General features: G+C 35.1%; 1 protein-coding gene across 1 annotated transcript; it reads right to left on the bottom strand.

Moving 5' to 3' along the window:
* Positions 1-9,367: 9,367 nt before the first annotated feature.
* On the bottom strand, positions 9,368-44,887 carry LOC124366696 (mitochondrial carrier homolog 2-like). Its single transcript, XM_046823297.1, has 7 exons — positions 44,432-44,887; positions 39,910-39,994; positions 37,799-37,964; positions 34,152-34,283; positions 32,591-32,777; positions 27,313-27,380; positions 9,368-9,626 (listed from the first exon to the last, which is right to left on the bottom strand). The coding sequence occupies exons 1-7, from the start codon at positions 44,531-44,533 to the stop codon at positions 9,470-9,472; spliced, it is 897 nt and encodes a 298-aa protein (XP_046679253.1). The 5' UTR covers positions 44,534-44,887; the 3' UTR covers positions 9,368-9,469.
* Positions 44,888-68,356: the final 23,469 nt, after the last annotated feature.

Here is a 68,356-nt window from a genome sequence, read left to right as displayed (position 1 = left end):
AAAAACCACTTTACTCCATAATTTGAGTTTTAGACCTTGTACATGTTAAGTGCTGCAAAGAGCAAAATCTAATCTTAGTATTTAAATTTAAATATTAATTTGATAATTTAAATTAAGTATTAAATTTCAAATTATCCTTTAATATAACTAAAATAATTTTACGATGTTGTGAAAAATCATTTGAATAGTTGTGTAGCAAATACAGCTGGTATATATTTGGTATTACATAATTATTAACCTTACTGTGTAGTTTCACGCATCAGGAACAAGTCATCACCAGTCAGAATTTTAGAAATAGTCCGATAACCACCAATATTAAGCAGTTGGAGGGTCCCCTGGCTAATTATCACATGCTTAAAATTTTTGCTCATCTATCAAATTGTGAGGAGCAATATTTTGACATTTAAAAAATCATGCAAGATTATTCACACTGCTGCTGATCCAATTCCTAGTAACTTTTCAATCATTAATTAAGAGTTGTGTCTGTTCCCTTGGATTATAGCATTCACTCGATCAATGTTTTCTTGAGTGACGGTGGAATACAATCTTCCCAAACATTTGTTACTTTGCAGTAAATTATGTACCTTTTGAAATTCGTAATACCGCCTAAAATCAGTAGGGAGGAATGGTGCTTCAGAACCAAAGGCAATTTTGAAATGTTAGACACACTCCTTTTGAGACAAATTGACTTTAAAATCACAGCCCGAAAATGCTTTCTTGATAACAAAATTGATCTTCCAGACTCAAAATCAAAATGCTTTATTGTTGTTGACAATGTAAATGGCATGACCATCGTCAGTAAATAAAATAACTACAACTAAGTAAAATATCTTAAAACTAAAATTTTTTTATCAATTAAAAAATAATGGATGTTATAGTATTCTTTTAGAATTAAAACTTTTTTAACTTATTCCTAAGAGTTTAAATTAGTGCCCTCTTTGAACCTTGTAGGCAAGTTGTTAAAAAGCTTGATGCACGAATAAAACATACGTTTTTCAAAGAAAGATGTCCTATGTTTTGGAAGGGCCAAAAATTTATTTCCTCTGAAGTTGTAAGTTGTTTGTTTTATTAGAAACAAGTCTTTATTTTAAAGGCAAATGTCAAGCATTCCAGGATGTATATACTAGGAAAAGTAAGTAAATTATTTTCTCTAAAAACACCTTTACACGATTCATTGAGATCGGCTGAGTCCAAAAATGACATGTATGGCCTTCTTTTGAAGAATGAATAGGGATTTAGTCTTGGAGGATTCATAACCCAAAATTATTAATCTATAATTTAAGTATGTGTAAGAAGCAGCCGTAATATGCTGTCAACAAGACTTCTCTACTTGCGAACGAGGCTAACCTGCGCAAGATAAACATACTACTGCTTACCTTTTTTGAGACTTTGTGTATGTAATTGTGGAAAGATAAGTTACAGTCGATCTCAAGACCAAGGTAGTCCATAGAAGAACTAGAGCCAAGGCAGAAATCTCATATAAATATATCAGACTGATTTGAATTATTTTCAGAGAATGTTATACAAAAATCAATGAATTTAGACTTTTTTTATTTACCTCAAGACAATTATGCTCAAGCCATTGAAGTATAGAACTGCCTTGAGTGAAAATATCAGTCTCTAAAAGTTGTCTCACACTATTAGAAATGCTGAAAAGCGTGTCATCTGCAAAGAGACAAAGGTCACCCTGATTTACTGCTAAGGGAATATAATTCATAAACAGAAGAAAAAGTATTGACCACGGGACAGAACCCTGTGGTACCCCCGCTAATGTGGGCACCACACTAAATTCAAATGTCCAAAGGCGGCCTATACTGTCAATGTAGGGAACAGCCACAGCCTGCTTACAGTTGAGAATGAAGGATGAAACCCAATCAAAGGCCTTACCTTTAATACCAACAGCAGAACTACGTCAAAGGCTTTACTTTGGTCTAAAAACAAAGCATATGAGTGTTATGTTAAATTCCGTCTTTGCTTGCCTATATTGAATTTTTAGGCGATGATCAGAATCCAAGTGTTTACTGATGGTGTAAATAAATAACATTCTTTCTCTTTAATTCACGAGATTCTTATATAGCCTGATCTTGGAGATACATGTGTCTGAGCAGGTTTGTAAATATGTTGTCAATGATTGATCTCAATCCTCTAAACTCCATTGTGTAAGATTTGATAGTTTGACAGAGCTGATGAACTTTCTAGAGATGTTGTCAATAGAAACGTCAATATTGAAATCACCTGCGACAATAGCAAGGCTGTTACGTTTTAATATCATATCAAGGCAATTCGAGTTAAAAAATGTATTAAGTTCCGTTTGGGTATTTACAGGTGGCCTATAAACAGCAACAGTGATATACAGGGTGAGCCATAAGTCGCTTGTCAAAAATGCATTGCGATAGTAAGTATTAATTTATTATAAAGTATATGTTAAATATAAATGTTTACAGTTTTAATTGTAATACCAAATAAAAAATACATACCTAAAGTAAACGTCCAAAGTGTCCTCGATTATTTTCTATACACATGTAATATCTTTTAAGCACAGAAGCGCATATGGTGTCAGTGACGGTTTTGGTAAATAATTCTTCAAATACAGATTCAATACGTTCTCTTAATTGTTGTAGATCTCTTGGTTTCTCTGAATAAACTTTGTCTTTTACAATTCCCCAAATTTAAAAGTCCATTGGGGTGATATAGGGTGAACGCGCAGGCCATTCAGTTGTACCTCGTCTTCTTATCGATTCTGCAAAAGTCTCATTCAAGAAATTTCACATTGTTCCCGTACTGAGGAGGCCATCTTGCTGCCAAACTACTTTTTCTCGAATAGGTTGTAGTTGTTCGAATGCAGGACTGTTTTCCAATTCAACTGTTACCTCATGTAACATGTCATGGTAATTAACAGCATTAACAGTTTTTTCAAAAAAGAATGGTTCAATAAGTCCACCAGAAAAGATTCCAGCCCACACACATACTCCAGGGGCACTTAATTCAGTCTGTATGACTAAATGTGGGTTTTCAGAATCCCAGTACACGCAATTTTGTCTGTTCACTCGACCATTAAGTTTGAATGTTGCCTCATCGCTCCACAAAATGGATTTATAAAATGTATTGTCAGCTTCTTGTCTTATTGTGTACCACTCACAAAATTCCATTCGCTTGTCATAATCATCTTCATTCAAACCTTGCAGTAAAGTAGGCCGATATGGTTTCAGCCCTACCGTTTTTAACATTCTTCTAATGCTAGTTCTAGATATACCAAGCTCAATGGACGCTCTTTGGGTTGATTTTGATGGCGATTGGATAAAACTTTGTGCTACAGTCATGGCATTTTCTTCTGTTGTAACAGATTTAGGCCTACCTGATCGTGGAAGATCAGCTACAGACTCAGTCACTTCAAACCTTTAATTTAGGTTATGAATGGCTTGTTGTGATAATGTTCTACTGTTTGGGAATTGATTCATAAATGACTCTACTACCTCATTGTAATTATGATCATGTAACGACCACTGCTGAAGAATAAAAACATGTTCTCTTATTGGGGGCTTATTATTCATGATCAACTTAATTATTTAGAAATCTAAAGGGGAGTTGGGTGTCCCTATCCTTACAATGTTAAATTGGGTGAAGTGAATAAAAAGTAGTACTTGCTTCGTTACCCTGATTTTGAAGCAATTACTTCGTTTCAAGTGAATAAAAAAGAAAGCGCTACCAAAGGGTAGTACTTGCTTCATATTTCCAGGACCCCGTAGTATTTGCTCCAGATTCATGTGAATAAAAACCTAGCAACTACTACCTTGCTGTAGTAACTGCTTCGTTTTTGTGGAGTCTGTTGTAGGTCAGACTTCGTTTTAGTTCAGTCGGCATCATGGCGATGTTCATGCACGTTCGTGAACGTAAGTTATATCGTGAGCGTCGGCACGTCAGTGACAAACAACTTTTACGGTTTGAGGATGAAAGTATTAATTTTTTGACTGCTGAATTTCTGCCTGAAAGTGATGAGACAAGAGGAGGGGCTTTGGACACCAAGGGGGGAAAATGGAAATTTTTTTTACGCGTTGTGGCTGATCCAGGATTTCAAATTGGAGTGGCTGAAGATGTCGGAGTCGATCGCTCAACGGTTTGTAAAACCTTTCACTATGTTATGGACTGTATTACTGACCGAGCACATCATTGGATTAAATTTCGAATTCAGTGAGAAAAAATAAATGATGCTCAACTCTTGTGGCAGGACCCGTTTTAGGCTGCCTTCGGTTATTGGTGCACTTGACTGTACACAGATTGAAATTCTGAAACCTAGATTGTTTGGTGATGAATATGTGTGCCGGAAAGGATACCCGAGTATAAACGTTGCAGGCAACTTGTGATGCGACCCGAACAATTCACCAGCATCTGTGCAGAATGGCGGGTAGTGTTCACGACTCGAGAATTTGGAGAAATAGCCAGGTAAGAGAGGTTATAGCCAGATATGATGGGGCTGCTTGTCTGTTGGGAGACTCGGGGTATGGCATTTCACCTTGGCTTATTACTCCCTTCAAACCTCCCCGCAACCAAGACGAAATACAATTTAATCGGCTGCACGCTCAAGAAAGAGTTATTGTTGAAAGAGTTTTCGGTCAAGTTAAAAAAAAGGTTTCCTATATATAGCAAACTGTGTGAGGATTTCTCTGGAAAAAATTCCCAAACTCATTGTAAGCTGTGCAGTTCTACATAACATAAGTAAACATTTGAATGATAACTTTGACTATCAGCTTGAAGAAAATCCTGCCCTTGAAGAAGAACAAGAAGAGTTAGCTGCGGAAGAACAAATAGAAAATGCCGTAACAAAAAAACTCGAGGTGTTGAAAAAGCGTCAAGAGATTATCCAAATTCTGTTTTAAATAATACTTGACATTTTTTATGATGCAAAATGTATATATTAATGTAATTTATTGATGGTTGTTTTTAGTTGATTATTAAGGCTTGTTTAGGCGTCTGTTATTATTTCATACTTAACTTTAATTTTATTCGAGCATATTTGTGAAATCTGAAGTTAATATTTTGCATTATTGATGTACTTTTATGTTAAATGTATGTTGTTCTAAAGTATTATAAAAAAAATAAAAAAATAAAAAATATATATATGTATGTATTCTTTGTTTAAAGTTTGTTATTGACGATGGATGATTTGAAGGAATAACAGGATTGCGGACATTTGCCATCTTTAAATGTTACAATAAATGATAACACTACTTTTCGAGGAATGGAAATCATCCTCTTTTTCAGGTGTAAAAAACTTAAAACATTAAAATGTGGGCTGTATTTTTGTCACGTTTTATTGTCAAGGAGGTGACATCAGGTTCTATTTACAGGTTAATTCTATGTTTAAAGTTAATTGTTGATGATGGTTGATCTGAAAGGAATAAAAGGAAATTCCGGACATTTGTCATCGTTAAGTGTTACAAATTAAAACACGATGTTTCCAGAACTGGAATTTGTTCTCTTCTGCAGGTAAATTAACTAAAAGATTCCAGTTTTCTAAATGTCTTGTTTTAATCGACGATCGCAGGCACACATGATTTTTTATAGTTTTTTTTGTTTTTTAATTTTTATTATTTTTTATTTATTTATTTTCTTTTTATATGGGGGGATAGGATTTGGAACTTACAACAAATTATTTATTAATCAAACAAAGAAAATAAGTCTTCCGTGTCAGTTGAAGCATCATTGACAGTCTTTCTTCAAATTGTTTAGCAATATTCTTTCTTTTTCTATCTGGATTTTTTTGGAGTTCCATTTGTTGCAGCAACACTGCACGCTGTAATTGCGGAGTGGACATATCCCTTGTTTCGTCTGTTTCTAGCATTGACAGCCTTTTCGCTCCTTTTCTCACAGCTACCACAGGCTGCTTTGATGTAATCACTGAACAACTTGGCTGGTGTTCTACTTCCATGTTATCAGCTCCCTTCTGTTTAGATGAGGTTGTGTTTTTAGCAGATTCATTTTCACAAATTCCTACTGAAGCAGCTCCCGGCACCTTTTTAAAAACAGGATTTTCTTCTTGTGTAAGGAGCAGTAAAGAACTCTTTCTCCCAGTCTTTAAGTTTAATTTTTTTGTTTCCAGTTGCTGTTCTATCAGTTTTTTTCTTTATTTTTGTTTTCATGTTGTTCAGCATTTTTGAGAGTTGCGCGGAGTAAACTATTTTCCCGGTGGCTTTAGAATATTCTGAACATATGATATCCCAAGCTTTCTTCTTAGCACACATGACACTTGGCACTTTAGACTTTTCTACGACAACTGAATTTTCACTCAATAGTCGCACAAAAAGTGTTATGTTAACAACGTCCCGCTCAACGTCAGCACAGTCACCGGCCTCATCACTTGACGACATAGTCAGCACCCAGAATAGTAAGTGACTGACAGACAGCGCAGACAAGTGAGTCATGCACCGACGAGCCGGTACATGGATATCCCAGATAAACAGGACTCCATAGGAACGTTGAGTTTTGTTCACCAACATGCGGTGAGGGGTTATCGATAAGAGAAGGAAAATAAAAGTGAAGTAAGTGCTATAGGGTAGTAAATACTACGGTAGTAAATGCTTCACCAAAATCGGACGGCCCCGAAGTACTTACTACCCAGTGGAAGTATATTATTATTCACACCGTTCTGAGAAAAATGCTACTACTTCGAAAGTATTTACTTCAAGTAAATACTACTTTTTATTCACTTCACCCATTGACTGTCTTTGATGTACCTTTTTGAAATAAGTACAAATACCATAATTCTAATTATTATTTTAAATGAAAGCCTACTCCTTTCTCTATCATTTACTGTATAAGTAAATATTGGCATTTTTATGATTTTTTTTAAATTGACTTTTTAATCTTATGTAAATTAGTTTTTTAATTCTCTAAAATATAAAATAAAATAGTTGCAAAAAATATTCTCACACAAATTAAAGAGGACAATGAGCTAAACAAAATTTAAAAAAAATCATTCAGATATCTCATGTGGTTCCTGAGAAAAGGTACATTAAAGCTGAAAAATGTAAATTTCCGGAAAACGCAAAAACGCGTAGGGCTAGAAATACTAGGTTCACAATTAGGTATGCTGGGCCTGCGACTAACTTCACAAGTAGAGTTGTTTATACTGTCCTCCACTTCTTCTAGTCTAACTAAATGACATTTTGGTGTACCAATAAACACCCTTTTACGCTGATTGAATACTTTACCGACTGCTGTAGGCGTTTTTGTTGAGCGAAACTTGTTGAGCAAGTGCAACTTCAAAAATTTATAACTAAAAAAGTAATGGTCATAAATGAATTAAGTTTTCAGTAAAATACACAGTAATAATTCAGGAATATTAAAAAAAAAAATCTGGAAAATGATTTTTTTTTTAATTTTTAGTCACCTGACACCCCTTAATCTACCAAAACCACTTCTAACAAGATGCTAACTTCAACATAACTCAAACATAAGCTAATACTGTTGTTTTGTTGTAACAGCTGACAGGTTACAACTATAGTTAAATTGATAATGAGTAAATGGTAGTGTCAAGGGACTTATGGCCCACCCTGTAGTTTAAATCATGAATAGTGACTTTTGTTGCAGCAAACTCATAAATTCCCTCATCATAGAAAGATCCAACCTCAAATGGCTGAGTTTGCAAGAAGTCTTTTGTTAATATGCAAACACCTCCTCTTTTTAGACTTGATCAACAGAACCCAGAGGAAACCGAAAACCCAGAAAGGCAGAAGGAATTCAATTCCTCTTGTTTAAGATAATGTTTAGATAAATATAAAATGTCTGGAATAGTCCCTGTAATTGTGATGCATTGGGTGTGTTTCGCTATGGTTTAAAGCTGGCTTTGAGGAAGAGTTATCTATAACATATGACACTTTCTGAACAGTCGACACAAGTACACTAATGAACCCAAGTTGTTGTCAGATACTCATTGGCACTTGGACAATGAGATCTCAAAACTTTCAGAGTGACCCTCATAAATATGTAAGCTACTAAAGTAATCTAGTCAATAGTGCTTGTTAGTTTTGTTGCTTATTCAGATTTTCAAAAATTTAATTCATGTTATATAGTCTTACCTTGGTTTCTCACTCATTCATGTTGCGAGTTTCTTGAAGGAATTTGAGAATAATTCAAATACAAAATAAAATTTGCCATAAGTTAGATTAACTTTTACGCTCTTCTAATACTCATTTGTGAATATTACAAGTGAAATAATTACTTTCCTGGTGTAAAATATAAATTAGTATGAGAGTGAAAAACGAATACAGATCCGAGAAAGAAAGAAAATGACGTACATTATATTAAGTTAAAGTAAGTTATATTTAAGCAACAATTATAATTAAGTACTTATCATATCTAAGAACAAGCTTTTCAATAACTGTATATTGAATAAAATTCTGCTGTCTAAGGACGTAACCAATGCAGCGGTTTTTGTAACGACTAGATGTGACTCCACTCCATTGATTGTCTCTTTTTGTTTGACACTTAAGAAACTTTAGAGCTGGTCTTATTCTCTTTGAGATCATCAGTCAAGAGTTTGGACATCCATTGGACACAAAAAAACGATATCAAATTTCTCAGTTTCATACACTAGAGTTCTTCATATCTGTGAAAAAAATTTTTAAAGATCTGTGATTGCGAGTCTTTCTATTTTCCCTGACCTTATGATTTATTTGTTGGATGAGGTCATCAGCATCCACAGGCAATCAGCTACTTCACTTTTCGTCATGAACATTAGGCACCATTTTTAACTGCAGTATAACTTGTAATGTCTTCTCCATGCATATAACACAATTTATGACAAATTTCTACCAGATATAGTTTCTTTATAATAAAAATCTAATGGCACTGTTTACATCACAGCCAACACAAGAGTTGACTGAAGCAGTCATTTTGAACACTAGTACAGAGCTTTTAAACTGACATAGCAACCTTTACTATGACACTGCCCAATGCGTACTAATGAACATACCTGCACAGTGCAACTCAGATTGCATTGCTACCCTCAGACGTTCGGCGATCAGATACCAGGTGAACTTACTTTTCAAATGACTCTTGTATTAAACTCCATATTTTAATTAAAAAATACCAATTCACTCAAAAAAGAGACACATCGCCACATGGTAAGTTGCAGATGAATAAAGGGCAATTATGTTTTTTATTCAATAATTTAACAGCATTTCATTGATTGTTGTATTAAGTAATAACTATTTTATGATTACTCCAAAAACAATAGAAAACTCTCATAGTACTTAGTACATAGTAACATTGAGTAAACTAAAATGTCTGGTAAAAACAGTATTAGTATACCAAAGCAGTCTCCTGATTTGGGCAACAGATTTTTGGGAGAATTAAAAACCAAAATAAATACAACCAAAACAAATGTAGTTTATTGTTTAGACTAATGAAGAATATGAACATAAATTGTCGAGTATATATAAATAATGAATAAACACATTACAAAGCAAATTTAAAATTCACCAGCCAGCAACTTTTCAGAGACAGGGGTGTAGTAGCGCCATAACACACTGGAGCCACGCTTTAGCTGGTGAATTCGCTGGAGATGACCCCAACAGTGGAACATGTTGTGGTAATGGGGCATGTTGGGGGGTGACCCTGCTGTCAGCCTGTACACAAAATGTCATATTCACGTAAGTACAACATACAACTCTATACTTTGGCAGTACCATAAATAAGAAAAAGGAGAATACTTAAATAATAGTAAATGACAGATAATATATAGTAACCTAATTTAGGTTACCATAGCTCCTGCTCTGATGGTTATTGTAACTACGGTACTTTGGGATTATACCGACCACACCAGTATGAAGAACACAAAAATATAAATTTATAGAAACAAACATGATAGAACGAAAAAACAACTCTTTAATTACAAAATTACAAACTTACAACGATTATCAATTGTTAATGGGGTCAGATTCCGTTATATATGTCCCCAACGCTTAAACTTTTTTCAATGAACTTAGAACGTTATAAAGTGATGTAGTTGAGTAACAGAACTAACATTCCATCAATCAACAAGCATTTCCAGGTATTGTGATCGGTATTGTTGTCACTGTTATCTTATCTTTCTCGAGAATCCCGATTACGGCATCACATGATTATTTAAGTTTTTTGCACGGTACATAATTGCCTTTCCATTACAATTCAATTTATATTTCTGATCAGCCCCTCTAGAATTTGATATTTTACTGATAGGTACTATCTCGAGGGATGTTTTTCTTTTGTTGACATCAGCGCGGGCAGCATTTTGGGTGGCGGAGTGTGATCAAGAATAAAAACAAGTTTTATGTGTTTTTTTCAATAAAGAGTTTAGTTTTTGTTTGGTAATGTTTGTTTTTGTTGAATTTTTGTGTTTGAAAAAATGTAGGGGTAAAACACGGAAGTACAACAAAGCGACGCACCAGCTGAACGGGCAGCGAGACTCTGCAATCACGTTATCTATTAGACCGCTCGACTTTGACCTCTGTCTGAGGACGGGAAGGGGTTTGCGATAAGACAATTCCTGTTTTATATTGACGAAATATTGTTCTACGCTAATTTAGTAATCATTAGAAGCAAAATGTCAAATAACGATTCATGTTTGGGTGTGGTCGGTATAATCCCAAAGTACCGTAACTACATATGGCTGCATCAGAGAAACCTGGATTGATTTTCTATATTAACCCTACCAGTTAATTTTTCTCTACCTGGCAGACGTTTTGAATGATTTGCAAAATCGTTTTTGTGAAATATGTCACAATTCTGTTCAATTATGAAGAAAGAAATTATGAAGTTAAAATGATCACACCCATAAATAAACATAATAGTTTGTAAGACAATATTATTTAATTTAAATGAAATGATTATCATTATTATTATATGTAAAGCTGTTATATGGAAATATTAAGGAAACATGTTTGCACATATGCATGAGATATTTCAAGGAAGAAAGCAACTGAGATTTTGAAAGTCTAGGAGTTTGAGACAACAATTATGACTTCAGTACTTCAACATACTATCTTATCTCTCTTATCATTGTGAGTAATATTAGATAGTGTCAGAATTGGGATAAAATGAAGGTTGATAATGTAAATTTTAATTTTTCCATTGACCAATGAATTAATTATTTTGATTCGTAGTAAAGTAAATTTCAAACATTAAAGACTGTATTGTTCTTGTAATTTATACATGTATGCTCTCAATTTGGTTTTTTTTATAGTTGTTGGTTGGTACACTATCTGAAATGGAAAATTATGAGTTTTGTGTACTAACTGTAATTTATTTATCTTAAAACATATATTTTCAAACATAAGACTTAATTTATTCATATAACTTTCCTATTTCATTTTTCTTTTTTACAACTAGTCAACAATTTTAACATATTTATACTATGGATAGTATTATATATCATCTTGTATGTTGTTTCAGCCACAAAGCAATGAGTCATCGAGAGGTCACAACTCGAACAGCTATTTTTTGAATGGTTAAGACAATGCCTGTTCAGTTAAGCAGGTGGTTCCGAAGGTGATAGATACAGTACATACATACAGTTAGTTGACAGTTTCAAGTTGTGCAGTTTAGTGTTGTGTTGTAGTGTTTTGAGGTGTGCAGTTTTTATTAAATAAACTAAACGTTTGAATGATTATATACTTTTATTTGGTTTAAAAAATGAGTAAATGAAAACGTAAAAGAAATGTTTTAACTGTAAAAGAAAAGCTCGATGCGATCCAGCGAATTGACAAAGGCGAATCAGTGATAGGGATTTGTAACGAACTTAACGTCGGGAAAAGCACTGTCAATGATTGGCGACGTAATCGCAAATCTTTACCGGATTTTTGCACTAGTGTCGAAACAGAAAAGGTGTTGACGAATCGACGAACATTAAAAAACCAACAAATGAGATGGTTGACGATGCGTTATGGCTTTGGTTTATGCAGGAGTGGCGAAGAGGAACTCCGATAACTGGACCACTTTTACAAGAAAATGCAATGTTTTTTCATAAGAAACTAGAAAAACAAAATAACGCAGAGTTTTCAGCCAGTGATGGATGGTTAGGAAGATGGAAGAGGCGACATGGAGTAAATTTTGTAAACATTTGTGGGGGAAAAATATCCGCAGAAATCGTTGCAGCAAACGAGTTTGTAATCAAACTAGGAAAGATAATTGACGAAGAAAATCTTTCACCAGAACAGGTTTACAACGTTAACGAGACTGGTCTGAACTTTAAACGTCTACCACAAAAAAAGCATTCTCTGTTGGGAATGAAAGTTCAGCTCCTGGATTTAAACTTAACAAAGAACGGGTTACACTCGCCTTATATACAAATGCTACAGGATCACACAAGCTCCCACTTTTGGTCATTGGGAAATCCCAGAAACCACGAGTGTTTAAAAACATAAATGTTTCATCGCTTCCTATGTTTTATTGTGCCCTAATGGCAGCATGGATGGATACCAACATCTTTAAAGACTGGTTCGTCAAGGAGTTTGTTCCAAAAGTAAAAAATATTTAAAGGAACGTACGTTACCTGAAAAGGCCATTCTAATCTTAGACAATTCTGGCACACACCCACCTGATCTTGAATGTGAAGAAGCACACGTTATAAAATTGGTTTTCCTTCCAGCGAACGTCACAAGTTTCGTTCGACCTATGGACCAAGGAGTCATAGAATACTTAAAGAGACGTTATCGGCGCAAACTGCTTTCAGAAATGTTGGGGAACATGGACTCGGGAATGGAACTTATATCAGGTGTTAAGCACTTAAATATTAAGGATGTTATCTACATTGTCGCAAAGGCGTATGAAGAAATGCCTGGCACAACGTTCATTAAATTTTGGTGAGAAGCCTGGCCAGACATAGAAAACGTGGTTGCTAACCCAGCTGAAGATGAAAATGAACATCCCATTTTAATAATTGAAGAAGATAACAACACAGCTCTACTTAACGACTTAAGAAAATTGAGTACTAGTGATGATCATCTTGAAGAGAAAATTGTAAATGAATGGGTGACAACGACCTTGAAAAAGGATTTTTTTAATGACTATCAAATCGTAGAAAAAGTCGTTGAGGAGGCAAGTGAACAATGCATTCCAGAGGACTCAGACGATCAAGCAGAAAAAAATCAGTCACGAAGAGGGGATTAAAGCACTTCAGTTGGCCACAATGTATATTGAGCAGCAAGACCGGGTGACAGCTGTAGACGTGATGTTCATTAAAAAGTGGAAAGACTATGCCTTCATAAAGACGATGGAGAAGAAAACACAAAAGAAAATAACAGATTTCTTGTAGTATTTACCGGATATTTAATGTACTTTTCTGTTTCTGTGTCTAAAATTACCATAATTTGGAAACAAAATGTAATTTTTACTTTTATATTTTTCTTATACAATGTAGTACAATGTATTACTCTATTGTTATTATTATTCCACTGTTCTTTAAAATATTAAAAGCAATTATGTTTTCAGTAAAATAACCTTTTGAATTAAATTTTTTTACTGGTACAGTATTACGTAGTATACCAATTAAGGTTATGTTCGTCGGATTAACCGGCCAAACCGCTTTCCAGCCGGGGGTTCGGTCCTGTAATGGCCAGTTAAGAGGGTGTCTACTGTACTGTCCTACTTTGTAGATAAAAGCCATTTTCACTTTTCGTGTCCTTGTCAAAACGCAAATTAAATCAATCATCTATTTGTGCATATGATATGTCAATGATACAATAAACACTATAAATAAAACCATAAAATACTCCAGGATGCAACAAAACGCGGTAGCTGTCAGCACTGTGGACTACAGCGAACTCAACAAGGTTCAAACACTCATGACAGAGGACCACGGGAATGTTTATATATATATAGTATAAAACACTTGAACTACTTGCGTGACGCGCGGTTGTCATAAAAATGCTTTTTGCACAATATTAAGACAATTGCACATTTTTACACAATCACTAGGATTGTAATATTAGCTTAAATACAATGAAGGTATTAATTTTCACAGATTAAATGAAGCACTAGTTCAAAGAAGGAGCTTGTTTTTAAGACCTTATTTATGAATATGGCCTGACTTCAACAAGGCAAATCCTTTAATGAGAGTTTCTAAGAGGTGGTTAGTTAGAAAAACTGATACTAGACGATGCAGCTATGCTACGTGAGAGTGATGATGTGAGTAATCAAAAATTAATTGAAGAAGTGCTCAGTGCACATCACTTTGGTGTTGATCAGACTCTTTTACAGCTAAGTGTTGTCATTCAGGTATTGATTTTTATAAAAATGTTGTAGAAAGGTAGTACAACCATATAAGGGATGTTTTTCTATAGATTCTTCACCAATAAGTATGAATCTGGTCATTTAGTCAGTGAAGAAACAACAATAATAGACTGTGGTCCCAGTAGGTTTTGAATTTGGAGGAGGATTTTTAATAAAATAGAAGAAAAAATGTACAAAGTTTGCTGAACAAATCCAGTAACTTTGCGAAAAGTGGAGAGTGAAACGTTTGTTTAGGTGTAACACGCCGAGTGGAAATGGTTTCATTGAGAAAAATCATAGAACTATAAAGAGAATAGCAGTCAAAAACAAAGTATTCAAGAAGTAAGTGGGTGTATTGTTACAATTATACTCCTAAGAAAGGATTTAAAAACAATATTATTCTTGGCTTCTTATATGTGTACTTAGACAATATCCAAATGTTTTAGAATGGTAGGTATTAATTTTTAAGATTGAAAATGGAACTTACGATTCAAAAATTCTGAAATCGACCATATTGGTTTTTGAGTGACATAATTATTTCTTTCTGATCACTTTTAAAAGCCATAAATACATTAGACATATTTATTGACACACTCTCTGGACTTAACATTTTCTACAGCAAGAAAAGAATATTTATTATACCATTGCAAACAAAGTTCTTAGAATAAAAAGCTTGAATACATTTTAGCAGACTGTCAATATACGAGGGCTGTTTTTTTTTCAACTTCCGATCGTGCCGCTAGATGGCTGGGCGAGCGGTATCGGCCAGCAATGCGCGGCAGTCGACTGCGCACCTCTCCCACTACAACCTCACTCATTTTCGGACGGAAGGTATCGGCCGACGCCAGTTCCAATTTATCTAGCGACACATAAACATGGCTACCATGATAGAATCTCCTGCCAAGTGTGAGTTGAGAAGTGCAATTCGTTTCTTGCAAGCTGAAGGGTTATCTGCAGCAGAAATTCACCGTAGAATGGAACGAGTATACGGTGAAAGCTTTATGAGTGACAGTGCAGTGCGTGATTGGTGTAGGAAATTTAAAGATGGACGAGTTGACATTCATGATGAAGGGGGCCAAGGACGAAAGTCGGTCGCAAACGAAGACCTCGTTGATCGAGTTGACCAAAGTGTAAGAAGCAATCGAAGGTTTACGATTACGGAGCTATCCAATCAGTTTCCTGAGATTTCAAAGTCAGCCCTGTACTCTATCGTAACTGACAAGTTAGGCTACAAAAAACTTTGTGCGCGATGGGTGCCGAAGATGTTGTCTGATGACCACAAAGCGCGGCGAATGGCGTCAGCAACGTCTTTTCTGAACCGTTATGAAGCTGATGGCGAAGATTTTTTGATAAAAATCATGACAGGAGATGAGACATGGGTTCTGTACGACACCCCAGAAACGAAACAGCAGTCCCAACAATGGATGCATTCAAACTCTCCAAACAAACCCAAAAAATTCAAAAAAACTTTCAACAACAAAATGATTATGGCCACGGTGTTTTGGGATCAAAAAGGTGTATTGCTTGTTGAGTTTTTAGAGCCAGGTACCACAATCAATGCGGAAGGATACTGCGGTACGTTACAATGTTTGTGGAGAGCTATCCAGAACAAAAGGAGAGGAATGCTCACATCGGGAGTAGTGCTCATTCATGACAACGCCCGTCCTCACAGTGCTGCTTTGACAAAGCGTCTTCTTGACGGTTTTAAATGGGATGTTTTTGACCATCCGGCGTATAGTCCTGACTTAGCGCCGAGCGACTATCACCTTTTCCCGGAACTGAAGAAGATGCTAGGAGGGCAGAGCTTCCAAACAGACGACGCGCTGCGAGACGTCGTCAAAATCCATCTCAAATCACTGGCGGCAAACTTCTATGAAGAAGGTATTAAGAAGCTTGTACCCAGGTATAAAAAATGCCTCAATTTAAATGGCAATTATGTTGAAAAGTAACTAATAATGTACCTAACTTTTGATAATAAATTTATTTAATTACTCTCCCTAGTTTTATTTTTATACCACATCGGAAGTTGAAAAAAAACAGCCCTCGTACATATCTTTGTGCAAATGTTAAGTTAGCTGTATTTCATCTTTTGCTTAGTGTAGTGTGAAAACTTACACTATCACAGGTTTGACTCTTGATACCCAGAGTCAATTTCCTTCTAAAAAGATTTTAAAATGTTGGTGACGAAGACATTTAAAACAAAGTGTTTGCATCATATTAACATCAGAAACACCTCAAAGACCACAAAGGAGGTCTGCCTGGTTTAACCAGCAGCCACCAGTGCAATCCAGATGAAGAGGTCCTCTCACTGTCTCATGAGGTGCACAAATCTCCAATCAAATTAAAATTCTTTATTTACATGAACATAGAGTACAGTAATGGCGTCGTTATTAAAGATTTGTACATCTCAAATCTTAAAATTGTATATACAATAATAGCTTAGTTGAGATCAGTCAAGAAGATATAAATAGGTAACAGTTAGAGTTAAAAAGATGTGATGAAGCTAAGTTTATACATGGTACAGAAATGTTACCATAAATAGTCAGGCATTGAAAAATTCTTCTAGGGTGTAAAAAGATTTCTGTAGCAGCCAGGTCTTGAGCGATGTCTTGAAGTTCTTCTCTTCTCTACGTCTCTTCAGATCTTCTGAGAGTTGGATGAAAAGTTTTCTCCCCATGTAGGTAGGTTTCTTTTCAAACAGGGTGAGGTGGTGTGTTGACAGGGCATAGTCATATGTGTTTCTAGTGTTATAGTTATGATTGTTACCTAGGTGGTCAGGTTTCTGAGCTATTGTGTAACAGGTGGCCTCGCATATATAGAGTGAGACCACTGTCAGGATTCCAAGTTCTTCAAAGGCCTGACGGCATGACTCGTGAGGAGTCAGTTCTGCTAACATTCTAATAGCCTTTTTTTGCAGAACTAGAACACGATCCCTGTTTCTTGCTGAAGAGTTGCCCCATCCTAATAATCCATACCTCAGGTGGAACACAACTAGAGAGAAATATGCTGCCCTGGTAGTATAAAGAATAAAGAATGATTTATTTTCTCATTTTCTTACAGGCTACATACATACATCAATACATAACGGTAAATTAATATAATGGAGTTATAATTTCCTAAATCTTGCCAGGTCTGACTGCACCATTACAAAAGACGGGAAATAAAAAATTACTTCTTCAAAATACCTATAGACTAAATTTATAGTTAAAATATAACCTACATCTAAATGCGCTATACTTTACAATAAATGAGAAAATATAGGGCCTCCAAGGCTAAGCCTGTTTGGAGGTTCCTTATTATATTTTAACACATAAAAAACATCAGCAAACAACTTAATTTAACAATTTAGATCTCTCTTGAGGATATAAATTAATATATTATTTAATCAAAACATAATATAATAATAGTTGTAATCAACCTGCTTATTCGAGTTAGATTAGATTTTTCATATTATTTGAAAATATATATATATATATATGGGCCGTGAGGTAAAAAACCAGTTACTATGTCTGAATATATAAAACTGAATTTATATCCTCTAGTTCAAACAACCACCTTCCCAATTTTTTTAAAAATACTAATTTGTTATTTGAGTTTTTTATATTGTTAGGTAATTTATTAAAAATCCACGGTGACATAAAAATGAATGATTTAGTAAAAAAAGTATTGTTTGGTTTTGGAACTCTTATATTTCCTGAATTTCTTAGTTTTAAGCTGTATTCATTTGCTTCTAAGTTGGTAGTATTTATCAAATCATAGTATTGTTTTAATACTTTATATATAAATAACATCTTAATAGGGAAAATCTTAAGCTGATTAAATAATGGTCGTGAGTGTTCAAATATATGACTGTGGGTTATTAATCTGACAAAGTGCTTTTGCTGCATAAGTAATGAATTTAAATTTGAATCATACGCACTTCCCCAAAGAAATATGCCGTATTCAATTCGACTTTGTACGAGCGCAAAATATAACATTCTAAGTATTTTTAAATTGCAAATGTTTCTTAAAAAATAAAAAATTCTTATAATATTATTGAGTTTTTTTGTAATTTTTGATATGTGAATTTTCCAATTAAATTCACTATCCATATGAATTCCCAAATATTTTATAATATCCGATTTTTGTATCGTTGAACAATCCATTGTTAAGCAATTATTGATTTGGCTTGATTTCAAAATACAGTCAGCACATCTATAGAAAACAGGTTCAAATATAATGTCATTTTTTCTGAGACTGAAATTGACATATTTTGTTTTTTCCGTACTTAAAAGCATATGGTTCATTGTGAACCACCACTGAATTATTTCTAGATCTTTGCTCATAGCAACGTGGATATCAGTCCAGCTATCTTTGACATAGCTAAGGGCTGTATCATCAGCAAATGATGTTAGTGTTTCTTGAAATCTGGTATCGCATAAATCATTTATATATATAATGAAAAGGATTGCTCCCAATACTGACCCTTGGGGCACGCCATATAAGATTTTACCCATTTCACTGTATGTGGAGTGCATTCTGACACACTGATACCTATCCCGTAAATAACTTTCAAACCAAGAATAAGCTATTCCTCGAATACCACACCTATAAAGTTTTTTTAATAAAATTGTATGATCTACAGTGTCAAATGCTTTTTTTATATCTAAGAATAAACCACTTATACATTTACTTGAATTTAGGCCATTGTATACATTTTTGGTAAAATTAAATAGAGCGCTTTCGGTATTCATATTTTCTCTGAAGCCAAATTGATTTTTACTAAAAAAATCGGTCTTATTTAAAAAATTAACAATTTTCTTTTTCATGAGTTTTTCATAGATTTTTGAGAAACAAGAAAGCAATGAGATTGGGCGATAGCTATTACACGTACTGCTTAGTCCACCTTTATATATAGGAATTACAACGGCTGTTTTTAATTGTGTTGGAAAAATTCCTTTTTGAAAACTAAAATTGATCAAATATGACAGAATAGTGACTATTTCTGGTGCGACAGTTTTTATAGTGTATGAACTAATTTCATCTATACCTGGAGAAGTATTATTTTTCAATAAATTAATTATACCAAGGATTTCTTCCTCACATACAGTTTCTAAAAATATAGTTCTTTGTTGGTGTTTATCTATAAAGTAATTTCTTATGTTTAATTTAGAAAAATCAGATGGAACATTATCGGACAATTTTAATCCACTTACTACATTAAGAAAATACTGATTAAATTCATTTGCTACATACTCTGAATCATATTCAAGTTTGCCATTTACATCTAAGACTATGGTTTTGCTATTTTTTGTTCTTTGGTTTGTAATGTCATTCAAGACTTTCCAAGTGTTTTTAGTATTGCCTTCACACCTTTCTAATTTATTTTTATAATAATCATTTTTCAATATCCTAATTTCCTCTAATAGCTTATTTCTAAAACGTATATAATGATTTTTCAATTGAATGTTTTGAGGATGATTTTTGACTAATTTGAATAATGAATTTCTTTTTTTAATCTTGTAACAGATTGTATCATTAATCCAAGGTTTTAGTTTCTTGAATTTATTTTTTTGTAATATTGATTCTCTGCTACAACTTATACAATTTTTAAATGTTTTAATAAACGAATCAAAAGCTGACGACGGATAAAGTTTATTGTAAACACAAGACCAATCCTCAGCGGCTAACAGCTGCTTTAGATTCACATAATTGATACGCTGGCCGTCCCGGTGGGGCGGAGGAGGGGGCCGGGTCTCCCCCTCCGCCACCCCACCAAGAGCAATGCATACCAGAGAGTGGTCTGTGATACCAGCGTGTATTGTTGTGACATCGATTGTTACCGAGCGCTTATCATATAAACGCGCATAGACATGATCAATACATGTTGCTGAATCTACTGTAATTCTTGTAGGTTCATTAACAAGACTTTCTAAACCATTTACTGCCATTAACCTTTGATAATTATCTACAAGATAATGATTTTCCAAAATATTTATGTTAATGTCGCCTACAACTAAAAAACTTTTTTCCTTCTTAAAACCATCTAAAATATTAGTAAACTCTTTAATAAACGAATCTATTGTATATGAATATAATCTATATAGAGCCAAAATACAAAGGTCAAAGTTACATAATTTTAATGATATTTTTAATGCGTCAGCTGTTTGCATTTCTACTATTGTTGAATTTATAACAGTTATTGAATTTTTAACATAAATGATAACGCCACCAGCTCTGTAGGTATCATTACAGTGTGAATATAAAACATAATTTGGTATTTCATAAAAATTTATTTCTTTACTGTTGATCCATATTTCAGATAAAATAATTATATCGGGAAAAGTATTTCTCTGTTCAATTTCAAGTATAAAAAGATCAAAGTTTTTACGAAGGCTTCTTATGTTTTGATGGATTATTTTTACAGAATGTTGATTAGTCATAATTAAAGATTTTATGTTTATATTTACTTAATACTGAATACAAAATAACTAGTATACTTTATTCATTTTGTAGCAAAGGTGACCTGCATAATATAATAATAAAATAAAAAATAACACTTAATATATTAACATACAAAAGAAATAGATACTGGTACTGAGTTTAACCTTCATACATAAGCTATTTATTTACATTTACCTTTGGCAGGTCAGCCTGGCAAGTTACATGAATAACTTTAGAAGCCTCCTCTTTTCGTAAAAAGATCCTTCCATCCCGCACCCAAACGAACTGATAATTGTTCTCACGCTTAAACTTCCGTGCCTCTGCCATGAGCTTCCTCTTCATCGGTGTCAGGGACTCGTTGATATAGACCGGCTTGTCCATTTCCAGGTTCATGTGCCGCGTCGAGAAGTTACTTTTGACACGTATTTTTCTTAGCAGCTCTTCTTTATCTAGTCGGCTTACAAATTTCAGCACTATTCCAGGCGGAGGACTGTTGGGCTCGGATCTTTTTCCCAGACGATGACAGGCATCAATCATTGTATTGGATATATTGAAGTCCAACGCTTTTCCCACCTCCTTTACGACAGACACCACGTCTTCATTTTTTTCCTGTGGGATACCATGGATTTCAACAGTGTTCCTTCTTGAATAATGCTCCTGCTCCTCGATGCGTGCTTCCAGAGAACTGATTTTCTCAGAGAGTATTTTATTCTCAGTTACTAGGCCATCAACTATTGCGAGGCATTTTTCCACTTCCTCAGTTTGTATCTTGACGGCTTCGGTACTCTCGTCGATTTTACTGTAGAGTGTTTCATACGACTTATTGAAGTTTTTCTCCATTTCTTTTTGGCTTTCTGCCACTTCAATAATCTTCTTCATAACATCTTCTATGGTGAGTTTCCCCTCCGTTGCTTGAGACTCGAACCTCATACTCTTTCGCCGTTCTGAAGCACAAGGTTGGCATCTCCACACTAGGTTATCCGCTGTCACACACTCTACATCAGCCTTGCTCATTTTCAGACAACTTGCGTGAAAATCCTTAACACAGTCTTTGCACGACAACCTTATCTGCTTAACCGTAATTGTTTTCAGGCACATCCCACACATAGACATTAAAAAAAATTTAATTATGTGGCAGTCACCAAAATAAAACTCTCCAAAAACCAATAGTATTAACACAGCGCGGCAGGTTGACAATTGATTCACTCGCGAATTTAAGACTCCCAAGAGAGACGTGAGCTCTTATCAGACACAACCTTCCTCAACGAGCGCTGACTCATTACTGGTAAGTATCTTGGTAACAAGAACTTTTTACTCTTTTAAGAGCATAAATACTGGAGTTAAACTTACTACAGAGATCGTCAATGTGTGGATTCCAAGATAGCTTGTCATGTATTATAATGCCGAGGTACTTTGCTTCATTATCTTATGCTATTTCTGGTAAGCCATAGTAGTCACTGGTTCTTCGGCATTCCCATATAAGTTGCTGTGTTTTGCTCTGATTAAGAACAAAATTATTATTTTGGCAGTATTGTTTGGTCATATTCAAGGCTATAAAAGAGTTAAATTCGAGGGATATTGAGTCTTTTTATGCAATAAGAAGGGCTGTGTCATCTGCATATAGCATTGCTTGGGCCCAGTCAAGAAGATAGCTTGGAAGGTCCTAGTCAAGAAGATAGCTTCAGCAGAATAAAAAGCACTGGTCCCAAAATCGATCCCTGAGGGACACCTCTCGTGATAGGGAGGAAGGTAGATCTTGCTTTATGGGATGTATTATTGTTTGTGTAGTTCACTTCAATTAGTTGCTGTCGGTCTTTCAGGTAGCTAGCAAGCCAGTTTTGTGATGCTCCTCTAATGCCCATGTTCCCTACTTTTTGGAGAAGTAGAGAGTGGTTTAGGCAGTCAAAAGCCTTACTGAAGTCCAGCAGCATGGAAGTCACTGTTGTATCCTCTTCAATTTGGTTGATGACGAATTCTGACAGTTGAACTATTGCTGTAGTTGTGGATTTACCACGGAGGAAGCCATGTTGCTGGGTCGTCAAGATGTTGTAAGTCGTCAGATGAGTTATCAGTTGGTTTAGTAAGATGTTTTCCACTAAATTAGATATTATTGGGAGACCTAATATTGGTCTATAGTTTTCCACTGATGTTACGCTGCCTTTTTTGTGAACAGGGAATACTTTTGCAAGTTTAAGTTTTGTTGGAAAAATGCCCTGTGAAAATGAAAAGTTGATTATGTGACATAAAGGACTCACTATTTCATTGCTGCAGTGTTTCAGTAGTGTGGAGGTGAGTTCATCGATACCTGCTGATGGTTTTGATTTCAGAGATGAGACTGTATGGGAAACTTCTTCTGGTGTGGTGGGGTAAAGGATGAAGTCAGGTATTGCGCCATAGTCTTTGCATGTTGGTAACTGATTATTTACAGCTTGGCCAGCATTGGAGAGAGTGGTCAGCTATTTTTGTAAAATGCTGGTTGAAGTACTCAGCTATTTCATTAGGATTCTTGATTTGTTCTTCACTGATTACAAGTTTTAGTGATTCGTCCTTTCTACTATTTTTGCATTTTTTGTAGTTAATAGCCTGCCAGATAGCCCTTTGTTTGTTGTTTGAGTTGTCAATGAAGTCTGAAGTTGACTGTTTTCTTAGTTTTCTTAGTTTTTTTAAGTAGAGGTCCTTTTTTTTCTGTCAGCAGTTTCTATTTTATGGTCGTTGTAGCCAGTTGTCCTTTCCATTTTCAGAGCTCTGAGGAAGGACTTTCTTAATATTTCCGACTCTTCATTGGTTGCTTTAAATACATTAATATCACCAATGATAATTGTGGGGCACTTCCAAGTAGGAATGAGGTCTATTCCACTAGACAAGATGTCGAGGGCATTGTCAAGGCTTCCACTTGGTGGTCTGTAAACACCAATTATGTAGATTGTGATTTTACCCATTGTCATGTGTACTACATGAGTTTCACATGTAAGTTCACTTGCAAGGTCAGTTCTAAAATTGTATATTTCGTTCCTTAACCCTTCACTAGCAAAAAAACAGCTACCCCTCCTTTTCTGCAATTTTGACGCTAGAAACCTCCTATTAAGTTGTTGCCTGGAAGCCTTGTACTTGACAGCTGTGACTCTTTAAGCCCATGCTCGGTTAAGATCACTAAGTCAGGTGAGTGTAATTCTAGAACATGTGTTAGTCTGTTTATTTTCCCTCCATGCTGTCAATATTTTGATAAAAAATCCTCAGTTGGTGTTTTTGGTTGGTAGAGTTGTGTTTTACTATGGTCTGGTTTTTGTGGAGGTAGGGATTTCAAAAAAATTTTGTCCAGTAGCGTTTGCAGGCAATGCTTCTATGGAAGTAGGCGAATTTGGTGGAGGAGCTGAGTTAACTACATTGAGATTGCTAAAAAAGTTGTCATTGATGGTTTTGTAAAAATCTATATGTTTATAGGTAAACCGCTAACAAAAAAACCTTGGTTGATTTGAGTTCACGCAGGGTGGGGTAAATATCCCTCCGCTGCCCCTCCAAGCATCCCTACCACTGCTCGGCGCTCACTTTATTTCAATCTAATAAAATCAGCTGACTAATCCGGCTCAGTCGGTATCGTTCACTGCTGCGACCCGTTCAGTTGAACCGGTCAGTACAGAGTTACTAAGTCTTCCCGCTAGAGCGTGTTTTACCGGTCATCGTGTTGACTGAACAAAATGAACGAATGAACGACTGGATGTAATAACCAAGTGAACGAAAGGATCTGCTTGCAAAAATGTGTTCGGATAGAGGAAGGAACAACATATTTTACAGTGAATGGATAGATATATAACAATAGATGTATCGTTTCAGGAATCTAGTAAATGTAAATATATATTATTAATAGAAATGATTAACAAAAATTAACTGTATGTTACCATATGCATTACTAAATATTTTAAACGTTAATACTTAAAAACAATGGACTTGGTTGATTAATATGCCTTTGATTTATCATAAGATTATTTCACTACAAATGTTTCAATAAATTACTAAACATCAAACAGACACATCGCATTGTTTGAAAATGATTTATTTTTATAAATAACAACACATTTTAAACATTTAATGGATTAAGTTACCACCACTTTTCATAATACCCAGGCAGAGTCATTAAACTAATATTACACACACTATTACACAGAACGCCTCCTCTCAGATCGACCCTGCACATCGCACCTATATCGACCATGTGTTACCACATGATAACCTTTTAAATGCTAATTGGCAATCAATTTTTAACAGCACTAATGTTAATGTTTTTACATTTGAACTTCAGAATATTATTACAATTTCAATAGACAATCGAATAAATTTAAAACGAGGTCAAAAAAGCTAAAACCATGGATTACTTCAGAATTAGTCCATGCTATAAGACAAAGAGATAAATTACGTAAATTAGTGAAAAAGCAACCATTTAATGTGGAGCTTAAAACCTGCTATGTCAATTGCAGGAACATTTTAAGCAGAAATTTAAAGCAACTAAAAAATATTATTTTTGTGATAAATTCGACCAAGCTAATGGGGATTTAAATATGTTTTAGGGGGTTTTAATTAAATTGAGTGGTAGAGGGGTTAACAAGGTTTCTTCCCTAAATAAATATTTGCCAAATACCAAATTATTCAATGACAAAATCAAGTTTGAAGTAGCTAACGAATTTAATAAATTCTTTACTATTGTGGGTCAGAACTTGGCGAACTCTAATGGCTCAAATATAACAATTTTTTTCGAAGACAGATCTTATAGGCTTCATACGACCTGTTCTTTAAGAGTACAACATATTCTTTAGAATTAATTTTCTTCGAGGAAGAACTAATGACTATAAGAAATTTGTTAATCGAAACCATTCTTAATTACTTATACATTAATTTTCATACTCTTTTAGCGTTGAGAACTTATACTCATAACACACGGTACTCGCAACAAGTCGTCATTACAGTTTCTTTATAAAAAAAAACATTCAGCGTAATAAATTTGTATTATATTTCTCAAGTTGTGTATCGTAACGTGTGTTTGAGTTACAACTTCGCTTCTGTGTTGCAATGACCTAATCTTTACTGGTTTAAAAACGCGTGAAGGATGGGTTACTATTGTTAGATGGCGAAGAAGTATATAGACTTATAGTTCCTTGTTATCGCTGAACTTTTAACCCTTCCTCGCTATTTATTGTTATTCGGTCTGTCCTTCACTATAATTACCATAACTGATACTTCATACGACAGTGCAGCAAAACTAGATTTATACTTGGTTACGTATCATTATCAATGTGACTCATCAATTGCCTGCGTGGTCACTGTTCTCATTGCTATCCAGCCAGATTAAAAATAAATTCTAAAACCATTAATAATATAAAAAATTACTAAACTACTATTTTTTACTTATAAAATAATTTGTTCTATTATTAGTTTTGAGTTCCAATATTCACGACCAGAGCCTACGCACAGATCCTAGGCCCATATAGGCTCATCCCGGTTATACTACTCCTCTTATTTCAAATTTTAATTGAATTAAATAGAATTAATGCAAGGTTTATTATAATAATAAATAATTAACTACGTATAAGTACCGTATTGTTACACTCTGGTACATGATTTCAGACATTGTATATATTTGCTTACGTTTGTTGCAAAACGTGTATATGTGTGTTATTGTACTATTTTTAAGAAAATAAACCATTTTCATTTCATTTTTCATTCCACCTGGTTTGGAAAAAAGTATCAAATTTATTCAGTTGCCAGGCCAAATTGAACAAAACTTTCAAAGTGAACGGGTCTTTTGAAACACTCCGATCCGGATCACTCGTTCACCTGACTGACTCGTCGAATTGAACGGTCCAAGTAAGTAACTGCAGTATAAACAATATGGCGCGAGCAAGACAAAATTTAAACAGCTGACAAGAAGATGCTCCGCCCACTCGCCACTCCCCCCCGCCGGAGGGGGGCCCCTCCTGCGCTGTGCTGCTCAAATATTTGCTTCTGTGCAGGTTTCTTTATTAGCGGTTCACCTATAGTAAAAAACATGTTTATGTCTTCACCATCAGGACGGATTTTTGCAGTTGAGGAAGGGTTTTTAGAGCTACACTCAAAATTCACATAGAATTAACTCCTCTCACTACAGTTAAAGGATACCTTTGTGTTATCTTTTATTTCTATTGATTAAAAAAATAAAATGGTATAAAGTTATTAAAGAAGTAAAAAAAACAATCAGGGATAACTTATTAATTTTAGCACCTCCAAAATATATGCTTGGATTAGGGTTTAAACCACAGATTGTCAACTCAAATAAGCCGAGTTTCTTAAAGAGCTAAATTGATCAGTTTATATTCCATTAAATTACCATGTTTATATTTTATTGTTGTTTTCAATTATAAATGACAGATTTTTAAATTGTATTGATATATTGTGGAAGTGGGGAGGAAATAACATGCGTTAGCCAGATACACAGTTTTTAGAGTAAAGTTGACCATAGTGTGAAGTTTTCTACTAAAAAAGGAATGTGTAAAGATATATTTTTTTAAATACTGCTACACAGTTATAAATAAATGGTGCATACATAAAATGTTCCCTGAATAGGTTGTTGTTCTATTCTATCTATACTACACTAAAAGTTATGTTACAACTCACCCGCAATCCGTCACAGCCATGCAGGAGCCAACAACAAAAAATGAATAAAAAGAGGCATTGGAAACATACTGAAAAAAAAACAAGAACTACTATTAGGATTTAACAAAATAACTCAGTTTTATAAAGCATCATATAAATCACATATTTAATTCACTCATAGTATACAAATATATGAACAAAATTATCATACCAACCTCCTCAGAGAAGAAAATGTAAATGGTAATAACATATTAATTTTTAAGAAGCTTAACAACCCAAAATATAAACTGGATGGTTTTACTGGTACTTATATTTTTGTTTAAAATATAACTGTTAAATACTAATTAAACAATTTTGTTTGTAAATTGTTGTTTGTTAAAAGTTGTCATTTCTGGATATAATGTTTGGATTTTAAATTCAATTATTACTCTGTAATAATTTTATACAGTATAAATATGTTCTATAGAAGATATACAGACGTATGTTGGAATTAAAATCAAATTTTCTTGGTATCATCTTTTCAGCTGAAATGGTTAATTAGAAATATAGTATAAAGTAAAAAATAACATATGGCCTAGTAGAAAACTACATATTTTAGAACATCCAGGTATAGGAATGTTTTACTGTGTTTAATTATTTTCCAAAGTTTGGAATCTTATTTTAGAATCACTCCGTAGAACTAGAATCACTGTGTATATGAGGCATCTTTTTAAAAGTACTATTTTGGTATATAAAAAAATCCTAGTAAAGTTTTGATATAAATTTATATACAAGTCCATACCTTAATCAACTCTTCTATATATATTTGCCACCAATTATGGCTTTTATCATATCAAACAACAACCATTTGATAGGATTGTCATAGAAGTTTGTTACTTGATTCAACAGTATATAAAAAACAATGGTTTTACTGCTAATGTTGTCATCACAGCAATGCTTTTTCAGTTCTAACAACACATGTTAGCCACTGGGCACTAGACTTGGAGCTGTATGGAGGATGATCATATTGTCTTGCAGCAAAAGAACACATGTTTATCAATAGGTTTATAGGAAAAGGTTTGAGTTTATTCCTATTAACCCTTTTAGGACGACAAAAATTTTGGTTATTTTTTAGGTACGCATTTTTTGACGTGACCATATTTCATAGCGAACATACCAAAGAAGACGACGGTGAAATTGGGCAAAATGTAGTAGTTTGATAAATATATTATAAGTCCATTATTTTAAATTGTCCTTACACCATTTTTTATCCACATGTACATAATTAAATTGTCTACAATATGGTAGCATTTATTACTATTTACAATAACCAGAAAAATTAAAAATTAAATAAAATTTTAGAATTTTTATTTTATTTTTTTATTTTATTAGTTTGGCTTCAGTTTACTATGATAAAAAAAAATTTTTTTACTGTGGGAACTAATATTACTATGTTTCTTACATAGTTTTCAGTTTAAATACAAAATTTTATTAACATTGGTTGAGAAATAATTGTTTTACAACAAAAAGACTTACATTACTACAAAGTACCAAATTATATAAAACGGACTAAAATAAAAGTCAAACAATTAAAGTGGTTTTACTTACCATATAATGTGGTTAACAGGTCAAATTTATCCACAGGTATTGAAATATGTAGTATTGCTAAGAAACACTATAAAACACTCACAAAAATATATACACTATATACAACAATGGTCTAATTAGTTAGCACATGTATGTTTTGGAAAGCAAATCGGGTGACACCCTTCCTTGACAAAAGAAGTTGAACAAAACACATTTCACTATAAATCTATAAACACTAAGTTTATAACTGATCTGAAACAATCAACTATAGTCAACGCGACCGCACTGTGACTGACTGAATGTAAACAAACTAGACGGAATTGGCGCGCTCCGCCGACTGGCACTACAATAGGCGCTCACGTGCAGCTGTTCTAAAAAATAGACATATGTTGTATTGTTTGGCCAAGATAAGTTCCGAAATACTCCATTTCCTGTCTCAGGATGTGCCTCTACAAGGAAAACTAATTTTGTTCATCGTATTTTCGATATTACGTGAGTATTATGCAAACGTAAACCGGCGGGCACATAAAAGTCCGCTCGTCTTCTTCGGTTAAAACTAGTGCGGACCATTGAAAGCCCGCATCGTCTTCTTCGGCAAAACTAGTGCGGACTATTAATAGTCCGCTCGTCCTAAAAGGGTTAAATAATAAAGCTTGTACATACAGGTTGATGAGATGTGTGTTTATTGAGTACAAGTGATAGACTGTTCAAAATATTACAAAGTAAAAAAAAAACTGTCTTAATAATAACAATTCTTGATGTTAGGCATCAAACCATGTAGAACTATTGCCACACTAGCCCCCCCCCCCCCCCGGGCAATGACTTTGGCTACAAGTCCAAAACATCCCTGAAACAACTGTACTTCCAGAATGGGTTGTACGCTCTTGAACAAGAGGCGTTGGTAAAGGTGTAGTAGTACGAGGCGTGTTCAGAAAGTAAGTAAAGTTTAAAATAAAAATACAAGTAAAACAATTTTTTTCAGAACAATTTTATTTCTACATTAAAGCCCAAAAGCTATTTTTTTGACATAGTTTTCACAGATGTTCAAAGACTTGTTGTAGCGGATGATCAATTTGTCTATACCCTCTTCGTAGAAGGTTCCCGTCAACGAATTTAGCCACAACTCCACGGCAGTTTTCACTTCATTGTAGGTTTCAGAGCGTTGGCCGCCTAGCTCGCAGTTTTATACAATATATGTACATGTGTACTTTTTTAAACTATCTAATTTGAAAATTTCTGAATTTATGGATAAAAGTTGTTGTCAAATAACCATTATTTATTCTTAACAGGATTCCGCATTGGTCAAGTTATTGAGCTTACAGTAATTATTTTTATTGTAAAGGTCATTTATTTGTGTAAACACATTTAAAACTATAGTTTTTAACACCACTTTAATGAAACAGATTTTGTTACTTTATCGCGGCTGACACCTGCTTGTTGGAAGCGCAAACCGCCAGATTGTCTAGCATTTTATTATATACATTAAATTAAATGAGATGACAGAATATTTAATCTTGTAGTATCATTGAAAAAAAAAGGTTTTAATGCTATAAAATGGTATGTACTTTTCACTGTTAGTTGTTGTTTTCGCTTTTGTCGCAATTTTGCGAAAGCTTTTCCCAAAAGCATCGCATTTCTCTGCTCGTTTTGCAAAATGTGGAAAATGCGATCACAACTTAAACCTTGCCTAGATGACATCTTTGAAAGCAGTTTGAATGCAGAGAAGAATAAGAGGCAAAGCATGAACGAGTCTTCGAGTGAGCCATGATTACAGCTTTTAATTAGCGATGTAAATGCTCGATCAAACTATTAGAAGCTGAATGCCAACTTGCAGTTAAGTTGTGGTGGATTCTGAAATTCTTCGTAAAATTCTTCAAAAGGTGAGAAGAGAATTGAGCTACCTGATCAATCTGATGAGGAAGCTCAATTCTCCCCTCAATGAGAGTCTCAGGAACACCGAACTCAGAAATCCAACAATCCAAAAGTCTGTGAATTATATTGGATATACTTCAGATTACAGAGTGAAACAGTCTATGACAGTTAAACAATATCAGAAAAAAAAGTGCAGGTGGAAGAGGACCAATCAATTCAATATGAATGTGAGATAAACTCTGATTTGGAGTTTAGAATGAACCCAAAAGAACGTGAATATGACATGAGATTTTCAATAGATGACATTCATTACAAGTACAAGCCCAATTCTGAAATCCTTTTTAATACCTCACGATAATAAGCAGGGCACGAGCTTTCTTTTGAAGACATCTTCTTGGAATAGAAAGCAAGAGGTTGCAAGAAAAATTGTTGTAAACATGTTCTAACTGAGTGATTTGAAGCATCTGTGAATAATGCAAGATGTGCGTTGACACAAGGATGTTCGAGAAGTGAAGTAGACAAAATGCAGTTTTTGCATGCTTGAAAAGCTTCTCTTAATTCAAGTGTTCACCAGATCGGTTGGAACTTTTTAGAGATCTGATTACTTACAGCATTATGCAATGGGGCTTCAAATTCAGAGGCATGAGGGATGAATCTGCGATAAAAATTTAGCATTCTAAGAAAAACCGTGAAGTTCATGGTTTTGGTAAAGGAAAATCTTGAATTGCCTTCAACTGGAGCTCGAATACTATCAGCAGAAATGTTGTAACCAAGAAAAGTAAACTCTGGCACTCCAAAGGCGCTTTTTTTTACACGTTGATGACCATTCCGTCCTTTGAGAGACGTTCGAAAATGATTCTAGGATGACACTCAAGCTCCTCTTAAGAATGCGAGAAAACGAGTACGTAATCCATAAATGAAGTAAAAATTTAACTTATGTAGAACTTCATCCATAAATCTTTGAACAGTTTGATTAAGACTGAACACCATGAACGGAAATTCGAAAAGGCCAAAAGGTGTAATTATAGCAGCTTTACAAATATCTTCTTCAGCAACAGGAATTTGTTGATAGGCTTCCACTAAATCAATTTTGGAAAATATCTTACAGCCATCAATAAAATAAGTAGAACCGTGAATATGGTGAAACTGGATAACAATCTGGGATAGTTTGAGCGTTTAACGCACGATAATCACTGCAAGGACATCAGCTTGAATCACTTCTAGGTGCTAAATGTAAAGGAGACGACCGTTCACTTTTGGAAGGACTAGTTGTTCCAGCTTGCAACATATGATCAAACTGCCATGAAAAAGTTCATGGCAAACCTGAAAGCACTGTGATAGTTGTTCGTTGGAATCACTATTCCATCGGTAATAGGTTTCGTACAACAATTGGGTTTTGTGCCTCGTTCCTGATGTAGGAAATTGTGAATTGAGAGATGGCCTGGGCAAACCACAGGCTCGGTTTGTCAGCAACACGATGTACTACAGAGAGATGGATGAACACTGGCGTTGACAACAGAAATCTGCAACGGCTGCTACTGCTCTGCATTTGGCTTGACAAAAGGTGTAGTTAGACAGTGCACTAGCACAGGACATCAACCACACATCAAAGAATAGAGCTACCTGACGTGTTTACAAGAATTTATGTTTACATAATTATTTTTTCTAAACAGAGAGTGTTCTGCATTTTCTAATTAGTATAAAAAGACCTATCCTCTATTGATTTTAGAAAGTCCATTCTGACATAACTACTACAAATTTAATGAAATATTCTTAAGTAAATCCACTATCATCTGTAAGTTTAATTTTTTAAGATATGATTATTTGAAAAAAAAAAAAAATTAAATAATTAGAATCGAACCTGTATTGCAGCATCCACAAATTTCCGAGCCTCTTGGTCTTTGACCACATATTCATGGGCAAGGTATACCCCAGTGGTGGCAACTGTGTAGATGAAGATATCTGCCAGAAGACGAGGCAGAAGTCCTGCGAAAAGGCCAAATATTCCCTCTTCCTCAAAAATTGTCCATAATGATGAAAATATTCCTCTGTGAACAAAATATAAAAATTAGTTTTTGAATTAAAAATTCTTCTTATACCAGACCTAATTAATTAGAGTTGTTAAATTATACTGGTTGGTATCCAAACATTTTGAAATTTTGAGTGGATTGTGTATACAAAGGTCTATTGCAATTGTTCTCATTGTAACACTAAAGAAACATTTCCCCATGAGTTTACTAAATAAGATCCCCAAAGCCCAAAACCACCTCCTGTTCCAAAGTTTAGATATATGCTACATAACAAGGCTTGTGAAAATGATAACAGCCCCAAACAAATTGAAACTTAGTACTGTACTAAAGTTTATCTTATAAATATCTCAGCTAAATTCATTGGCCTGCTAGGTGCGGGATATAATATTAATAAAGCGGACATTTCACTTTTAAAAATACTACTTTAAATAAGCTTTTTCATGAAATTTTAGGTCTTTGTGGCAATGTGAAAATAGTTCCACTAGACATGCAAACTATCTCTGACGAAGTATCATTCTGTTTTCTTAATATAAAAATTGATTAAAATGTTCATTGTGGATGGCCAGGAACTTCATTTTGAAGGCATAAGAAATGCATTGGTAGCAGAAATATCATAATATGAAAGTTTGGAACGCAATGATAACTACTTTAAGTAGGCTATTTTTATTTTTATTGTTACCCCTTGCTTATTGCACTTTCTTGTTGATTAATAACACAAGATATAATATTTACTGTTAAAACTGTTATTTATATAATCTGTAATAAAATATTTTATGCGGTTCTGATCTTACACTTTTTTATCTATTTATACCAATTGTATAATATATTTATAAATGTTATGCTGTATATATAATGGAAGAAAAAGTTTAAATACTATACACGCTACAGTGGTTATAATGTACTAGAACAAATTAGGGAAAAAACCTTTGAGGAAAAACACAGTCTAAACAGTACTAAGCTGACAAATGATTATGTCCAGTGTTACTAGCAGGAGAGGGCAGATGGTTAAGGATGTGCCTAAAATAAATTGATACCGAAATAGAAACAGATTGTTTTCTTAGATACTACAAGGAGACATTATTCCAAGTAAACTTTATAAAAACAAAACTTTCACGTATTAAAAGTTCAAACACTATGTATTTATTTAACATACTATGGTTATCTTCCATAGAATGCAGAAAACATTAATAATAGTTTTTAAAATCAATGGAACTATGTTTCTAAAAAGAATTTCAAGTTTAATATGTTAAATACTAGCCTCAATATATTACTTTACATTACACTAATTTGCCATTAACAACAATGTGTAGAAATGTTTATCCAATTAAGAAATTAATTGAATAATGGGTTGGGAAAAACTAAAATTCTGTTTCAAATATGATTGATACTTACGAATACTTGGTTTCATGGCCGACGAACTGTGCTATCGTCCTTACAGTGACAACGTGTAGTGGTTGTGACACTATAACAGCTACAGTCCGACACACCACCCCTCGGAACAGATATGTGCTGTACATGGTGAGTCTGTAACAGTAAACTCTGTTCAAGTCATTGTAGAGATAATGCAACATGTATAAGGTTAGAACTATTTAGATAAGAGGAACTTAGTCATTTGGTATGTTCCTGCCACTTGTAGGACAATGAAGCATGTATGGTGGTGTTTTAAATCTCATTTAGTAAAACTCAACTAAAAGTTCTTTCATTACTTCCTTCAAATGTTCAAAGTACTTTTAATCAAAACTAATGTAAATTAAGGCAATGCAATAAAGTCTTGCCCATGACACTTTAAAAATTACTTTGTTTTACATTTTCAGTGTGACTTTATTTTTGCAATAAACTAACTTTTCTTTGTTTAAAATTTATTACTGACTATGATTGATTTGAAATAAAAACAGGATTTTGGACATTTGTCACAGTTATGAGTTAAAAAGGATAGAATGATAAATGTTTTGAGGATTGGAATTAACTCTATTCGAGTGTAAAGAGACTTAATACATCAGATTAAGCAAGCACAAGTCAATGTAGGTGATGAACTCGCTGAAATCTAGAAAACTGACAACATAAAAGTTGTACATGAAAAAGATTCAAGCATGAGCACATACATTTTGAGCACTACATAGTTTTTCCATCAATCAAAATATTACCTTGAGCTTTAGTACCAGCACCATGTAACATCGTTGACCTTCTGTACTCCCATGACTATTTTTAGACCATTGGGAAAAAGTCTTGTGTTTTCCATTTTCTTATGTTTATATAAGAACACACAGGATTCCGACTCTGTGAAGACGTCCCATATTCAGACCCATAACCTGAGAAAACACTGATCTAAGGTCAGAAACCACCCTAAGGAAAGGCAACTGTAGAACCATTCTGCTCATTCTCAGACCCGGATACAGCCTCCACCTTCTCTCATGTTCAGTGTGAACCCATTCTGAGACAGCCCCAAAGGATTCACACCCATGAATGCCACAGACCAGTTGTGGTCTCATCATATTAGACACTGAGCTCAAGTTAGCCAGGACATCAGCTCTTCCATTCCCAGAGATCTCCTCATGACCAGGAACCCAACAGACAGCTACATTGTTGATTCTAGCAAGGGAAGAAACGACTTAATAGCAATCGCAGACAAGTTTGGAGTTAAACACATGAGAGTCCAACACTTTCAATGTTGTCTGGTTATCTGTGAAAATGCTAATCATCTTACTCTTATACCACAGACCAAGATTCTCATGAGCACACTCCATAATGGCTGAGACTTCTGCCTGAAAGACTGTGAGATAAGGGCCCATAGCTCCCTACATGGTCTCACTCGCACAATTCTGGTGCCTGTGCCACTTTCTGTTTTAGAGCCGTCTGTAAACCATTTAAGCTCTGCTGGTGGAAGAGGTTTCTTTCCATCCGACCAAGCCTCCTTCGAAGATATGACAATCCTGAAGGGTTTGTTGAAGGAAAATCTTTGTGGCATCTGATCCGATATTATGTTCAGAGAGCATTTCCCTGAATCAGGATGTTAATTCTGCAGTGCCCCCTGCTGCACCTCGAGGCCAACCAAAATTCCACCTGCTGAAGACACAAGGCACTCCTCCTGGCCATAGTCTGAATGACAATGTCCACAGGGGCGAGATTGGGGCAACAGTCTAGAGCTGCGCCCAGGGGACTAAGAAAAGCCCTGGTGATAGCAAGAGCAAAGCCAACCTTTGGATGCTAGCCTGACCAGCTACTGCCCATCTTGGCCTCCAGACAACAGCCCCAAACATTAGTGCAGGTCTAGCCACAGAGAAATAAAACCAATACAAAAGCCTCAACAGAAGTCCCCCAAGGCCCACCTATCAAACGTCTGCATTGAATTAAAAACCATTTCCCTCTGGCGATATTTATAGGATACTCAGGACCCTATCAAGAATTACACCCAAGTGCTTATCCTTGGACTTCAACTTAATGGAAGAGCCTCTCAGTAAGAATGGACCAATACCCTGGGTTGGGTTGACACTAAGGTCCATCCCCATGGTCAGTTCTGTGACTGTTGTGTTGAACTTGCCACTTACAAGAATCACAATGTCATCCCTGTACCCCTGTGCAAAGACACGAGCAGATCGTCCGCAACTAGGTTCCACAGAAGAGGAGAAAGGACGCCACCCTGGAGACAACCCCATGTCCTTGCACTGATGCTTGATCCCATAAGAGTGGTGGTAACCACCCTGTCTGTGAGCAAGGCTCTTATCCAGTCACGTATTGGACCATCAATACAAGTCTCGAGACCGAGAGACAATTGCCTGTATTGTCAAAAGCTCCTTCGATGTCCAGAAAGACACCTATGGCTTCTTCTTTCACTACCAGTGCCTTCTCAATCCTGCATACCAGTTGATGTAGGACTGAGTCGTATGATCTTCCTAAGAGTGTAAGCATGCTGATTTGGATGTAGAGGGCGTTCTAGGAGAGATCCCTCCCAAACAAACCTAGCAAACATCTTCTTCATAATTTTGAGAAGAAAGGAGGACAGACAAATCAGCCTAAAGGGCCTAAGGTCGATCCATGCTAAACCTTAAGAGTATAAGAAATAAAATTTTCACTAGTTTTCATTCAGTCCCTTTTCAGATATTGACCTATGAAAATTGACATGATAGTATTACGAGTACTCAACACAGAAATAAAATGTTATTAGTGTGTTGAGTAATACACTCTTTTCTTTCATAAAAAATTTACAATTTTGTTAAATTTGTTTTCAGAGTTTTTAGAGAAAGAGTTTGACTGACTTTCTTGCATGATAGGAAAATTAAACTCATGTCCCTTTGAATGTCATTTCATGCTAACACACTAGTTTTTAAATTATCCTGTTTATATATTTATTATTTTTGATACGATCCCAGTTTTTTTATTAAATTTGTCAAATTACTATTTTAAAATGGCTGCCAAATAAAAATTAGTACTGCTTGTTAATTTTTTAAGAATTGGAGTATTGTTGATGTCTACTCATAGAGAATGTATGATAAAAGAATAAGGAAAATTTAAAATGTTGAGCAACAAATTATATTTATATTGGGTGATTTAAAATGGATTGAATCCATTTTTCCATGGAAATTGGCTGAGCGTTATTCAAGCCTGGCAAAATAAAACTCAGTGGGCTGGCAACATTTACCTTGTCTGCCTGCGGAGTAAACAAATTTCTTTTTTCTCTGATTGTCCATCTGTTCAATGGATATCTCGAGAATTAAATAAGATATAATAGACTTAAAATTTTGCAAGTAACTTCAGCAAAACCTATTATGCATCATGTGATCTGGCGTACTCATACCTTGTAATAGTGTCGTTATTTTAAATTTATGTCTAAAGAACTTACATTCTATTACTTTGTAATATTTGCCCTTAAATAGAAAATTATAACTAGGTAGGATTAAAGAAAAATGTCACATAAAAACAAAATACTTTTTTAATGATTTTTTTTCAGTTTCAGTAAGTACAAATATATTACAGTTAAAACATCCTGACACATATTTTGGGTTAAAGATTTGTGAAAAAAGCAGATTAATATGGAAACAAACCTTTCATTCTGAGTCATATCATCTTCATCTTTATCTGCATTGACTAGCTTGGGAAAGGATTCCTTAGTTTTGTTTTGGCTATATCTGTATAACATGGTGGTTGAAAGCCATGGAATAAACCCTCTGTAGCAGCCTAGAAGTCCATCCACATTGTAAATGTGTTTGACTGTAATGGTAAAAAGAGTTCTTTCATTACAAAATCACATGAAAAATACATCCCTTGACAATATTGAATGAATAACAGATCAATCCTTAAATATAAAATAAATAATTAGAGTGCAAAATTAATTGAGAAACAATTAATTGACTGTACCAAATGAGTTTAAGCATTTTTTTACATAAACGGTAACCTGCATATAAATATTAGTGTTCTTGTACATTTTTCATCCAAAGGATTACAGTGACAAGAGTAATTTCTTGCCCAATCGACCCTACTCCACTGTAGATTTAATTTTTTGTACACTATTGTTTTATACGTCAAAATGTAGAAGTAAATAAACTAAATTTTCACTTCAGTTATTGTAGCTCTGCTGGTTAGTTTCAGATTAACTTTTAAACTTTTGTATCTAAACTTTTTGATCCAAGCGTAGGGAGTGCCAAGAGCCATCTGGTGACATACCTGCAGTTTATTGTTTGAACATAGAAATCTTTTTATAACTATTTTTTTTTATATAAATTAATGAGTAAATTGTCTTTATCAGCATTGGTGAAGGCTATCACATGAGGGGCTGGCAAACTTGTAGTTCTATCTGTCTGACTATTTGCACATTATCCGAAAACAAACTGACCTATAGACATGAAAGATTACATAAAGCTTCATTTCTAAATAGGTAACACCTAGTTCGATGATTGTGTATTTTACTTCATGGGATTTGGCTGAGAGCATCAGCAAATATTTCTACATTGGGTAACAATGATGGCAACATAAATATAGACAAAATAAATTCGTAAACAAACTGAGTAAAACTAAAAAAAAAAAAAAAATAGAGTGGAAAGTTACTGTTTAAAGAAGGTGACAAGATTTGTTGTCAGTAACAAAATATTGTAAATATATCTCAGTAATTCACAATATTAATACAAGGCACTGAAAAACATAAATTATGAATTTTATTTCCACTATTTAACTTATTCTATTGAATGATTATGATTATCATATTTTTATTGCTAACCAACCTTACAAAAATTGAAAATTTTACCATTTTCCTATGAGTACCATGGCTATTTTGATATTACCCCCTTAACTTACCAGCCTAATCTTGTATATTTGCAACCAGCCTACTACTGAGAAATATTGAGCTAACGCTCTTGTCTTAAAACCTGTAAGAGACAGTTTTCTTCACTCATTATTATATACAAAAGACATCAGATGAAACAAAAATAACACTACTTACACAACAAACTAATCATCATCTTAAGATTATCAAACTTTTATGCAATTGACAAAAATACTAGAAACAATAAAACATCAAAGCCTGTTGCTATCAATAGTTTGCACAAATAATCCAAAAGCATTGTAGTATTAATGCAATTAATATAAATTTTACACTGGTTTATGATTTGTTTTTACATTAAAACACAGATACAGAACAAAGTAAACAGTGCTATTAGCCAAACAAGTAAGCTGCATCTGATAAATTCATTGGCTGACAGACCATAATTATATCATAGTTAGTAACCATTCCAAAGACTTACGAGAAAGAAAACAAAAATAACGAGAACTAATCGACCCATTGAAACATATAGAATGCAGCTATATAGTTACTCTGAAGATATTTAAACTGTATACTGTATTAAATATCGCCTAAATATAGATTTTAGCAGCACTCGAAGCAAGCAATTACAAACCTTTTACCAAGTCTGATGTGATGCCATGGCACTCAAGGGGATAAATTGAATGTGTATAGTTATATTTGAGGAAATAAAAAGTATGTTTGTGTTTGTTCGTTCGATTGTTCGCATGTGTGTGTGTGTGTGTGTGTGTAAACTTTTTTGTGGGTCACAGGTTATATGGCAAATAACAACTGGAAATTATTACAATAAGTACATAGAGGGACAAGACAGAAATATTATTGCATAAAATTAACTAAATCTAATTTGTATTTTTTACTTACCATATTTAAATACATTTGGTAGTCCTAAAACTTGGCTTCCAAAGAGAGTTTTAGTTGGGTACGGTTTGATTGGTTCATGTCCTATCTAAAACAATATTTAATACAATTATTATTCTAGACAAAACATTTTTCATCATTCAGTAAAAATTTGTTCAGTTTCTGTTAACCGTCATTGCTGTAATAGCATATTAATACTGTAATATGCTATTGTCTCATCTTTTAAAGCAAGAATTGGATGACTCGACAAGTTTAAATTTCATCATGGCATTTGCCAACTTGATATCAGTGCAGAAAAACTCAGTCCAGATGGCTATGTAATTGATGAGTTCAAGAACAATTTAAAGAAAAAATCACTGAGAATTGGATCTTGTAAGGGAGCAAGTTTACAATTGTGATGAAATAGGGATCAACTGAAAAGCTTTACCTTACTGTACCAAAAAAGACATTAACAATCGCTCTCTGAAATGCTACTCAGAGACAAGTGCAATAAAGTAAAATTATGTATTTCGTTATTGACTAATGGCGGTAAGAACAGTGACGAACTTATCTTTTTTTACAAGGAGTCACGTTTATCCTTAAAAATACATAAAGTTACAAGAAAATGTTACATTTTGTTGTAATTATATAATTTAGATATTATATTATAATTTGTAAATTATATTAATATTCATACAACAATTTCTAAGACTGAAAACTAACAAAACCATATTATTCTATGAAATTTCTATTACGTTATTTGTTCCAAAAATTTCCTTTCAGTCTTTTGGCTGGTCATGAATATCGATGATTCCAATCATTCGATAATCATAATTTGATTGTCTTGGTGGCTGCTTGTTATACTGCAGCCTGTAAATTATATTAATTATATATTACATTTTGATTTGTAAATTATATTAATATTTATACATTAATTTCTAAGATTAAAATCTAGCAAAACCATATTGTTCTTTGAAATCTCTATTACGCTATTTGGTCCGACATTTTGCTTTCAGTCCTTTAGATGTGCATGAATATTGAATCACTCAACAATCATCATCCAATTGTGTTGGTGGCAGCTTATTATACTGCAGCCAAAATCATAGATAACAAGAGTACATAGTTCACAAATAGGTCATTGTCACAGTAACGGCCGGAGCGGCAAAATACGAGTTTCGTGTTATTAACTTATTGGAATTGTCCTACAGAACAAAACAATATGAGGTAGAAATGAGAAAAGGGTCAATCCATTTCAAATCACCCAATAAAAATAAAATTTGTTGCTCAACATTTTTAATTTGCCTAATTTTTTTATTATGAGTTCCCTATGGATAGACAATTACAAAACGCTATTTGAAAAATTTTACAAGCCATGGTTTTTTCCTGGCGGCCATTTTTAAAATGGCGGTTTTGCAGATTTTAGTAAAATACGCAGTTTGCGAAAAGTTTAATTGCCAAGCTATTTTTAAAGATATCAGAATAATCCAAAAAACAGTGTGTTCAGCATAAAATGAACTTCAATTTGAAATTATAATAATGTTTCTTTTGTGCAAGAAAGTCAGTCAAACTTGTTCTGCGAAATCTCAGAAGAAAATCATCAATTGTTACTTTTTAAGACCATAAAAGTTTAAGAAGGAAAAGAGACTCACTACTAATATTTTATTTCTTTGTTGAAAACTAATATAACTACCTACTGAAAAAGTTTTAGCCCTGAGAAATATTATATTTTAGAACATAAATTAAAATGCATATACATTTTGACAGTATAATAGATCTACGCAAATTATTTTTCCTAAATTGCGCAAGTGCTATTTTGTGGTTATGAGTATTGTTTATGAGTATTGTTTATTTATACCATTATTTTTCTGGTTTTAAATAATTTTTATTGTAAATCCTAAGTAGGTTTAAATAAGGAATATAATGTTTTGAGCATTAAATATAAGTTTATTGTTAAAATAATGATTTAAACAAGCCCTTGTTTGCTAACTTGGTACCGCACAAGTGAGAAAAAGGGTAGCGCTTTTAACTGAAATTCAATGCTGTATATCTCTAAATGTAGTTAAGTCTCAGTCATAATTTTTTTATGAGATATTCCTATTTGTATAAAGAACGTTCTGTAAAATTTTCATTTATTTTCATTCAGTCCCTTTTTAGTTATTAACCCTAGAAAATTGACATTATTAGGCTTTCGGCCATTTTTGAAAAGCTCTAGAAAAAAAGGAGAGCATTCTCAGGGCTAAAACTTTTTCAGTAGGTAGTTATATTAGTTTTCAACAAAGAAATAAAATATTAGTAGTGAGTCTCTTTTCCTTCTTAAACTTTTATGGTCTTAAAAAGTAACAATTGATGATTTTCTTCCGAGATTTCGCAGAACAAGTTTGACTGACTTTCTTGCACAAAAGAAACATTATTATAATTGCAAATTGAAGTTCATTTTATGCTGAACACACTGGTTTTTGGATTATTCTGATATCTTTAAAAATTGCTTGGCAATTAAACTTTTCGCAAATCGCGTATTTTACTAAAATCTGCAAAACCGCCATTTTAAAAATGGCCGCCAGGAAAAAACTATGGCTTGTAAAATTTTTTCAAATAGTGTTTTGTGATTGTATACCCATAAGGAACTCATAATAAAAAAAATCAGGCAAATTAAAAATGTTGAGCAACATGACCTGGGTGATTTGAAATGGATTGACCCAATAGCGAAGTTCTAGAACATAAAAATAGAACAACTGTTCACGTGCGGAGCAATATTTCCATGTTGTAAATCGGGTGTTATATGACCTTTTGTGAATGTGATTCAACCTTGTGATGACGTCATCAGATGCGGCACCACTTTGCAAACGTAAATAAAAAATAATACTGAAATGAGCAGAATTTTTATCCAAGTGAGCAATGTTTATCTTAATTTCGAGCTACAAATTAATTAGTTGCTATCGAGTATCTAGACGAGTGCCTCCGGCCATGTCAACAAAAGAAAAACATTCCTCGAGATAGTACCTATCAGTAAAATATCAAATTCTAGAGGGGCTGATCAGAAATATAAATTGAAATGTAATGCAAAGGCAATGAGGTAGCCTAAAGTGTAAAAAAATTAATAAATCATGAAAAACCCCAATGTATAAATATATAAATGGAAGTTAACAGAGAACACTTAACATTAGTGTGTTGGCGGATAGAGCTGAGCAGCAGCAACAAAAAATTATTGTTGAGCAACATTCTTTAATTACATCGAGCAGAGTGTCCCTATCGCGTTGTTCAACAGGAACAAGGAAGGAATCTCTGCTCTGCCTTTCAATTCTCCAAAAACCCACTTCCTGAATTCTTTCGATTGTATACAACGAATGTCAGAGGACCACCAATTTTCTTCGACGTTGTTGAAATGTGATGGAAATACACTTTGCGGCAGAAAGAACACCAGCTCACCACAGAATTTGCAGAAAAACCAAACTCTAACAACATATAGTGTTGTCCCGGTGGCTTTAAGTGTAGCAACGTGGTCACCAAACCAAAATATGTCTCTATGTCTAAGTGTGTTCTTTCAAAAAAGGAACCTGCCCGAGTCGATTTTTAAAAAATTACAACAGTTAAAACTTTCCGAATTTTTTTATTGCAACGAGACATCAAAGTCTCCTGGTTTTAAACAATAAGCGACCGCACAACAAACAAATAAACTCATTATTAAAGATTCCCATGTTCTATTAAAAAGGAAATAATCTCGTTTCGGTCAAAACGTAAACTCTTTACGTGCCTGACAAAACACTCCGACACACAGAATTGACTACAATTGGTCGAACTAGTGGATGGTTGATCCATGATTGTCACGGTATCCATGATATCTTGTGAAGCACTGACTCATGCCCCGGAGCACTCTGCTAACAGATACGCTACTATCAGTCCTGACCGCACATAATATTTAAAGTAAACAGATTATCCAGACACAGCACACAAACAGAACATTAAAACATTAGAAACTTAATTTGTTATGAACATCCGCCCTAAAATCATGTTATTAGTCATTTGCACCCCCTAAAACTAAGTTATATATACTTTTGTTCAGGAGGGTTAGCAGATTACATTGATAACGTCAAATTTGTGATTTGCCAGGTTGGCCTTTAACCTTATAATTTCCCCAAATTTACATTTACATTTCAGCTATCAAAAAAACAAAGGATTTGTGATTTCCACCTCCTAAAACCATATATAATATATTTGTTCAGGGAGATGATCAGAACATGTTAATAACATTGAAATTCTGAGTGACTACTTCAGCCTTTAACTTCAGTGATACTCTAGGATATTTTTAATCATTGAGCAGAATTAAACTATAATATTTCTAAAAAAACCATGGGAAATTGGCCAATGATCATACCTTGGGTTTCAAGAATCTTACTTCTACAATGTACTGGTTTAAAACAATAAATTATATCAAAATAACTTCAAGCTAGGCTAACTGAGACAATAATTAGTACTACTAGCCAACTGAATTGATAATTTTTAACAAAAATTATAAATAAAAGCAATTAGTTAATTGACCCCACATTACCTGTATTAGAGTCTTTGCATTTTCTAAAGGATAAGCAATTGTAGATATTAGCAAACGCCCGGTGCCTTCATACGTAAAAACATTTTCTTCTTGGTTATCCATTGTAACTGGATACAGTGGTAAACTTAACAAATATCAGCTTAGAATTGCATTAGAATCTCAATCACAACAGCAAAATTTATATATAATTAAACGAATTGAGTATGGGAAAAATACTTTAATAATTTACAAGATTATAACACAACAGCATACCCCTTTGATATTAGTCAATTTATGCTATACAATGACTGATTGCTAAGAATAAAGTAGTAAATAGCAATGACTTCATTACTCAAAGACAAAACACTCATAACCTTCTTAACACAACTTTTAAGAGTGTTAAGAAAAGATCGATTGTTCCAATGAATCGTATTCACATTACATTCACAATAATTTTCAGACTTGTTTGGAATCTACAGACTTGTTTTGAAAAAAAAAAAAACGGGGTTGAGAATGAAAGAGAACCCTAACCTTTGTCTGTACGGTCTTTAATATAGCTTTTCAGTATATGAGTATAGCCAAAGGTATTTTATCATTTTACCTATGAGATTATCAGGAACCCAAGCCGTATACTTTCGGTATTCTAATAATACTGAATTATACCGTTTAAATATTTATTTATATTGTAGTTGCAGATCCTGAGTCTTCAAATATTTAAGATCAAAATTTAACAGGCATGTAATACACATATAATTGGTTACGTTTATGTTTCTATTGTACACATAGTGTTACAACTGTTAATTGAACAGATTATTTGGGGAAATTAAAAAAAATTAGTTCCTGGAATTTCAGTTTTGAAATTTGTATGTCTTCTCGTCTGGGGCCGGTCAGGTATTCTTAACTTCCAAAAAGATAGGTTGCGGAAGTTGGCACCCTGGAAATGTATCAAATGACAATGTTATGTCTGCACTATGTATACAGGGTGAGTCATAAATATAGTAAAATATTTTAGGACGTGATTTTAAAGCTAAAAATAAGAAAAAAAAAATTATATAAAGGTAGGTCAGGAAACGCTCCATTAGTGAGTAATGGATGGCGAAAGATTTTGCTTTGTTTTCAGTTCACCTGGTGAAATTAAGTGATTTTGAAATGTTTTGTTCTTACTTTTTAACTCAAATAAGGTGGATTTATAAGAAAAATCACCTGAAAAATCAAATAAAACCACTCTAGGTTGTAGTGTGAACAGTTTTTGAGAAAAAGTGTGAAATTTTCCAAAAATCTAATAACAAAAATACCGTCTCAAATGTTTGATGTCCAATAACATTGTTAAATGACCAATAAACTAATTGTCCTAATACGGATTGTAGAGAATTGAATTCTGAAAACAACCATAATAAGCAAAGTTAACTAAATGTGTAAAAAAGTTAAGAAATTGACTCCTGACTTGTTACACTACAAAGCAAACTTATGCTGTTTTATAATAAGAAATGGGTATCTGATTGGTAACAGCTGGTGAACAACAAGTATATTTTTAGTTCAAAATTGTATTTTTAAATACAATAAACATATCTACAATCCCTTTAAGTCTCACCGGAAGATTAAAGATGATGCTCAAAATGACCTCCGTTGTTCAAAATGCACGCGTTTAGGCGTTTTCTCATCGAGTTTCGGACCCGTTCACAAACTCCAGGTGTCTGCTTAATAGTTTCTATTCCATTAGAAATGTTTAATCGGAGTTCTTCAATGGTATCTATTGGGAAAGAGTAAACTAATGTTTTTAAATGTCCCCAAAGGTAAAAGTCCAAAAGGATTTAAGTCCGGTGATCTTGCTGGCCATGAAACTGGTCCACCTCGGCCTATCCATTGATTTGTGAAACTCTCAATTAGGTGTCCACGACCCAGTGGCGGACTTCCCATTACGCACGATAGGCAATTGCGATAGGTCTAAAGGGGCCGCAAACCCCAAAAATAAAAAAAGATTTTCCTCCAGTACATAAAATTGTTTTATTCATATAAAACGAGTTTTTCAATGTACAGTAGACTAGACTCCCGATTTACCGCAAGCGGGTTAACCGCGATGCTATCCGCAACGAAAATAAAAAACCCGTAAATTTACGCTACACAAGAATTGTAGTAATTTAAATGCGCGATCGCCTTCGTTCATATTTCCGCGCCCCGTCTATAGGGCCATCCTTCCGTGCGCTCAGTATAGTTGCCGCGCCCGCGCCAGACGACCAATCGGAGAGTGGGGGAAGCGGTTAAGCCCGACACGACACGACAGTAAGATGCTCCTGCTAGCTCCCGCTTGACAACTAGTGTAGTGACCGGCACGGGGACGCTGCACCCCCTGGAATAAGCACCCCCTCGGCCTCTGACGTCACGGCAGGGGGGTGCTAATTCAGCGCATGGACATGGTCGAGGCCCTGAATTAACACCCCCCTGTTCCAAGGGGGTGCTTATTCAGCGCATGGACATGGCCCAGTCACTGAATTAGCACCCCCTAGCATTCAACAAGCAACACAAGCAGATTTATCTATATTACAAGTGTAGCCTTGAAAAGTTTTTGATATAAATACACAAAAATAAACATTTTAACACTTTTTATATAATTATTTTATTGTACACTGTGTATTTTGAATTCAATGAACCTACAAGTACCTGATGATGAATTCATTGAATTCGAAATGTACATTGTACAATAAAATATATAAATAGTGTTAAAAGGTGTATTATTGTATATTCATAATTGTCTTTTACAGATTTAATTTAATAGTAAATATAATAGTTTTTATCTAGATTTTTGTGACGCTGTAGCTTATAATCTACTACCTACGATTGTAGGTAATTAGGCCTATGTTAATTTATGTATGATTCAAATTTCGGATAAACGATGAAATAATATGTTACTCAGATATGCCTACTTTCTCTCCCAAATTACCATAAGACTTAATATATAATAATGTTATATTGTTGTATATTATCATTTTTAATATCTCTTATTTAATTTTATAATTACCTACATTTCAGAGTTTTTTTAATGGAATTAAACAAATGAAGCATGAATATGACAGTTTTTAATTGTAATTTTTTTAACATAAATATTTTCTTATTAAATCTGCTCCTAAAATGCAAATCAATTGTAATTTATGTTTCAGGCCTACCTATGGATAGCATAGTCATATACGAGTATTTTATGTTTAATGAATTTGTTTTTATATTTTTGTTGCTTTACGGCATATTTATTTATTAAACTTTAGTCAAACGACAATCAGGTGTATTTCAAATAAAACAGCTGATCTATGATGTTGTAATCCATAAAAGTATTATTGTCTGAAAATTACTGTACGATTGTGCTTGTTGTTTATTATTCTTAATGGTTGCTTCATAACCTGCTAATAGAAAAATAAATAACGCACTCATTTATTTCAGTGAAATAAGTTCTTTTGCAAGTTAATTCTGATAATCTTCACAGAAAACTGTGTTCGAAGTGATGTTGACATTACCTTTGTAAACTTCAATGTAAACAAGTCTTTTAATCAATCAATATATATAAAAGAAAGTCGTGTTAGTTACACTATTTATAAGTCAAGAACGGCTGATCCGATTTGGCTGAAAATTGGTAGGGAGGTAGCTAAGAACTGGGAGAAGAACATAGGATACTTTTTATCCCGTTCCCGATTCAGGATTCCGCCCCACTGGTCTCTAAAAGTTACGGAAATACCCGTAAGAAATGCATTACAGCAAACATATGTTATTAAGTGAAAGGGCCTGTTCAAATTGAATCAGCTGTTCTTTGTAAACATATATAATGCAACAAAAGAAATATATGTTTATATCATTTAATTACCATTTTAAATTTCTTTACATTTATAGTTTTAAAGCATAGAGTAAGCTTAAGAGAAACAGCAAATTTTGTTTCAACTGTTTCTGCAATCACTGTTAAGCATTGACTTTACTATCCAGGTAATACAAATGATACTTTTTATCCCGTTCCCGATTCAGGATTCCGCCCCACTGGTCTCTAAAAGTTACGGAAATACCCGTAAGAAATGCATTACAGCAAACATATGTTATTAAGTGAAAGGGCCTGTTCAAATTGAATCAGCTGTTCTTTGTAAACATATATAATGCAACAAAAGAAATATACATTTAATTACCATTTTAAATTTCTTTACATTTATAGTTTTAAAGCATAGAGTAAGCTTAAGAGAAACAGCAAATTTTGTTTCAACTGTTTCTGCAATCACTGTTAAGCATTGACTTTACTATCCAGGTAATACAAATCAAATTTTAATTTTTTACAATTCAAAGCAGTTATCTCTGCATCTCCAAGTCAGATACGTACATTATTTGCTATCATCATTTCGACATGCTTTCCATCGAACCCATCTAACCTGTGGCACAAATACAAGGATAATATGGCAGAAGATATTTTACATCAAATTCGTGTCAGTTCAATAAATTACGATCTTGAAATGAATGAGGAGATACATAATCGGGCCTTGCTCTTGATCGAAGACATGAGTTATCTCATGTGTGGTAGTTTATTAGTCAGGTTAGTAATGCCAGCGCCAAATCGTAAAATGAATGACGCATTTAATCGAGAATTGGAATGGGAACGTGAATATGATCACCAGGAATTAGATTTAGTAGTTCAAACAAATGTGCCCCTGATGAACCCCCAACAAAAGGAAGTTTATGATACATTAATGAAGACAATTGATGATGGAAACGGTGGTTTATATTTACATGGTGGAATTGGTAAGACATTCCTCATGTCAGTAGATTTAGCCACTGTTCGTGTAAGATCCAACATTGCAGTTTCAGTTGCTTCTTCTGGAATAGCAGCCACATTGTTAGAAGGATGTCGTACGGCACATTCTGCATTAAAATTGCCGTTAAATCTTCAATATATTGAAGAACCAACGTGCAATATTACAAAGCGCTCCGCTATGGCGAAAGTTTTATCAGAATCGAAGATCATCATCTGGGACGAATGCACAATAGCGCATAAACGTGCATTGGAAGCAGTTAACCTAACATTGCAAGATCTACGTAATGACTCAAAATGTTTTGGAGGCGCAACTATTTTACTGTCTGGCGATTTCCGCCAAACATTGCCAGTAATTCCCAGATCGACTGCTGCCGAAAAAATAAACGCTTGCCTCAAATCATCGAATCTATGGCGATATGTTAGGAAACTTCAGCTGACAACAAACATGAGAGTTGCATTGCTGAACGATACATCTGCTGAAGATTTCTCTGAGTAATTGTTGACTATCGGTAATGGTCGAGTACCTGTCGACGAATCGAGCGGATTGATTTCATTTCCTCGGAATATCTGTAACTTTGTCTCATCGAAAGACGAACTCATCAACAAAGTATTCCTAAACATCATTACTAACCTCAAAAATAATGAATGGTTGAGTGAGCGATCAATTTTGGCAGCTAAGAATAAAGATGTAGTTGACTTAAACTACATAATTCAGAATGAGATCATTGGAACACTGCATTCTTTCAAATCTGTTGACTATGTATAACAAATGAAGATGATGCCACCAACTATCCAATTGAATGTTTAAACTCCTTGGATGTACCTGGCACAATTTACAACTAAATATTGGTTCTGTAGTAATGCTTCGAAACTTATACCAACCAAAACTGTGCAACGGAACAAGTTTGGTGGTAAGTAAATTGATGAACAATTTGATTTACACCACAATACTCAAAGGTGAGGAAATTCTCATTCCGAGGATCCCGATGATCCCACCCGACATCTATTTGAGTTTAAACGGTTTCAATTTCCGATCCGTCATGACTGTAAATAAGTCACAAGGCCAATCGTTGAAAGTTTGTGGTCTTAATCTCAAACATCCATGTTTTTCCCATGGCCAATTAAATGTGGCATGTCCACGGGTCGGAAGACCATCCGCGTTATTTGTCTTCGCGCCTAATAAAAAAACAAAAAATTTAGTTTATCACAAGGTGCTACAATAAATGGCAAATAAAGAATCATTGAATAACTATATTTTTTTATTTACAATTATCCTAATTTGAAAAGTAAAAAATGTGATCATGTGATATTGCCTATAGGGGGGACAAAGTTCGCCGGGTCAGCTAGTTTTCTTTTTATAAACCGCTATCCCACTAGAACGATAACTTTCATTTGCGTAGTGTAAAACTATTTGACATTCTTACTTCGGCAGTGATAAGCAGTTGAAGTGTTCTATAGTGTCTTAAGTTCACCATAGTTAAAATTTCGTCCTGACTAACTGGTTTGGGTGGCTATAATATGTAATTGTTATTGCTAATCCTTGGTTACTATATTTGATATCGTAGTTAATTTTGTTTGTGTCCTAAACTGTTAAATAAACTTTTGTACTCTGATAATTTAACTACTAACACTAACTTGCTTCGGCTGGTCTGACATTCCGTTGGGTCTGGCCGACAACGTGCTCACAATAAGCACGAATGATGAAATACAAAAAGCAGTGGAATCAATCTTGCCCCTAACTAATGACATGGAAATGGAAACCCAAACAAATGCTAAACGTAAATTTGAACAATTACATTCTGAAATAGAAATATCAAACAGTAGTGACCTAACTTCACAAAACACAGAATCCCTCCCACCTAATCCTAAAAAACAGAATCAACTAAGACTATATAAACAGGAAAATAAAGGGCCTTTTGAAGTAATTGTCCAGGACAAGAACAAAAGTAAATTAAATCCTTTCCAAGTAGGGAAGATAATAAAAACCCACCACAAAGACATTGACTACATAAAAAAATCTGGGCGTAACATTTCAGTTTTTTGCAAAACATTTCAATCCGCTAATAACTTGATACAATCACAACAGCTCACTCAATTTAATGTATTTGTCCCTTCCATTAGGGTATATACCTATGGTCTAGTTAACATTGAACCGGATATCAGTGAAACTGAGATCCTTACTGAATCTGAATGTATTACCACAATTCTTGAATTTATACGCATCAAACGACGCGTCGATCAAGAGCTTCAGACTTCTCACTTTGTCAAGATCACCTTTGATTCTGATATCCTGCCAGAGTATATTACACTTAACTACGTTAGAGTAAAAGTAGAACCTTACATAATTCCTGTCAAGCAATGCTACCGGTGTTTTGCCTATGGTCATGTAGCTAATTCCCCTTGTAGCAATAACAGACTCTGTAGAGACTGTGGTGAACAATACCACTCCACAAGCTGTGAACTTCCGCGCAAGTGTGTTCATTGTTTTGGCACACACAGTAGTAATTCAAAGGTATGCCCTGAATACACAAGACAAAAACATATCAAGGAAAGAATGAGCCTAATGAAAGAGGACTACTTTGCAGCTAGCCTCCTTTACCCTATAACATATAAGAGAATTAAGGGCACACTAAGAAGACCCCAAACATTTGCTGAAGCAGCTAGATCTTTCGACTCGACCAATCTCACAGAGTACCCAGATTTACCTGAAACCACACTACGTAGTAACCTGACTGGTTATTTAAACCAGACCGCCTTTTAGGCAAAGGAAGGGAAAAAAATAATATACGAGTACAACAGTTAATCTAAAGTCTCTTTTATTTAGTTTTGTAACATATATTGTGAATATTTTAAACCTTATGGTAAATAAAGCAGTTTATTATTGTTAACTAAGAATTTTATTTTTGTCTGTAATTGTTCATAAAGACGTACATTGATGATGAATTTACAATTTATCTATTAGTTTTTAATGTATTAGAGAAAAGAGTGAATTGGCAACATATATTAATGTATTTCATATTCTTTAAATGAAGGAACTGGGATCTGAGTGCAATTGGCATAAGATACTCTGGAGCTGCCGTTTATTCAAATTTTGTATTGTGAGGTACTCATTGAGAAATTCATTGTCGACCGCGTTTTTTTACAGTAAATCTGTGTGTATGTTATTTTACATAAGTTTAGTCATTAGATTTGTGATATAATCCACTTAAAATGTAGTTCTTGCAATACCATAGTAAAATTGCAGTTTTTAAGAATGTAACAATTAAAAAATGTAATAGCTACAATTTTGAAAGTATTAAAGATATTATCATAATATATTTTTGCAGCTAGCCTTTCCGCCATAAACATTGGACCAATATTCACGTCACCTTGAACAATAATGCTTTTGAAAATATGGTAATATATTTATTGCTACGTTTTTTAACATGGTTTGTTACAGCGTTTTTATTTATGTTCTATTATATTGTAACTAACTGATGTGGGTATAACTGAATCCAATGAACTTCACGAACATTATCGTCTTGCACAAACTTCATTACAAACTAAAAACACGATGTAGATAACAGATATTGGTTCTCGGGTTGAACGTTGTTGTTGACTGTTCTGTTCGAGTATAGTTGTTGATATATGTTTTAAACGTGCTGTTATATTTAATCTATAAAGTACGAGTATATTACTAGTATACTATATATTTTTGTTTTAGTTTAGTAACAGTTCAGTCATTCGTATTTCAGTGAGTATACCTAGTATGAGTGAAGTGAATTACTGAACAGTGAACAAAGTACCTAACTGACGTCCATCAAAGATGTCTCCAAATTTGCATTCAGCGAGTGGTGCTTTCAAGCGTAAGTTAAAAAAGGCAAAAGATGATGCTGCCTCTAAATTAACAGATAAAACCCCTAAACTAAACCCATTTTTCATAACCTCCAAAACACCTAAATTTGACAGCAAAGCGACTGGATAAGGATCAGGGACAAATGCATTACAAGACGTGTCTACACGTAGTTGTAGCTCGGAAACAAGCCCTGAAAGTAGTTTTTTAAGTAATGAACAAGACGCCCTTCACGATGATGATAAATACAAACACTCAGTTATACACAGCCTTCCGGATTCAAATCCACAAATACAGTCTACCAGTAGTCTTAATGTACCAAAGAAGAATGTTGACTTTGATTTAACTGATCCAAATTGTTGGGGGCCATTGACCAACAAAATGAAAAACATTATAATTAAAAGCACCTATCAAAAATTACAGATTGTGACTTTTCAACATCTAAGCGTGTATATTCAGATAAAAAAACGCGTTATGCCAACAAGAGCATGCTGTTTACGCGCATGAAAAATGGACAATTACAAAAGAGGGAATGGCTGATGTATTCAAACTCTGCAGGTTGTTTTTATTATGCCCCTTGTACCCTATTTCACAATGAATCAATTAATTGTGACATTGCTTTTACAAATGGATTTAATGATTGGAAGAATGTATGCCGCCTTTCACAACATGAAAAAAGTTCAGCTCATAGAAATAACACCCTTTCTTTTGTTAAGAAAGGAAATGTTCTTGGTAAAATTTATTCTGCGTTGCATCAACAGTAATGAAAGAAGTGGACTACTGGCGTAAAGTTTTATCACGCGTTATTAATGTAATAAAGTTCCTTGGGTCTCGGGGATTGGCCTTTCGGGGTTCTAAGAATGAAGTGTTTGGTTCTTTAACAAATGGGAACTTTAACCATGCAAAGCACAAGTGCTGACTTGGGAATGGTTTGTAGTCTGTATAAATCACTTAAAGATTACGTACAGACCCTTAGAGAGAGATATGATTACTATGAACAGAAGGGTATGGAATTAATAAAAAGTGAGGTAGCTAACTACGAGGAAGACACGAAAAGGAGAAGGAAGAGTAATAGAATGTCAGACGAAGACGAATTAAATGGCACTGATAATGATACCAGTAGCTTTGATGGAAGACAAAACATGATTGTGAATAAATTTTATATTGTTATTGACAATATAACCCAGGAATTAGATAACAGGTCAAAAATTTATTTTGATTAAAATGAGGTTTTTGGTGTTTTGTATAACATGGACAAACTAAATGATGAAGAAATTCGTCAAAAAGCGTGTGGTTTGGTGGATAAATATTTCTTGGATCTCACATCTGAACTTGGGAAAGAACTGATCCATTTTAAAGCGTTTGTGGAAGAAGCTGAAGGTATAGAAGAAAACGCAAAAGAACATCATTTACCTGCCTACTATTTAAAATTTATCAGGGAGAAACAACTGACAACACTTCCCAAACATTGATACTGCACTAAAAATCGTATTATGCATGTCTTAAAATGCATCGGGAGAACGGTCATTCAGCATTCTCAAACGTGTGAAGAATTACCTACGCAACTCAACCACTGACACCAGGCTGTCCAGCCTAGTTGGGTTTTCTGTAAATACTGAACTGTTGAATGAACTGAATTTTGATGATATTGTAGACGAGTTTGCTGCATTAAAAGCTAGAAAAGTTGATTGGCGCAAATGCAGAGGTACATCGTCAAGCAGGTTAGGTAGCTCGTCTCTTAAAAAGTTCTAGTACACCACGTCATTAAGCCTGGGAGGAAGCACGAATACGACTAAATGATCTGCTAAGATTCCAGCCCAAACATTTACTGAAAACTGATGTTGTGGGCGATTAGGTTTGATAGCATGAGGATTTCTGTCTGCCAAAGTGTGGTTGTTATGGAAGTTAATGATAGCTGTTCTTGTAAAGTGAGCCTCATCGGAAAACAAAATTGTATTTAAAAAGTTTATAGATCAGCACATTTTCCCAGAAGTCATCGACAAAAAGCAACACGGGGAGTGTAGTCTTGTGGCAAACGAGTTTGGACATGCTGGAAGTGGTATGGGTGTAACTGGTACTCGTGTAGTATTACTAGATTGGCTGACATTGAACTGTAGTGACCATTCTCTAGTGCTCTTTTTAGGATAATCAGAAATTTTATTAAGAACCAACTCTTCTAATTCAACAGTCCTACATGATTGGGCGATGCCTGCATTACTATGCTCCGAAGACTTCAAAGAACCTGTTTCAGATAGGCGTTGATGAATAGTGGTAAAAACCTTGCGCTTGGACACCTGCGGTTAGGAAAGTTTTCTTGATACAGACGTCTTGCTGCAGTACTATTGCAACGTCCCAAACCCAAATCACGTCTTAAAATATTTTACCATATTTCTGACTCACCCTCTATATTTGTTTAGTGCTTCACAGAATAATATTTAATTTAAGTATTTATTTCCTCATAGACATTAATGTTATTAAAACTTAACAAATCTACTCAACTGTAGGAATGTATCCTGAATTTATGTGTATGTACTAAATTTTCCTTGTGGCATGCTTATGCTCTGGGAAACCTAAAATCAAATGGTGCAATGTTCCTTCAACACTCGACGTACATTTGAGACAAAGTGGTGTGAAATAGAGTTTCATTGAATGAAGTCGAATATTATTTCTAGCATGTCCAATTCTTAATATATTTATTATATTATCTCTATTAAATCTTGTTTAAACCAGAGCTGGTTCAGAGGTATAGATACTATTTCTTTATACCATCTTCCTGCTGTATTATAAATGCAAATTTGCAATTCGTTAGTTGTAAGGCTACAAGTTAACTTGTTAAAGTCTGCTAAAGGCGAACTGGTATTTTTTAGATCAACGCCAGCAGCTATAGCCTCCCTACTCCCTAGCCAATTCTACATATTCTTGTGTGAGATTCCGCAGTGCCCTGGAACCCAATAAATTATAATGTCCTGTCCTTTTTCTTTATTTCATATAATACAGTTTTTTTTACGATAGGAAAATGCATTATGCACCGTCAGGGACAGGTGTTCGCCCTGGTGTGTGGGACTCTCACCCACTAAAAACCTACCGGTCCACGCATTGGAAACCCTCTCGGGAACGCATCTCTGCAACTACTTCAAGAGGGTGCCATCGTTCGCCCAATGGGCATTACTTCATTCTAAAATCCACCAGCATGAGCTATTCTGGCGCTTTATAGCTGCTCTCTTCTTTTTTCCTTAGCTTGAGTTCCTTCCACCTGGAGGCCTTGCTCACCGTGATCGCCTGCCTGAGACCTCTACGGGCATCCCTGTACTCTTGCATTAGAGCTTCGGGAACCAGACCCCCCCTCCTTCTTCCCCGGGTGACCTTCCGTATAAGCCTCAAACCAACTCTCTGTCGATTGGCGATATCCTCCGTCCACCAGTAAGCCGAGCGTCTGTTTCTCCCCAAGGATCTTTTCCGCGGCATTGCGGCGTCAAAACCGCGCGCAATGAGACTCATAGTGGCGTCAACAATGTCTGTGGTACTACCCGCTAAAGAGAGAACTGTCTCCTTGCCCTCGTCAATCGCCAAGGACAAAGATTCAGCACTGAGCCTAGAAGCATTCCAGCCTGAAGCCCGAGTTGGTACGATTCGGCTCAGTCTGCTTCCGATAAGACTGAAGGTGATGTGCTGGTGATCGGAACCGGTATAATCCTCGATCACCCTCCAGTCCGTGATTCTTCCTGCGAGTCCCTCCGACGAAAAAGTTACATCGGGGATGGTCTGTCTGTAACCTGGTCTTCTGAAAGTGGGTGCACTCCCCACATTAGAGACCACTAGACCGGTCCGGGCTGCCATCTCCAAAATCCGGAAACCCCTCACATCCGTCGCAGGCATGCCCCACTCTACAGACTTGGTGTTGAAGTCTCCAGCTAAGATTATCCTACTGTTACCTAGGGTCAAGATAATATCCTCTAGATCATCCAGCTGATTCTGGAAATCTGCTATGTTAACATTAGGTGAGAAGTAGCAGCTCACAAAAAATTGCGTCGCTGGCATTCACCCATACAATTCCTCTGCTCCTACCGTGACCTTTAACCAACACGTTGGTATTCGGGACCCAGATGGCAGTGGTCCCCAGATAGTCCGGAAACCAGTTGGGTCCAACCCGGTCACGATAGTGCTCGCTTAAGATGAGCAGATCGATCTGTTTTCCAGAATAAGCTGGGAAAGAAGATCGTTAGCTACTCGACTACGATGGAGATTGCCTTGGAGGACACGCATCACTTTTTTGTTCTAGAAGCCTCAAGAGCTCTCTTAAACGTGAGACAGGTTCTCGAGCCAGGAGTGTGCTTGGTGTCAACGGTGTCCTGATCTTCGTTAGTACACAGAAAGCACTTTGCCTTAGCAGCACAGGTATCGCGCTTGTGTCCGCTCTCCCCGCACTTCAGGCAAAGGTTCAATGCCTTCCTGTCGGGTCCCTTGCAGTCCGTCTGCAGATGGCCGTAGCCGAAACATCTGAAGCATCTGGTCACTTTCACCCTTCGACGAATCCTGCAATTGACCCACCCAACTTTGATTTTTGCAGTCCTCAGCAGCTGATTAACTCCCCGCGCAGACAGAGAGACAACTGCGAATTTCTGCTCCCTTCTGTTTGGTTGTGTCAGGAACACCTTGACCACCCCTGCGCTAGCACCGAGCTCCCTTTCAACAGCCTCCTGAACCTCCTCCGCCGTAGAGAGACTGTCCAGGTCTCAGATCTCTATCGAGGCTCTAGGCTCTAAAACACTGACGGTGCCGCTCTCCCCAATGGCCGTCTTCAAAGCCGAGTCTTTGTCTGTGGTCTTCGACCCGAGCTCCACCAGAAGACCGCCGGTGCGGGTCGGACGAATAGCCCTGACTTCCGCCCCCGAGTCCTCCGGCTTGATCTTTGAACGGATATCCTTTTGCAGGTCCGCATACGACTTCCCAGTGGTTGGTGGAATGAGGACTGCATCCGGACGCGTCTTCCTCTTCTCTTCTTTCCTCAGCTTTGCCATTGCAGAGGAGGCGGCAGGAGCTGCCTGTTTCTGCACAGCCTCGGAATTCTTCTTTACGGTATTCGCAGCTTGCTTTTCTTTTCTAAGCCTTTTCTTCCTATTCTGACGGTCTTCTTGCCAGAGTTGCTCCTTTGAGTGGACCCGTTCGGCGTTAGAGGGGCCCTTTTTCAGGTGTGGGGTGACCGGCTCAGGACTAGCCTTAGCCGGCGTGCCACTCCCCACCGGGTCACTTATTGTTAGAGGGGGCAAGTTGACCTCCAGTCTTGCAACTTCACCTGGCATTGCCCTCTTCATCTTACCACTCCTCATCTCGACTGGAGAGGTAGTGGCGCCGACCAATTCCCGTTCCCAGAAGACTGCCTCACTACGCTGCTTGGCTCGTGTGGATTCCGTACAAAGACTCCCTGATCCTCGCCACGCCACTCTTAATTACAGTGGGGACTCGATGGTTCGTCTTCATAACGGCTTCAAATTCTTTCAGGACTTCTTCAATGGCTTTGAGGCCCTGTTCCTCTTCAGTGTTTGCCGTGTCAGCCAATTGCCTAAGAGATTCTAAATTGGAGACTGCTCTCGCAAGTCTCTTAGTCTGCTCTGTCACATTCGTACTCTCCCTGTTATCTTTCCCATGTAGGTTCTCATTAAGAGGTGTACCGTCCTTATTGAACGTGCTTTCAGCAATCTCCATGAGCGTGTCTTTTCCTTCGGACGTTGATGACCTAGCCGATTGAGCTCCCGAAAAAGCACCTTGAGGTGGAGAACGAATGGTTTTCGAGCTCTTCCCAAAAGGCATGGGACCCGCCAGAACCGGCGTTCCTTGTCCTTCCTTCTTTTCCTTTGTCGAAGATGGTCCAGATTTACCATACATTATGTTTATTGAGGCATTTATCCCCATTCAGGTGCAGGGGCTCGTTCCCGAACCACAGCCGGGGCATAAGCCAGCGACCGGCCAGTGGGTCCTACCCAGCAGGCCAGCATTCCGCCTCCCGCTCCCCTACGACTCCATAGGAACCTCCAATCCATCCTTCCGTCCCTTGCCCTACATATAATACAGTAAGTGTAAGATAATCTGTACTATTACAAACATGTTTTTTTTAGTGCTCTTATAGTTGCCAGCAAGTCACTATAAATGATGATGCTGTCAAAAAGGAGGTGTTATCTATGTATACTACGGATTTTAATATTGAAATTATTTCAGCAATATAGTTTAATATATCATTTTTTTAGTTTATATTTAGCACTGAGATGTAACACGGGTATGTAATAGACAGCGCATACACCTTATTTGGTCTTTCATCCATCAGTAATTATTTGTTTGCTTTTGTTTTCTATGCACTGTGTTGAAGTTATATGCCTTTCTAGAGTGATTATTGTAAAACAATAATGCTGTTCGTTTTTGCCAATATTATTTCATATTGCGTCGACACAAGTTTGTTTTATATTACTAACCACCACAGGTTTATCAAGACCTATAATTTTTAAAATCCAAACTCTTTTCAGAATTTATACAAAAGTTATGTATTCTGTATAAGGAATTGATAAATTATGGGAGTGTTTTCTACCGACTATGAACTAGATTTGAGGTTAATATCCTCAGATAAACTTATTTATTCCATGTTGGATGAAGTTTTTGTAAGCTTATTTTATATACCAATCTGACTGTTTCTGTTGATATTTGTCTTCATATACTAAGTGGAGCTATATTGCATTCAGCTTGCAAGAAGATGTGCTTTTTATAGCTCTCACTGTATCATGGATTAAAATATTGAATCAGATCTAATTTTCTCTGTTTGCATTAATTAACATAAAACTACAATAGTCTAGTCTATTTTTGATATGACTTTTATATATTAGTAAAACTAAATCAGGATAGACACCTTTATTCCCACATGTTATAGATGTAATAATAGCAATATCATTTAAATAGATCCTGCTTATATTTTTAGCTTGAGCTCTTAGAGTAAGCGTGTTTGATTGATATATACATTTATCAATTAAATGAAATTAGGCTATTGCCACTTATACAAATTTAATGAATGTAAACAAAAGTCATTTGACAGGTATTTGGTCTTCCGATCATATGTTAGTTTTTTTTCTTTTTTTCTTTTTTTTACAATTTTATTTACAATCTGTTCAGACATTCTTAGAACAATAAGTAAATTAGATAAAATAGTAAATTAACACGAGTTAGACTCTATCCAGCGATAGAGCTAACACAAATAAACAAGAAAGTTTGAAATTAGAACCTAAGAGGTAAGTCCAGGATTGAGTGTCTCTTCAGACGTGTAACTGACGCACTATTATCCAACAGGTTCATCGCAAGATAGTTCGGATGAGAATACAGCTTGTCTTGGTACTTCTTGCTGTAGCGAGTTATTTCCTCGTTTACTGTGGGAATTTTGGTGTCGATGTATTAATTGATTAGCTATATACCACGGAGCTTCCAGGATGTTCCGAAGGACTTTAGACTGAAAACGTTGGAGAATTTCGATGTTGGAGTTACTGGCTGTACCCCAAAGCTGTATACCTTAAGTCCAAACAGGTTTCAAAACCACCTTGTATACTAACAATTTATTTCTTAATGATAATTTCGACCTCTTGTTTAAAAGCCAGGATATTTTTTTGAATTTTGAGTTTAAAAATAATCTTTTGTGCCAGATATGAGAACGCCAAGTTAGTCTTCGGTCTAGATGCATACCCAGATATTTCACTTCTTCAGATTGGGGGAGGAAGACATTATTAAGAGAGACAGGTGGGCAGTTAGCAGGCCTTGTGAAAGTTACATGAGTGGACTTGGTTTCATTAACCTTCACCCTCCATCTCACAAGCCACTCCGACAAGTCATCCAGCTCAGATTGTAGTCGTTGGGATGCAATTCCTGGGACTTCATGAGAGGCTAGTATAGCGGTATCATCAGCAAAGGTGGCCATGGTGACATCGGCTCGTACAGGTATGTCAGATGTGAAGAGGGTGTAGAAGATGGGACCCAATACACTGCCTTGTGGAACGCCCGCCTCAATTTTGTGGAGGTCGGAGTATTCATCTTGAAATTTGACTCGAAAAAACCTGTTTGACAATTAGGACTTGATGACGTTAAAGAAAGAATGAGGAACTAGTAGTTTTAATTTATAGAGGAGACCCTCATGCCAAACTTTATCAAAAGCCTGACTGATATCAAGAAAAACAGCCGAGCAGTATATTTTTGCTTCCAGATCTTCCTTCACTACATTGACCACACGATGAATCTGCTCAATGGTAGAGTGCTTCTGGCGGAAACCAAACTGATGGTTGGGGATAAGGTTGCCGCTATCAATAACTTGCTGAAATCGTTTTAGAAAAAGCTTCTCAAAAACTTTTGAAGTCACAGGCAATAGACTTATGGGCCTATAAGAACTAACCTGATGTGGAGGCTTCCCAGGTTTAGCTACCATGAAAATTTCCGATAATTTCCACTGTGCTGGAAAATGCTCAATTCTCAATATTGCGTTGAAGACAAAAGTCAAAAACATAATAGCTTTCCTTGGCAGTTCTTTTAAAATCCTTCCTGTAATGAGGTCATACCCAGGAGCTTTGTACGGCTTCAATTGTTTCACAATTATTTCAGTTACTTCAGAGGCAGTAAAGGGCTGAACAGGAAGTGATAGTTGGGTAGGTGATTCTAATAAGTATTCAATTTCTGGGTCAGGAGCTTGAGCTGAGTCACTGGGCTTGAACACATCGCGTAAGTGCGTAGCGAATACTTCAGCTTTCTCCTTGTTGTTCTTGGCCCAGCCACCACCTGGCAAGATAATCGGAGGAATCGGCACTCTTGGACTAGTCATGTGTTTAGTAGTTTTCCACATTGAATATTTCGTGTCTTCTGTAGGAGTTAGACTTGCAGTAAAAACCTGAAACCTTTCATTATTGAAGTTAGATAACAAATGTTTCAAATCCCGCGCCGCTCTATTGAAGTTGTTTTTATCACGAGGATTCCTGGAATTTTGCCAAATCCTACGAAGTCTTCTTTTTTGAGTAATTGTTTTCTTGATGCTAAGAGGGTAGTTCAGGCCATTAGTGGTTCCATTTCGTTGATGCGGCGTTGATTGCAAAGCACACTTCTGGACTGTCCTGTTAAACAATTCAACAGCTTCATCTATTTCACCATTTGTCTTCAAGGAAACGTGTAAATGCAAGTTATCATCAAGAAGAGATCGAAATTGGTCCCAGTCAGTATATTTAGAACTTAACCGCAGTGGACCCTCTGTAGTAATGACAGATGAACTTAGAGTGAAGATCAATGGAGAATGGTCTGAGGATAAATCAAGACAAGATTCTACACGTGTGTACGTTTGGGAAATACCTTTAGTCACGAAGAAATCAAGCAAATCAGGAATTTTTAAGGGATCAGTAGGCCAATAAGTCGGTTCTCCCGTAGAAAAATATTGATAGTTATTGTCGTTGATAGTCTTAAGGAGATTGCGGCCTCTGGGATTGCACAGCCGAGAGCCCCACATGGTGTGTTTCGCATTAAAGTCATCCCCCGCAATAAATCTACAACCCAAGGTATTGAAGAAGTCGCTGTATTGCTGGTATGAAACGTTATGACGAGGAGGGGTATACACAGAAGATACCGTGAGTGGACCTGACCAGTCTTCAATCACAACACTGGAAGCTTGAATATAATTATACTTATAAGCAGGTATGGCATGGTGTTTTATACTATCTTTAACTAATACCGCACTACCACCATGAGCAGTATTATCTGGATGATTACAGTGATACAGAGAGTAAAAAGGAATTTTGAAATGTGTCATATCTGTGAAGTGAGTTTCGGAGATAAGCATAATATTAACTTTATGAAGACCAAGAAATATTTTAACCTCTTGAGTATGGTTACTCAAGCCATTGGCGTTCAAAAGTGCTATTCTATAAAAATTATTCATTTTAGCTTCGAAATGACGGAAGACAATAGGTTCATTAAAGTACCTATCTGTTCAGCCTGTTGTATCATTATTTTTTCAAATTTGCTGAAAAAGTCGTTAAGTGTTTTACTTAAAGCGTTTTGAGTACTGTTATCTTCAGACATCGAGTTGGATGCCACCTGTGCATATGATCGTCCCGGCAGGATTCGAACAGTGGATGGACTGGGAGGTCTTACCACTTCTTGGGCTCCCCGAGGTGATTGATCATGAGTTTTACTTTCAGGTACCTTGGGTCTGATCGGGGGAAACGATTTTTGTTTAAGTTCGTGGTACACAGAACAACCTTTGTAGTTCGCCGGGTGGTTCCCCTCACATAGAGCGCAGGTGGGTGGGGTATCACTGGATTTCAAACATGCCCGTGTGTCATGATTCTGGCCACATTTAACGCACCTGTAAGGGTGCCAGCAATACGTTTTGGTGTGTCCATAATTTTGACATCGCTTACACTGAACGATCTCGGATTTCCTGAGCGGTGGTTCAAAGGTAATTTTTGCATTAAGGAGGTACTCGATATTAAATATATCTTTGTTACACGGATTTGGTTCCAGATCAACAAAGAACATTGAAAGAGGTGCTTTGGTTTTATGCTGTCTCATATTCATTACGTTGCGAACCTGGAACCCACAGGATTCAATAGCAATCTTAATGTCCGCAATATCAGTGGAAAAGTGCATATTTTTTAAAACCACGCGATATGCTTTCTCTTGGTTGATTTGGTAGGTATGAAAGGTGACCTGCAGCTCTTTTAGTTTGTGCACCAGCTTCCGATAACCGTCAATAGTTGTTGTATTAACTTTGAATTTGTTTTGGCTGAGGCATTTAAATGTGTAGTTGTCATTTGGGATAACAGTTTCAATAGCGGTTATCATGCTCTTAACGTTTACAACGTTGGGTACGAAGATCGGAGGTAATTTATCCTCGCCAACATGAGACGGCGGCGTCGATGTGGATATGTTAGTTTGGTTATTTAAACACATATTATGTGAAAGAAACGGCCAAATACAAAATAATTGAATTGTAAAAAGCGAGGGCTCTGTAGTGTAATGGTAGCACATTCACCCGGCAAGTGAGAGATCCGGGTTCGAGTCCCGGCGGAGCAAGTACTTTTTGTGATTCAATATTTATTGAAATTAAATTAGGCTATTGCCACTTATAGAAATGTAATGAATAATGTATATATATATATATATATATATATATATATATATATATAACTGTGATAAATATTAGTCAAGAGTAATTTATGTTAGGAGTTACGTTGGAGATGTTAGGTGTTGAAGAGGTTTCTTGCAGAGTGTTAGCCTTTTATTAGATAGGACTCAGTAGCTAGTAAAAGTCGTCTGTTATCTTTTGGATTCACAAATATCCTTAAAAGACCACGACACTAAAATTCGCCAATACTGCTTAAAGTTTAGTTACGGCCGATGTGCTACAAGATTCCACACACAGACACTTAAATGTTATTCTTTATATAAATGACCCTCCATTTTATATTGGAAAATACTAATTACAGTATGTACGTTTGCCGATTTTGCTTGTATTGGGGGGTAATTGTTGAGAAGGTTTGGAGGTCTTCATACTTTGAAGCAAATAATGTTGTCCTGCATTTAAATGTGTATTTTCCTAATATAAATTCTAATAAAACGATGTTATCAATTTCTCGATTTGCCGTAGGTACAACATTAATACATTAACTATTAATGATGTCGAAGATAGTAATGAGGTAAAATTTCTGTGGCTAAATCTTGTTGGGAATTTTTAATATTCTTCGTATCATATGTTGGCAGAGATGAATTTATAATATTGGAAAATTCTTCAATTATGTTCATCCAGAATTCCTAACTAATCGTTTATAATAAGTTTTGCGTGATAGAATTCTTGTTGTTTTTTAGGCATATCTGTGTCCATTTCCTTGTTTTTTATGAAGCTGCGTAACAATATCATACATTAGGTCAAATGAATCAACCAGTATCGAGTATTTTACGTGCAACCATTAACAGCTTTGCTCATTAATGTGGGATTTATAATAACGTTTTTATAATATTTCCTAAGCATTAGATAGTATATAACTTAGTGGTCACTGGTGAAATTTAAATTAAAAGTTAAATATTAAATATATCTTTGCAACATACGTAATACTACTTATACTGTGTACTGTCTACTACAACTGGCCACTGTGTACTTAGGATTTTCCAAAATTTAAATGTGAACATATTTTTACGTCTCTTTGGTAAGCTTCATCTAAAAGTTTCAACGGCTGTTTACTACCAGTTAAATTTGAATTGTGGTTTGTAAATATTATTTTTCTTCCTCCGTAGACTAGTGGATACAGTCTACCGCTCTCTAACTGAGAGATCACGGTTTAAATCCCGGGAAGGTCCAATCATGATAGGAATAATAGCCACAGCGATTGAAACAAGCTAGCATAGCCTAAGAGCGGAGGCTTAAAATTGAATAATAAAAAATATAATAATTATTATTCCGAATTGTAATATAATCAAGGAATCTTTTTTGATATTTCTCTCTATAATATAATTATAATATAAATATAATATAATATAAAAAATAATTAGCGGAATTAATTAGCCCAGCCATTTTCAAAATTATTGCTTAGCAACACTTTTTTTATTTAGATTATAAGGTGACAAACAAAACGTGGCCAAATTGTCTGTTAAGCTTTTATTGTTTTAAAAATTAATTTTTATATTAACATTTTTTTTATCTTCCCGATATTCTCCTGCTGGCTACGGCACTGTTTGAGAACCACTCAAATATAAAATATACAATTATATATCTCTCAGCATAAAATCTGGTGATAATATCATAAAAAATTATGTTATTTCATGGGGTCACATAACATGGTTCGCTAAGGCATCATACACAGTTTGAAATATATATATATATATACGTAAGTAACTGCTCCCTTTCTGACGATTTCTATACGTAAGTGCTACCTTTCTGACGATCCTGGCCCATTCTGACGCTCATCAGAATAGGACATGGCAGTTATTTTATAAACGGAACTACGTATCCACGATTTTTATTATATGTTTTATGTTGTTTAATGACTTTGAACTATTTCTATGTTTTTACTTTATTCTTCAAAAGTAATAAAACTCTTTTATCCCTGAATCAATACGTCATGTTTTTCAGTTCTTGGACATAACAGGAAATAAAGTATTGTATCGAGTTGCACAATTCTTCAATGCATTGCATTAAAATTAGTAGATACAAAATAAATACAAGCTATGTTTTCTTAGCTTACAAAGACCTACTGTTTCATTCTTCTTGAAGATACACGTCCTCCCCTACAGCTCATAAGTAGTAAACACATCTAACCAAAGTTATTTGGATAAATTTATTATTGATAAACAATCGAAGTTAGGGAATGAAAATGTCAATTCTGACCATCCCCACACTTACCGTGATTAAGTTTGGAATTTGTTATGAAGCCTCTTTTAAATGTAAGAAATATCGAATTCGATAAAAATGCATACCCCTACAAGGTATTTGACTGAGCGCCATTTAAGCTTAACTTTCATCATTATATCTCGAGAGCTGATTGAGCTCCAAACTTGGAATTTTAGATATTTTTATGCCATTCAGTGTACTGGCAAAATTGATTTATGCCTGTCTGTTTGTCTTTCGCAAAGATATTTTGAAAACGAAATAAATGTCTTATAGACTTTAAATGTTGTATGAAGCTTCATTTCTAAATAGAGATCACATTGTTACTCTTACAAAATCTTACAGGGAATTTGGCTGAGCGACAGCAGTCTCATGTAGCCCAGGTCTTTTTAGTACGGTACGGGTCTTACAGTCTAAACCAGCACTTGGGGCATTGAGGCCGCGTGCAGGTAGTTGCGTCCTTCAGCTGCAGGCGCGTTTTGTAATTCAAATTGATTATACCTATGAAATAGGTTTTTCATACACTGCTAAGGTTTGATTTGTGTAAATGCACTTTGAAAGTATTCATTGATTAAGTTAGCTTATAACGTTTACCATTGAAAAATATGATATATTACCACATCCCTTTAGTCAACAAACCTCAGATATACAGATTATCTGAAAGTGTAAATTAAATACTATTATTATAAGCTGTGAACCAGTAGTTTATAACCTAATAAACAATACATATATAATATATCTTTACAGTAAATGCGATTAAGACTTCAATGTCCGAGTGTTCATAGTTAACATTTAGATTAAATAATCTATATATCTTAATGGTCAAAATGATGCAACGATAAAACTATCGATTGCATAAACCATAAATATATTTGGACTTTCATTTTTACTTTTTATTTTATAAACTCCAATGAGTAGTTTTATAGTACCCATCGATACCTAGACCTATAGTGTTGCCGCATTTTTAGCAGTCCTGTTTTGCACGTGATTATATAAATAGTCTAAATATTCGATTTCTTGTATCTTTGGATACTTATAGCCTATAAACCACTGTAATTATACAATTTTAGGCTTAAAAAGTACAACTGCAGTAGGAATGGTCAAAAATATTTACAGCGTTTATATCTTTATACTGCGAGATACCTGTATACGGAAATTGTTAATATACATACTTAGGTCCCATTAAGGTGGTGCAATAAGGCTGTTGGTATTATGATACCCCTGATGCTATTTCTAAATGCAGAAATATTTATTATTTGTCTAAAAGTGGTAGGAATGTGAAGCATAGTTTTGGACATTATAACATGGCCCACAGAAAAACTCTTGAAAATAAAAATAAGAACCTTTACAGAAGGCTATATATAACAAATAACTAGATAGTGAAATTTTTATTTATAATAATGTCATCTCCTTATGTCATAAATTAATAACGGTCACTCCCTGAAGCTTGTGTCATTTGCGTAGGCTACTACAACAATTTTGCACGTTAATGTTCAGCGGTTTATTTGGTACATTACAGAATTGTTTACATTTTGAACTTTCCATACCTGCAGTTCCTAGTGGATTGATTAAAAATATTTTTATGAAACTGTCACTTTGAAAAAATTATTCCACTTTTCAAATTTATTTAATTTTTTGTACACAGTTAAACAGAATTGTACATTAAAATATTGTAAGGTGATCATACTATCGGTACTTTGTAGGTCAATACTATCCTTCAATGAAATAATTTGGCTAGATCTTTCTAATTATGTTGCCGTCGCCCATAATCCCTTCAAACGAGTAGAAATGAAATATTTTTGGACACGCCTCTGTTTACGTGTAGCCTACAGGAAGGCACTATGGTGCATCTATATCAAGCTTTCCCTACTATGGCCATTATTATGCTTTAAGGTGGATTAGCATTTGATGTTTGAGTATGGTTCCTTGTAGTGTTTATAACATATTGGGTACTTT

The sequence above is a fragment of the Homalodisca vitripennis genome, chromosome 1, assembly GCF_021130785.1.
Source record: "Homalodisca vitripennis isolate AUS2020 chromosome 1, UT_GWSS_2.1, whole genome shotgun sequence".
NCBI lineage: Eukaryota > Metazoa > Arthropoda > Insecta > Hemiptera > Cicadellidae > Homalodisca > Homalodisca vitripennis.
The sequence above is the reverse complement of the archived record's forward strand: the minus strand, read 5'-3'. Positions and strand labels throughout refer to the sequence as shown.

What these genes read in the sequence shown, in the direction of transcription:
- LOC124366696 (XM_046823297.1), bottom strand. Translation starts at nt 44,533, where the DNA reads ATGGATAACCAAGAAGAAAATGTTTTTACGTATGAAGGCACCGGGCGT. An exon ending in ATGCAAAGACTCTAATACAG is followed by an intron (nt 39,995 to 44,431) that starts GTAATGTGGGGT and finishes ATATTGTTTTAG; the next exon opens with ATAGGACATGAACCAATCAA. An exon ending in GATATGACTCAGAATGAAAG is followed by an intron (nt 34,284 to 37,798) that starts GTTTGTTTCCAT and finishes TTACTGTTACAG; the next exon opens with ACTCACCATGTACAGCACAT.